The sequence below is a fragment of the Dendropsophus ebraccatus genome, chromosome 7 (genome assembly GCF_027789765.1).
Source record: "Dendropsophus ebraccatus isolate aDenEbr1 chromosome 7, aDenEbr1.pat, whole genome shotgun sequence".
In the NCBI taxonomy this organism is placed as follows: Eukaryota; Metazoa; Chordata; class Amphibia; order Anura; family Hylidae; genus Dendropsophus; species Dendropsophus ebraccatus.
The window spans coordinates 22433497-22505585 of record NC_091460.1 but is presented as its reverse complement, the minus strand read 5'-3'; the positions used below and the strand labels follow the sequence as shown (position 1 = coordinate 22505585).

General features: G+C 43.3%; 2 protein-coding genes across 2 annotated transcripts in view; both read right to left on the bottom strand.

Moving 5' to 3' along the window:
• The window catches only part of LOC138796494 (vomeronasal type-2 receptor 26-like), a 9965-nt gene extending 5740 nt beyond the window's left edge, over positions 1-4225 (bottom strand). The window contains exons 1-2 of the mRNA XM_069976100.1: positions 3938-4225; positions 2281-2502 (exon numbers count right to left, since the gene is read on the bottom strand). Coding sequence (XP_069832201.1) covers positions 2281-2502; positions 3938-4225 — 510 coding nt within the window. The remainder of the gene's footprint in view (positions 1-2280; positions 2503-3937) is intronic.
• A 22069-nt stretch (positions 4226-26294) lies between these two features.
• LOC138796493 (vomeronasal type-2 receptor 26-like) lies at positions 26295-55619 on the bottom strand. Its single transcript, XM_069976099.1, has 6 exons — positions 55420-55619; positions 54184-54475; positions 43547-44422; positions 41912-42133; positions 34060-34183; positions 26295-27193 (listed from the first exon to the last, which is right to left on the bottom strand). Exons 1-6 carry the CDS (start codon positions 55617-55619, stop codon positions 26295-26297), a joined length of 2613 nt encoding a protein of 870 aa, XP_069832200.1.
• Positions 55620-72089: the final 16470 nt, after the last annotated feature.

Below are 72089 nucleotides of genomic sequence, written 5' to 3'. Positions count from 1 at the left end.
ATCCCTCGGAGACTAGACATGGGCGGGGAGCCGCCCAGATGACTAGTTCCCCGCCGCTGCCTGTCATGTGCCTGGGGCATTAAAGTGCTTTTTTTCAGTTATACAGCTCTGGTTTCAGCATCGGCCAGTACGTGCCGCGGCTGCTGCAGGAGCTGTATACAGCGGTTCAGGGAACCATATCTGCAGCAATAGGCACTTAGTGTAACTAATCGTTACACCAAGTAGGAGGTAAAAAGGCTTGTCTGGAAAATAGAAAATGTAAGACATGGAGGAAAGGGGCTAAGTCACAGTTATTGTATGCGGGCCAGACTACGCCTGCATGTGATGTCCAATAGCTGCACAGTGTCAGACACACTGTGCAGCTATTTGACATTGCACCTCCTTGGTTGAACTTGATGGACATGTGTCTTTCTTCAACCGTATAAACTATGCAACTATGTAACCTGGGCGTAGTTTCACCTGCACATGATGATTACTACATATCTCCACCTCCAAAATCTCAGAAAAGTTTACGTTGGAGACGTGGGTTTAAGTGGGATTTCAGAAAGTGAGCAGAAAGCTTTAGCCATCTTCTTCTCATCGGACAACCCTTTAAAAGAACTTTCACTTGTATACCTTTAGATTTGAAAACTTTTTTTGGTAAGGCTGGGTTCACACTGCGTTTTTTTCATCTGTTTTTTGCAAAAAAAAAACGGATGAAAATCGAATGAAAAAAAACATGCATTTTTAGCGGACACAAAAGTAGTGTCAGCTACGTTTTTGTGTCTGTCAAAAAAAAGGATCCGTTTTGATCCGTTTTTTTTTTTTTTACACTGGCAGTCAATGGAAAAACGAGTCAAAACGGATGCATACAAATGCATCTGTTTTTTGCAAAAAAACGGATGAAAAAAACTGATTACAAAAACGCAGTGTGAACCCATCCTAAGGGTTTGTTTTAGGGCCTCTGTGCTGTCGAAAAAGTGCTCAGACGCATACTGTGGCACAGGGTCGGACTGGGACAAAAAAAAATATATATAAAAATCAGCCCTGGCACACCAACTACCCCACCAGCTCAAATGACTACATTAGAATTTTGACTTGTAATGTTGACATAGAATTTTGTAAACCTACATTATATGTCTACATTGTAAACCAAAGTTTTATGTCAACATTCTGACATACACTGCTGTCATAGAATGTTGACTTACAATTTAGGTTTGGAATGTTTACATAGAATGTAGGTTTAGAATGTTGGCTTAACCCCTTAAGGATGAAGCCTAAAATGGCCTTAAGGACCACGCCAATTTTCATTTTTGAGTTTTCATTTTTTTCCTCCTCGCATTCTAAGAGCTATAACTCTTTTATCTACAGAATCATGTAAGGGCTTATTTTTTTCAGGAACAGGTGTACCTTGTAATGGCATCCTTCAATCTATCATAAAATTAATTACGAAACTCCCAAAATATTATTTATGGGGTGAATTTGGGACAAAAAAGGCAATTTCGCAAAATTTGGGGGGATTCCGTGTTCACATAATGCACTTTACCGTAAAGCTTACATGATATCTTTGTTCTACAGGTCACTATGAATACAGTCTTTTTTTTTTTTGCAAATAAGTATATTTAAAATGGCCCTATTGTGAGTCTTGTAACTTGTACATTTGTGTTAAGGCCCAGGTGGCTGGGGCGTACATGCACACCTGCCGTTGTTAAGGTGTTAAAATGTTGACTAGAGATGAGTATGCTCAATTCGATCTGAACCCGAACTTTCGGCATTTGACTAGCGGTGGCTGCTGAACTTGGATAAAGCCCTAAGGCTATGTGAAAAACATGGATATAGTCATTGGCTGTATCCACGTTTTCCAGACAAACTTAGAGCTTTATCTAAGTTTAGCAGCCCCCACTAATCAAATGCCGATCGTTCGGGTTCGGATCGATTCGAACCCGAACCCGGTTCGCTCATCTCTAATGTTGACATTTAGACTTTAGCAAAGCTTCCTTACAGACTCCTCATTACCTCATATTCTTTCTCATGCAAAGGTCCCTAAGTTTTTAGTTGCTGATTGGCTCTGCTCAAGATCTTTTAATAAGCCTTTGTGCCATGATTTATAAAAAATATAAAAAAAATACTTGATTTACTGGTTGTAAGGTAGAGAGTGGCCCACAGAGAGCACAGGCCCATCTGGCATTTGCCAGAACTGTCAGATGGCCAGTCCAGCTCTGCTGTGGCACACCTGTGAAATACAAAAAATAAGAGTAAAACAATTTAATTCACTTCTGATCTGCTTTGATCTTTTGTTACCTTGTTATTCTTCCAGAATATCCTGCTTCTATTGATGAAAAGCTGCTTATCTGGTGGGGCCCAGGGTGTAAAGGAGCCCACAAATATATAATTGGCGTATTTATTTTCTATTAATTTCCAATTATAAATACGAAATATTGTATTAAATTCTCCTCTTTCATCATAATATTTGATCATCCCGGACTGATCCATGTATTCCAGTTCTTTTAAATATTTGTTTAGCTTTTGTTAAAAAAAAATAAAATAGTAAACATAAAGTAACCTCTAAGCCACTGTGCTTTTCTTCTTTCTGTCTAACCTGGTGATAGTTTCAGTTTAAAATTTGGGAAAATAAGTAAATAAATAAATCAATAAACTTACAGAACAGAACTTAAATTGCCACTTGTAAGCTATGTTCCCACTTTGGAAACAGCAGGGAAAAGTGGGTGGGTGTCGTAATGTTGTCGGCTGCAAATAAAGATGCGCAAAGTTTTTATTACATTTTTTTCAAAATATTTAACAACAGGTACACGGAAATAAACATTCTAGTTTTGAACATAGTTATACAAATGGCATAACTCATTTAGAAGAATCAAGAATACGGTTAAACAAAAAATGAAAACCATAGAAAAATTTAACAGAAACTGTACGAAAACTGAACAAAAGTTGTATACATTGGTTAACAATTGTCGGCTTTACATGGTGGATAGAAGACTTAAATTGAGTAATGTTGGCTATTCAGCCAGCATGACCAAGCAGACTTATATTTGTTCATGACCGGCAGTGGAGTTGACCAGGACTAAAACCTTAGAGACTTGGGGAGTATGTGGCGTTTTCCAATGTCTAGTGATAAGCAGTTTGGTGGACATCAGGATATGAATCATAACAGTCTGAACCGTGGGGGGTATGTTCTTCATGTACTTTAGTAGCAGAGCAAATTGTGGGTTTTCTAGTGGTGAGATGCCTGTTACATCTCTAATGATATGAAACTTCTCTCCATAGCATAGATCACTTGAATTCAAGTCTGCTTCCATTAAGTAAAATGAGATTCAGACCCATTTAAAAAAAAAAAATCTAAAATGTATGATCTTTTTTATTCCCACTAGTAATATTAGCATAAGAAAGGCTAATAAGAAACATATATAATGTAAAAATAAAGTTAGATTAAATAAATAACATTAGTAGAAAATTGATTACTACTAGGAGCCACATGTGAGGCTAATACAGAGAATTTTAGTTACCATAAGACAGTGTAAGTGCCAACTCGCACCTGCTTAGATGACACACACTTAACCAGGCTTTTTGCGGCCTTGCACATGTCACTCAGGGTCCATTCTCTTAAGAGAGAACATTTTCGCCAGGCCTTGTTGAAGTTCGTCTGTTTGCGGTATGTCCCAAGATTTTAGGAACTCAAGGCCTTCTGCCCCTTTTTTGATGACGTGGGTAGTCTCTTTACATTGCACTAGTAATTTGGTGGGATAGCCCCATTGATAAGGTACTGAGCTCTGATGGAGTGCTTGGGTTCATGGGCCCAACTCTTTGCGTGCTTGGAGCGTGGCTGCCGATAAATCAGCAAACAATTTTTATGGTTGCATATGGATCTGGAAAGGTTTTCTGTAGTCAGGATACAGTCATTAATTTTTTCTTAGTTTGAAAAAAATGTGAACCTAGCAAGTACATCCCGTGGAATAGTATCTGGTAGGGACTTGGGTTTTGGCACTCTATGTGCTCTGTCGATACTAAGTTCGTAAAATGCTAGATCTGAAAGTAGGGTTTTGGTAAATTGCTGAATATAAGATAATAGTTGGTCATTGGGAATGTTTTCAGATATCCCTCTGAATTTTACATTGCTCGGTCTATTTCTGTCTTCAACAACCACCATTTTTGTTTGCATTGCAGACACTGTATCATCAAGATCATTGTGTGCATCTGCCAGGTCGTTGTAAGCTTTAGTAAAGGACGCCATCTTGTTTTCTATGTGAGATAAAGCCTTATTCCACCAATAGATCTGACGACAGATTATCTGCCAAAGATTTGAAGCCAAACCCAGGAACAGACTATATACAGAGATCAGGTCATAAAGGAAAGACTGGTTTTCTCTTCTTTTCAAATCCACTCCTGGGTTTGGCTTTAAATCTTTGGCAGATAATCGATAATAGTCGTCAGATCTGTTGGTGTAATAGGGCCTATACTCTATCTCCTACGTCATTCAGTGCTGCTTGAAAAGAGCGAAGCATAACAGTAAATTCTTTCTTCAGGGACATTTTAAAGGCACTTAGCATCTCTTCCATTATCATATCAGGCATTAAAGTGTTGTTTGTTTGAAATTCAGCAAATGCCTCTTTGTCACTGTCATATGGCATACCTCCTTAAGCGGTGTTATGTCTGTCTCCCACAGCATGGGTTTGTTCCGAGCCGACAGTTTCTGCTTCTGTTTGGAAGACCTCCTTCAGGGGAGCCTCCGGTCACCATTTTGTGGTTGGGAGGGGAGGCTGGAGATTGCCACCTAGAAGGAATATAAAAGGTCAGGGGCTCTGAGATAGTTGGTCTACCTGCCTTCATAATGCTGCTGTAAAAGAGGTCGGAGTTAGCGGGAGATCAGCTGATAAAAAGGCATCCGGAGTTCTCCTTGAGGACATGCTGTCTTTGTCATCTTGGCTTTCTGAGCCGATGGTGAAAAAGCGACTGATGGACTTGTTGTGAGCTAGTTTTGGCTTCTTTCTTCTGCCCATCTGATGGAGAATCATCCCTGGAATCAGGAATGTGCTATGGGGTGAGTCGCTGGCAGATATAGTCACTGTTGCGGGTAGAGGAAGCAGGAGCTACTGCCATATGCTGCAATATCTCTCGGCGGCCAAACCACGCCCCTTGGTTCACATTTTTGTACCTCAAAATTTGCGAACTGAACATAAACCCGTGTCCTCTTTTGTGTCTTCAGCCGTGTGCTCAGGCCACATCCAGTGATTGGCTGAGCAGGTTCTCCCCCTCGAAACACAAGATTGACTGTTCGCTCAACCAATCATTGGCTGCGGTGCTGTCTGTTTTTAGCAAGTCAGGAGAGTGACAACCCACTTAGCCAATCACTGACTGACTCAGAATAAAAGTGTCGCAGCCAGTGATTGGCTGAACAGGCTGTCACTCTGGCTCTCCAGAATAACAGACCAGTAAGACAATCACTCGTTGTGCATTGTCCCTTCTCAATCTGTCAGCGATTGGCTAAGTGGGCTGTCACTTTCCGCTCAGCCAATCTCTGACTAATTGATTGGCCAGTGATTGGCTGAGTGGGTTGCGGGCTGTCTCCAAAATGATAGCCCGCTCAGACAATCACTGGTGACAGTGGCCACTGGTTCTCTATCAGTGCATGAGCGTGCAGCTGAACACTCGGAAGAGGACGCCAGGGGAGTGCGGACAGGTGAATAAAATCTTTTTCCAAATATTGATAACAAATTTTTAAAAATTTGCTTTGCTGATCTCTACAAATGATCATGAACATTTTTTTTGCAGCTGTCAATAATACAAAATGTTTGCTTTTCCCTGCTATGTTCTAGAAGTGGGAGCATAACCATATAATACCGTATAATCCTGATGTAAAAATACATATCTGAAAAAATTTTTACACAATTTCTGTGGGGTATGGTGGGGCTACACCTCTGCTGCACATGGTAGCTATAATGAATGCTACTTTATAGCTTCTGTCTACCAGACCTATCAGACTTATTTGTGCAGAGGTCTGCAGTATTCTGTACTATAGATGAATACAAACCCCATTGAAAATTATCCAACAGAGGACAAAATGTAACTTTTCTGGCCTCCATGGTTATTGGGGTCTATGGATGCATTTGCTATATGTGCCAGGAGATTTCTCGATACATATAGTAAACAGAAACCAGTGATGTGGTATGAAAATTGTTTGATCTTAGTAGAGTTCATGACTGTTGATATCTACTATTTACTTGATCACATCTCTTGATCACAAAGGCAAAAATGGGCAGATAGAAGCAGCTATGGTTGCAAATCAAAGAAGAGCACTTTGTTGAAATGTAGGACAAAAATACCAAGGCAAAAAAGAATAAGTGCAAAGTAGGAAGTAAGTTAGAGGCGTTTGGTACATTGATAACCCACAAAAAATTCCACTCCTTTTCGGATGGATATTTGATAGCATTCCAATTACACTGCAAATTAAATTGTACCTTATGTCTATATGTAGATTTTTTCATATAATTGACAAAAACTTCTCTTCCAAGAAATATATGCAAAGCATGCAGGGCATAAGCCATGGACATTAATGCATTGTAAGCAACAGGAGACCCATCAGGGTTTAGGAGAAGAGGCAACTCTGTGACATTCTCTTTTCCTGAACAAAAAGGCCATTCAAAATTCATTGGAGATCGATAAAAGCCTTTGTTTTTATCCTTTGTTGGCAAGCACTTAAAATGTAAAATCCAAATATCTTCAAGCCATTTATCTTCCGGATAATTAGAAGGATGAACGTTCAATAGAAATTGCTTCATGTCGCCCCTTTTGTATCGATCCCTCAAATATTTTTTATTATTGTTATACACTCGATCATCATTCAAAAGAAACAGAAAACCCAAAGAACAGTTAAAGGCTTTGAAAGAACGGTATAAAATGTCATTGTTCGCGAACCAGTTAGGGGGCAAGAGGAAAGTCTTGGTGTTCAGAACATCATCAGGCAGCTGAAGAACTTGTATCATAAAGTAAGAAAACGTTCCACAAACAATAATGATTCTCGAGGAGGAGCGGGAAATAATTTTCTTACTATTTTCATTCAGAGTTTTTATTTTGTTGATTTGAGATTTAAACCCACTAAAAACTTTCACTGTAAACTCTATACAGACACTTTGACTATTAAATAATGAGGAGACAACTTGGCTTTCTTTGTCTCCGCTGTCATCGTCACTAGTAATAATCCCGACCCAGTTCCATGAAAAGTGCTTCAGTACTGATAACACAGCAGAAATGTAGACATGGTCACTACGTGCTGTACGGAACAGATATGGATACAAGACTCGGTCACTGAGCACTGGATCGGTAGCTCCATAACTGATCTAGGGTGAAAGTTACATCAATATTCAAATTACATAATTCTAATAATTTAATTCATGCAATGAAAGACATTCTTATGTCTTATCCTGAAGATATTTAAAAAGCGTAAGGCTCTACTTAAGAGAACAACAAAACATTGTTATTAAAAAAAAGTGGTCAAGGGTGGTACTATTGTCAGTATAAGTTTGGAGTATTATACAGAGGAGGCATTCAGGCTTCTTAGGGATAGACAGGTATATACCCCTCTTGTAGGGGATCCCACTAATAAATATCTCAGCCAAAATATTTTTCCAAAATATCCTTGAGAACTGCATTGGTATTTCCTCCCGAAGATCCAAAAGTCACCAAGCTGACCCCATGCCCACCCAGTGGGCTCAGTGACAGAAGGTCTATCAAAATACAAAGATTGGCTGCTTAGGCTACTATTAAGAGAAATATCTATGTATTTCAAAGATGGATATAGCTTGGTATCGGTGGACGTCAAAAGCTTGTACTACTGCATCCCTCAAAATACTTTCTGCAACCAATATGCCCATACTGTATATTAAAAAGGGATGATGCTTGACCTCAGGGATATCAACCAAAAAACACCACAGAGACCCACCACAGGTCTCGACGTGAGTGTATTCTAGGACATTGCCCCCTGGGAAATCAAATATGCAAAAGAACACTCCAGAGATCACCATTACAGATCTCAATGTAGTGAACTAGCCAGACCTTCCCTCCGGGAAGGAACAACCAAGCCAAGGAATGTCTCCAAAAGGAAACCACCAAAGCAAGGTATCCATCCACAGACAGCTGTTTCGGGGTATTTGCCCCTCATCAGTGTGGAGTAGGTTTCTGGCTAGTGGGAGCAATGCTAGTAAGTGCATGCAAAAAGGGATGATGGTTGACCTCAGGGAGATCAACCAAAAACACCACAGAGACCCATCACAGGTCTCGACGTGAGTGTATTCTAGGACATTGCCCCCTGGGAAATCAAATATGCAAAAGAACACTCCAGAGATCACCATTACAGATCTCAACGTAGTGAACTAGCCAGACCTTCCCTCCGGGAAGGAACACCCAAGCCAAGGTATGTCTCCAAAAGGAAACCACCAAACCAAGGTATCCATCCACAGACAGCTGTTTCGGATTAGCCAGAAACCTACTCCACACTGATAAGGGGCAAATACCCCAAAACAGCTGTCTGTGGATGGATACCTTGTTTTGATGGTTTTCTTTTGGAGACATTCCTTGGCTTGGTTGTTCCTTCCCGGAGGGAAGGACTGGCTAGATCACTACATTGAGATCTGTAATGGTGATCTCTGGAGTGTTCTTTTGCATATTTGATTTCCCAGGGGGCAATGTCCTAGAATACACTCAAGTCGAGACCTGTGATGGGTCTCTGTGGTGTTTTTTTGGTTGATCTCCCTGAGGTCAACCATCTTCCCTTTTTGCATGCACTTACTAACATTGCTCCCACTAGCCAGAAACCTACTCCACACTGATGAGGGGCAAATACCCCGAAACAGCTGTCTGTGGATGGATACCTTGCTTTGGTGGTTTCCTTTTGGAGACATTCCTTGGCTTGGTTGTTCCTTCCCGGAGGGAAGGTCTGGCTAGTTCACTACGTTGAGATCTGTAATGGTTATCTCTGGAGTGTTCTTTTGCATATTTGATTTCCCAGGGGGCAATGTCCTAGAATACACTCACGTCGAGACTGTGATGGGTCTCTGTGGTGTTTTTTGGTTGATCTCCCTGAGGTCAACCATCATCCCTTTTTGCATGCACTTACTAGCATTGCTCCCACTAGCCAGAAACCTACTCCACACTGATGAGGGGCAAATACCCCGAAACAGCTGTCTGTGGATGGATATCTTGCTTTGGTGGTTTCCTTTTGGAGACATTCCTTGGCTTGGTTGTTCCTTTCCGGAGGGAAGGTCTGGCTAGTTCACTACGTTGAGATCTGTAATGGTGATCTCTGGAGTGTTCTTTTGCATACTGTATATTACCCATCAGTAAGGGGGCTTACTCCTTAATTACTACGAAATGTCGCGTCACGGCAGAAAGGAACGCCCACTTCATTAATGCACACCAGAGACAACCCTGCAGCCATCTCATGTGAACACGCCAAGTGAATAAATGAAAAGAATAAAAAGTCAAGACCACAAAAAGTGGGTCGATCACCTTCTTTTGAATGTATAAACATAAATGAAAATAACATTAAGAGTATAGTGCTCCAGTACATTATACATTTGAATGTGCAGACTTATAGGCTAAGTGCCAGCGGAAGGGACTGGGAACACATTTATTACTACCCACACGTGCCAACGATAAATGTATGGGACATTGTTTTTTTCACACAGGCTATTTTTGTAAATAACAGCTGGGACAGTGGATCAGTTTGCAGAATTTTGGGAGTATCTAAAAAACAGGAAATAAAATGAATACACATTTTACATCTGTTTTTGATGGGGAAAGTCTCAACTTTCTTGACAAGTGGACATTGTGAATACTAGTTTTATTTGCAGTACAGGATTTAAAAAAACAACTGCCACTAATTAATTACTCCGCTTTGATAATTTTTACCCCCCTCACGTCAAGAAATCCATTCCCTATGGCCAGTTCCTGAGATTGCGTTGCCTTAACAGCAACACAGAGGTTTATAAAAAAGAAACCACTGTTCTCATATAGACCGAACAGGACGTTGGGTGAGCGATTTAGTTTCTGCTATGAAAACTGCTTGTTCTGTAACTATAGAAAAGAATGTAAGGGAAATATAAAGGATGCCTAGGAGGTAGCCTTGAGAGCCGGAAGAAGCGTTGTTACGTGAAACGGCCGTTGCTCTTGTCTACTGTGATATACAGTTTTATGCCTGACTAGATTGTCTAAATAAAAACATAATTTTACCTAATCGGAGAGTGCCGCTGAATTTTACTTCATCTATGGTGAAAGATTGTTATGCCTATTATTATCATTCATGGAAATTTTAAATATTTAGAACTTTTTCAGTATTCCTATATATTTGCAGTATCAGAAGTATTTTAGAATTTAATCTTTTAATTTACTAAAATAGACACCACTGTTTTAACAAACTTTGCATAAATCAATAATTTAAGGGAATATATAAACCTTTGTGATATATCTTATCAGACATAATATTTCCTTCTCTCTGTTATCAAGCATCTTCCCCTTCATCTTCCCGATTATTTGTCATGCACTTACAAAATCCACTTAGCAATAACTTTTGTTTTGTGGCCGATAATACTGATCTAATGCTATGCTATCTAATCTAACGATTGCTGAAAAGTCCTCTCAAAGGACTTAAAAAAAAAAGTTTTAATAAATGTAACAAAACCTCTCCATCATTATGGTTTAAATCACCCCCGTTCCCAATTTATAAATAAAAATATTTAAAAAATAATAATAATACAGAAAACAGAAGGCGAGAAGGAGAGCACTGCTTTAGTGTGACCTTGGCATCCATGCATTAATAACCTTTGGGTATGAAGGAGAACGTTATGTTCACATAACATAATTTTTTGGCCGCTTCATGGTAGTTTTCTTTTTGGACGGCCATGGTTTTGGCACTAAAGTGTGTCAGTTTTATGTAGATGATGGCTGTAATTTGCATAAATGGACATGTTGTGGCACCAAAATGAAGGATGTCCAAAAAATAGCTGCAATACAGCAAAAGAAAAAAAGGACACTGTGTGGACATAGCCAAACACAGTTCATTAAGGTCACCTTATTATGTTACAGAGTTGGTACTGTATGTAAAAGGGAGGAAAAAGTAATATTGCCTACTTTGGACACTATGTAGTATCTAGGCTCCCCAATACTCATATATAGTAATTGAACCCTTTGTGCCCTTATACAGTAGTTAGGCTCCCAATGCAAGTCTGAATAGTAGTTAACACCCCCCCCCCAATTCAGTATATGATCTAGGCCTTTTTTTGCTGGGTATACCCACTGTGTCATAGCCCTCTATTTAGTAGTTAGGCTCCTTTTTATTAGTTTGACCTATTTTTGGTACTTAGTCCCCATTCCAATATAGTAGGTAGGGCCCTCTTTAATAGTTAGGTCCCCTTATAATAGTTAAAGAAAAAGAGAAAAAGCAAAGGAAAAAATATATAGCCACCCCCTCACAGGTCTTAAAGTATGTCCCTCCGCTTCTAGTGCAGACAGGGTGGTATTGAGACACCTCCTACACCAGAAGTCCTAACTGCATCCTTCAAAGGGATACTGCCATCAATTTATGTGTATGTCTTAAAAACACACGTAGGCTCTGTTCCCATTTCAAGAATATATCAGGAAAAGGCGTCAGTCTCGCAGTGTAGACAACTACAAATAATGATAGCTGGTAAACTTTGCAAAATAAAATCTTGGAGTCTCCAGTCAAGGATACCACTTTCTAACAAGTCACGGTCAAATATGGCATGTCCTGGGAAATAAGCACGGTATCCACCCATACTGACTGTGGCTTGTTGGAAGGTGGTTTCCTTGACTGGATACTCCCTTGGCTCCTTTGTTCCTTCCCAGTAGAACATAGGCATCAAACTCAGACCCTCCAGCTGTTAGCTAAAGCTTTGCCTCCCTAGGCACGATAGGAAGTGTAGTTGTGCAACAGATGGAGGGCATGAGTTTGACACCCCTGTGGTAGAAGGTCTGGCTAGTTCCCTGACAATGAGAAACAAATTATGGTGTCTCCTCAGTCCCCCCCCCCCCATAATTGTCTTCCCAGGGTGCAATGTTCTTAGATTCACTGATGTTGAAATACATGTGATGGTATCTCTGCGTTGTTTTTAGTTGATCTCCCTGAGGTCAACAATCATTCCTTTGAATGCATTTGCTAGGCTTTGCTCTCACTGGCCCAAATCCTGCAACATACTGATGAATGGCAAATACCCTGAAACAGCTGTCTGTAGATGGATTCTTTGCTTAGGTATTTCCCAGGTCATGTTTGTCTGTGGTTTTTTAAAAGGTGGTTTTCTTGACTGGAGACCCCCTTGGCTTGGTTGTTCCTCCCTTGTAGAAGGTCTGGCTAGTTTACTGACGTTGATAAACATGTAATGGTATCTCCCCAGTTTTTTGCATATTTGTCACCCCAGGGGGCAATTTTCCCAGATTAACTGACATTGAGAAACATGGGATGGTGTCTCTATATTGTTTTGGCTGATTGCCCATCATTCTATCAGGCAAACTTTAGCCTGAGGGGCAAGCTCACAGCACTGGCTCAACTGTTTAACAAAGGTAAGACAATTGTTTTGTTCCTGATACCTTATACCTCTAGATATATCATAGTTGCCAATTAACATCTTCATACAGAAAGCCAATATTACAACTTCCATATTGTTACTGACCAAATCCTGTATACCGTGACCACCAATACCAATAAACCAATAATACCAGTGTACAAGTAAAAATAGTACTCCCGTACCATGACTACTATCATTACCACTACATAATGAAAAATGTCACTAAGCTGTTACTGAATAAAATCTACTACACAAACTCCTTCATGTGTCCCAATTTTGTAGTTCAGACCACTTCTATGCCCCCAATATATAATTAGCCTCTTTTATGTCGTCACATTGCTCCTCCATAGCTGCTCTGGGTTCTCTTGTCCTCTGTAGGGAATCTTCTTTTGTCTGAGGTTCTATTGCCCCCACTAGCCAGAATCCTACTCCACACTGACGAGGGGAAAATACCCCGAAACAGCTGTCTGTGGGTGGATGCCTGCCTTGCTAACCCTTCTGATGTCACAATACTTGTAACTGAGTTAGACTTTGACACAAAAGGGGTCACCCTGGTGTTTCTCTATTTATGTCCCAATACTCACAAACCAGTGGGACTTAAGGGGCTTCCTAACAGGGTGGTTTGGTTGTTTCCCCATCTGGAGGCATCTCTTGGACCCAGGCTGGGAATGTCTGGCTATTCCTGTGTTTTGAGACTCACAACCGAGGCTCCACAGACTCTTTTTTTGCACATTTACATTTTTAGGGGTCAACAATGGACACTCTTGATTGAGTACTTCATTGTAATTTTTCACTGATCTCCCTGAGCTCAGTGATTGCTGTGTTTTGTTGGCTGAGGTTCTAGTGCAGGCAGAAAGCAGTCTGTGAACACGCTTTTCATTTGTGGGAGATTCCCCCCATGTTGTAAGCAGCAGTCTGGTAAAGGTTGACTCAGCTGCTAAGGTTGCACAGGTAAATAGGGGCTTACCAAGTCGGGGGCATGGCATTAGATGCACAGTATATGTGATAGCACTGCATTGTTTGAATTGTCTGAATTAAAAATGCCTAGTGTAGAAGGACCCAGAAGGGTCTTCTAACTATCTTTCTTCTGCTCCTTTTTTTCATTGCAGCTCTGCTGCTTCGTACTGCGGCTTTGGTCCTACGGTACTGTTGAGCTTCTGAGGACACCTCCACCACATCAGGCTTTAAAGTCTTGTGTTTTATATGTTTGAGGTTTCTCCTTACTGCTGTGTGTTACTATTGTCTATAGGGGTCTATAGTTTCTGACCTATTTTCTACTTCATTCTTTTACTCATCTGCTCAGTAATGTTTATTCTACTCCTGACTTTGACCATTGTTACTTTTTTGGCATCCTGTCGGCCCTTCTACTGATGACTTCTGTCCTGACTATACTTTTTCTGTTTACATATTAGTTACCTGTGTATATCCGTACACATTCAGCAGTTGTGCTATGGGCACAGTGGTTACAGATAGAAGATCTCCAATAAATCCGGCAATGTTATCTCCTCCTGTGCAGTAGTAGTTGGGTACAGTAGCTCCAGGACCTGATAATATCTGTATTGTACTTTTTATAGCTTTATTAGCTTTGGAACAAGAATCATAGACGTGATAGCCCAAAGTTACATTGGGTAAAATGTAAGAATTTCTATTCACTTCTTCAATGGCAAATAGAAAGTTCAAAAAGTATTTGTAGTTCACTGTGACTATTCTGCAAATAATACAAATGTCAGATTAAAGTGTGTCCTATAAGATAAATACAAGACGTCCTCGACTGTATGTAGATCAGAAATAGTAAAGAAAAAAACTTTATGATAATTGTCTGGTGCCAACATTATCTGCTAAGCCCCATCCACTATTCAAAAATTTGGCGTGAAAAATTGCTTGTTCCCTGGTGTGTCACTTCTGCCCTACTGACTTTTTAGTAGTGTAACTACTGCATACTAACAAGTGGCTAGGATACTATACTATGGACAAAAAGAGAAAGGAGCCGCTGCACCTCACATCTATGGCTGATACTAATGCCTCTTGGCTACATTTAAAAACCAACACAAGGATGTCGGTATAGAATTTGATCAAACCATGTTGCCTCATGTACCACGAGCAGGTCCCCTGGTTCACATGAGTCCCTACACTAACTCAACACTGTGTCAGTCAGTGACCGCTAACCCCGCGAAGCGAGCGAAAACAGAGAAGGGAGGCCATAGAATGGCCCTGCAACCCCACTGTCACAGGACCATACCCCAAGGGCCCCCCCAAACCCAGTAGGCACCGCCGGCAGAGAAAGGGGTCACCAAGCAACACAAGTGTAAACATGGTCTTACTACTCACCATTGCTCCTGCAGATAGAATGGGAAGAATAGGAGGTACTTACCATGTGTGCACAGGTTTTTCCTGCTAATTGGGGTCACATGGGTCTTACCAGGAGGAGTGCTAACTACTCAGAAAAGAGAGAAATGTAAAATACAGACGAAAATTAAAAGGAGCCCCTGTACTTCACTTCTATGGCTGACACTAATGCCTCTCGGCTATATTTAAAAACCAACGTGGGACATTGGTATATAATTTGATCTAACAACATTGCCTCATGTACCACGTGCAGGTCTAATTTTTATAGTAAACATAGACTGGACAGTTAGAATGCACTAGATTTATAAACTTTAATGGAGTCTATTATGTTTTTAAAGTGGGAAAACTGCTATTTAATTAGGACGACTGTGAATAATGATTATTATAATTTTTTTTTACGTCATTCTCATTCTTATTTGTGAACCTAGCCTTATGTTGAAGATTTTGCTGTATCTTGATTTTATTTTACATTATGTAAACATAGTTACAGTTGTCATCTATTGATCTTTATGTCTATGTTCATACATTCAACAAAAGTGTCCCCTGGTCAACTTGGTTGGTACTTATATAGCAACACTTTAAATTTCCAAATTCCTATGAGGATCAACTAGTTCCTAGGTCCAGTTGATCGTCATAGGAATTTAGAAATATAAAGTGTTGCTCTTTCTATATTCACACACAATCATAAATTTGTTACAATATTTACTGTTTGGGTATATATAAAATAATATTATCTTTTATTAGTTTGGACATTCTGTCAAAACAACAGATAAGATCACACCGGTCTAGTTGCAGTCAAACCCAAACTACTGATGACATGCAGCCATACTTTTTACAGTTTTGATACTGGCATCTATACAGTTAAAATAACTAGCATTAGGGGTCTTTCTATAATTGGCCTTAGCTGCAGAACATAGCAACCGCAAGCCCTGAACCCGCTTCATTGTGTCAATCACTGCTCGCTGTTACAGGCTGCAGCGCCGGCCTTGCTAGCCACACATCCAGCTTCCCCCAAACTAATGTCATGAGAGGGCAGGAAACACACAGAGGACACAGAGACAATTCCTGGCACTGTAACAAGCCCACTGTCCCTGCCTACTTGTCTCAATGTGTTCTAGGCAACATGGGACATATTGGGGAAGCTCCCTATGGTATTATTACATAGGACAGGGCAGGAGACAAATACACTGAAAAAGTAGTAAATACCTGGGACAAGTTTACAGCTGATGTGGTCATTATAGTAACATAATTTAGACATGTCTGGGATGAACATATATCTATCCTAAGATAATAAGAAAGGAAATACTAATAGGGCAGATTAGGTGGGCTAGGAAAAAAAAAAGGGGGGGGGGGGGGTTGGTTCTGTTGACCATCTTCTATGTTTCTATGAAACAGAAATAAATTTCTTTCATGGGTCCCATGGAAGTATCATCATCACTGGACATATAACACCACTGGACATATAACATCCGAAGTGTCAACCAATACAGGATTCCATACTAAGTTATAAAAAGTGTGAACAGGAAAGTTCTGATGGACGGTATTAGAGGAGGAATGGGGTAAAAATGCAATTCTCTTGTGTGACTTTTTCCTTTCCTATCCTCTATAACAATAGGTGTTGTTTATTCTATTACATGTCTGATCACTTACCCTGAACATCTCATTATTTTCTCATACGTCCCAGTAGGAAATTCATCCATGTGGTAATAAACAGTAAAAATCCCTCCGATGATGATGTCCCCATGCTTATAATACTTATAGTCTTCAAGTGTGGGCTTCAGGTTCAGCTTACACACAGGTGACAATGCCAAAGTCATGGGCAGTGTGAGGGATGAGATGATCAGACCCATCGTTGCTGGATAGCAGGGTATTTCGAGCATCAGCATTTTGTAAATACCAGAGAAGTATCTGTTAAAGTAGAAACAGTATAAAGCTCTTTGTATATAAGTTATGCGGCCTCCTTGTACATCAAAACCATTTTCCAGCAGTGCTTGTATATGCAGAATCTCAGCCAGTATATATACAGTGGTAGAATGATATCTGGAGAATACAGAATGTATTATAATCTCTAATCTTATCCTCACCAGATGCATCCAAGTCATAAATACAAAATTAAGTTTATTATTTTTTTCCCGTCTTTTTATCAGCCTTTTTTTGTCTTGTAATTTCTTCTTCTTTAAAAAAATGTCTTTAAACATCAGTGGTACAAAACAGAACAAAAAAACAACACAACAAAAGTTATACTGGAAGACATGGACACTTGCGTTGGGCCATTTTATGGGGAGATATTTTTGCCAGTTCTGCATTCTGCTATAATTTTTTTCCAAAATCACTTTAAAAGCATGGCGAAAATGCTGCATTTATTTCCATTAAGTGGTGAAATACAGTAGAGTGAATGTGATCCACAAGCTATTTGGGCTGCAGTAGGAGGTGGTGCATGGATCACCATCCCCATAGAGGGGGACACCAATCATATTCCAATCAGTCTTTTCCATTGGCTTCCAGGTCTGGATATTCTAAAAGCCATTTAGACCATGATGGTTTTGTCCATAACAGAGGATACCAACATAGAGAAGATGATGCCAAAATCTATTTATCGTAATTTTCAGGTTCAGGGTTTTATTTGCCTTCACAATGGGGGAATCTTTATGTGACACAAAATTTCCAAATATCAGGACAGATATTGTCCAGAAGAGAATAGCAATGGAGGATAGTCCATCGGGGAGGAAACAAATACTTCATGTTTGGGGAAACATTGATCCCTTTTAATGCTCGACCATTCAGTATCCAAAAACGTTATACAATTTTTACCTTTTGTATGGAAAAGCATAATTGTATTAGGTTTTAGGCATTTCGCAGAATTATACTGTATTTAAGGGGAACTCCTGATAGGGAAAATTATTCTCTATTAAAAGTACATTAAGAGTTTCATAGATGAGTCTATATAATGTATTACTATATCTGTGCGGTTCTGCCACACTGTTGGTTAATTGACATCCAGGAAGTGAAGAAAACTGGCCTCTATACCACATTTTCAGGAGTTAGAGTTGAGATCAGTAAAAAATTGAGTTTGAAAAGTTAGAGTTGAAACCAGCAAAAAATTGAGTTTAACAAGTTAGAGTTTAAACTGGCAAAAAAAAATGTATTTGGATGACGTCGACGTCGTAGGTCAGCCCTACAAACATTCATTTTTAGGCCTTTGAGGTGAGTCCCACAAACAATAATTTTTTAGGCCCTTGACTTGAGTCCTACAAACATTAACTTTTACGCCATTTAGGTAAGCCCAACAAACATTATTTTCATGCCCCTGAGTGGAGCCCAACAAACAATAATTTTTAGGCCCTTGAGCAGAGCTCAACCAACATTTATTTTAAGGCCCTTGAGCTGAGCCCAACAAACATTAATTTTTAAGCCCTTGAGCTTAACCCAATAAACATAAATTTTTAGGGCCCTGAGCTGAGCCTAACAAACATAAATTTTTAAGGCCCTTGAGGTGAGCCCTTAAATAAAATCTATGGATGGCCCTTGAGGTGAGCCCCCTAGAAAAAATGATATGCAGATATGAGATGGGCCCTCTAAACATGTGTATGAGTCTGTTGTTGTCCTGTCTTTAAAGATTTTTTAAAATGGCCCATTTATATGGTGGTTGAGAAGGAGGAGGAGGAGGAGGAAAGGATTTTCAGCAGACATGGCACTTCATGTTTTGCTGCTTTCCACTGGCAGAGAAGTAAACACAGGTTCAATCACACTACTGTTCATTTTGATAAGAGTCAGCTTGTCAGCACTGTCAGTTGACAGACGGAAGCACTTATCCATGAAAATGCCCCCAGCTGCGATGAATACCCCCTCTGAGAGAATGCTGGCTGCAGGGCGGGCTAGCACCTCCAAGACGTAGAGGCACAGTTCCGGCCACATGTCCAGTTTGGAAACCCAATAAATGTAGGACACAGAGGGATCAGGGAGGACAGTGTTACGGTCAGCCAGGTACTCCCGCAACATCCGCTGATACTTTTCCCTCCTGCTCACAACAGGCTCTGCAGTGGTGGAAGGTTCTCAAAGGGTGCCATGAAAGCTGTGGACCTGCTAGATGTTCTCAGACTCTGGGAGGAACTCTGCTCTTTGCCGCCAGCACAATTAGGTGGGAAGATTTCCATCATGTTCTGCAGCAGTTCCCTTTGGTATTCAGAGAATTTATTGCTCCTCTCCTCCATCAGAATAAAAGAGAAGGCCTTATCTTTATACCGGGAGTCGAGGATTGTGTTTGTTCTCCATTATGTGGACAACACTTTTATCCTGTTAAATGCAGCCCGACATAAAGTCAGCCATGTGTGCCAGACTGTAAATCGGCATCACTTCGCTCCACCGCAAGGATCACTATCAACTTCCTCCTCTTATTCATCTGCCTCCCCCTTGCCCCTTCCGCACTGAACCAATGGGACACACCCAACTTTACTGCTACCCTCACAAGTGTAGCCAACAGTGTCCTCCATGTCCATGTCCTTGTCCTCCTCTTCCTCCTGCAATTGGCGCTGAGAAGCTGACAGGAGTGGTCTGGTTTGGTCTGACTGTCTATCTCTATTAAATCTCCTCTTATCCTGGCCTTCTGTGTGCACAAGGCGTTGTCCCTTTTGGCAATAAGAGATTCTTTCATAATGCATAGGAGTGGGATGGTTATGTTGACTATGGCATCGTCACAGCTGACCCTCTTGGTGGATTCTTCAAATAAACTTAGCATATGTCTGCCATCAATAGACACTCGTGGTTGAAAAACTGAGGGAGATGAGTTGGAGGTACATGTGGGTTTTTTAGCTGGTACTCCTTAAAAGCTCTCTGCTGCTCCCATACCCTGAATACCTTATATATGTGGAATTATAGCGAGTGCTCACGTCAGACAAGAGCCGGTCTTCTGGAAAATGTAGGCATTGCTGGAGTTTTTAAAGGCTAGCATCAGCTATGGTACACTTTCAAAAGTAGGAGCACAAACGCTGCACTTTCACCAGTAGCTCTGGCATATCTGGGTACATTTTTAAAAATCGTTATACTACCAAATTATAAACGTGGGCCAGGCATGGAAAGTGTTGGAGTTGGCCAAGCTTCAGAGCCGCTACCAGACTACAGTGGTTACAGCCATTATCGCACACGACTATGCCAGGCCCTAGCTTCAGTGGTGACAGCCAAATTTCTGTCTGCTGCAATATGACATTCATCCTATGTGCTGCATATTTCCCAAGCTAATGATCTTCAGCATGGCCTGTTGACATCTCACGCCAGTGCAGCAGCGTTTCCAGATAGCGGCTGAGACCAAGGAGGAGGAATTGTCAGAGCCTGTGCCGGCAATCTTGGGCGGGTGGAGAGGGTAGGCTGTCCTTGGTTGCGACCCAGTCCCTGCCTCCACAACATTCACCCAGTGTGCCGCCAGGGAGATGTTGCGTCCCTGGTCTCAGGCACTTGTCCACGTAGATCTTTGCACTAACCATGTAACTCAGGGCCCGCTCAATGTTACGGGACAACTGCTGGTGCAAGGCGAGGATGGCACACCTGGATAAGTAGTGGCGGCTAGGGATGGAATAGCGAGGTGTGGCAGCCACCATTAGGTACCAGAAGGCCTGCGTCTCCACAAATATTAACGACAACATATCCAGGGCCAGAAGTTTGGAGAAGTGGCATTTTAAGGCTTGGGCATGTAAGGGAGTAGAGGCTTACTTCGATCAAATGCCTGTGATGTTGACAACTGATGGGACGAGGTGCGTGCTGGTGCAGGCGGAGGAGCGGACGCAGGCAAAGGGGAGGTTTAAGGAGATGGCCCCAAAGTGGCCGTAGCAGTGTCCTTGCTGGTTGTCTGGACTGCTGTGCCAGCACACAAAAAAGGGGAAGAGGCAGTGGTGGCAACGCCGGGTGCAGGTAGTACTGCATTTGCTCTCTCCAACTCAACTCAGTGCTTGGCTTCCAAGTGATGACACATGCCTGTGGTGGTCAGGTTGCTCCTCTCAGAGCCCCCACTCAATTTGGAATGGCAGAGTGTGCAAACAATGCTCAGTTGGTCGACCGTGCACACGTTAAAAAATCTCCACACCAAAGAAGAACATGTTCTCAATGGGGGAGCTTTGCTTGACCGGCTGCTACAGGTAGAGCTTCGGCCCTGCTGGCTTTGGCCTGCCTTCTCTAAACCAATTGTCCAACTTCCTCGCTCTGCTCCTCCTCCTGCCCACCGGACAGTTCAACAGCCTTTCTTGATGGCAACTGTGTCTCGTCATCATCGTTCATAATTGTCCTGTCCACATCACCAAAATCACCAGGAGATGGCGGATGCTCCAGTGTTTAGGCATCACTACACACAAAATCCTCAGCTAGCTTCTGGGATTCTTGCTGTATTTGAATGGAGTCCAATTCCAGAAAACAACCTTAAAAGAGCTCCTGGGAGTGGGCAAGGGTGAGATGACTCTTATGGTGACATTGGGCAGGTTAGGAGCAAGCAGGGTTAGGACTCGGCTACCAACAACAAGACTGGACTGTGTGGATGACTGGGTGGTGAAGAAGTGACTGGAAGCATTATCCGCTCCTGCTGCTCGGGCCTCAACAATGGTGTACGCTTAACTGTCCAATGAAGCGAGGGATGGTGGTTGATCACAATACTGGCCTTACCAGCATGCATTGTATTCCCAATGGCCTGACAGCAAGTAGGTGTTTCCAACTTTTACGTACAGCAACAGGCGATACGTGAATATATATAGTGTTGTTTTTTTTTTTTTCTCAATATGTCGCAAAGCAGAGCAGACTATTTCAACTGTTTAATATCCCAATAGAAGTACGCCAATTTGGGCAGAAAAAGTGGGTGTTTTCATCTTTTACGTACAGCAACAGGCGATGCGTGACAATATTGAGTTTCTTTTTTTTCAATTTGTCACAAAGCAGACTATTGCGACTGTTAAATATTCAAACAGAAATACACCAATTTTGGCAGAAACAGTAGGTGTTTTAAACTTTTATGCACACCAAAAGGCGATATGTGAAAATATATACAGTGTGTGTATATAAATATATATATATATATATATATATATATATATATATATATATATATATATATATATATATATATTTTTTTTTTTTTTTATTATTTTTTTTATTTTTTTTTCAATATTTAACACAGACTATTGTGACTGTTTAATATCCCAAGAGAAGTACACCAATTTTGGCAGAAACAGTAGTTTTTTTCAACTTTTACTTACAACAATAGGTGATACATGAAAACACATACAGTGGTACCTTGGTTTAAGAGTAACTTGAATTAAAAGTGTTTTGCAAGAAGAGCTCACAGTTTTTCAAAATTGTGACTTGATTTAAGTGCATTGTTTTGGTTTAAGAGCTCCCTTTACTGGGTGGGAGGGCAAGTGGGGGAGGGGCATGGTCTGCATAGTGTGGTCTACAGCACTGTACTCCGACCGAGGAATACAGTGCTGTAGACCAGTACTCTTTCACTGTCCTCTTTCACAGCTCTGTGATTCTCACTTGGTCCATGCTAAACACACCCCTTCCCCATTGTGGTCATGTGACCACACAGACAGTGTCGGACTGGGGTACCTGGGGCCCACCAGAGGAAACCATCCTTGGGGCCTATCAATATAGAACCAGTGAGACATGACATGCTGACCTGGTCCTTTCCTGGATTCACCTGTATGCTGTAGACTGTCAACTTAGGCCTCGCCATACCACAACCACTACCATCACCACCATATTGTTACTGTCCAAATCCAGTATACTATAAGACTAATAAAACACTGTATCGGATCACATATATAACAAATAATACCACCACATATTGACTAATACCACCACATACTGACTAATGTACTACCACATACTGACTAACACCACCGCTGCTACTGAATAATCCACTGTACACAGATCACTAGCACCTCATCCAGTCATATAGAGGTACCCAGCTCTACACAGGCTCTGTACTCCATATACATTACAGTGCAGTTATATCCAGTGACTCACAGGGGGCGTCTTCTCTGATCAGAGTTCTTCTCATTTCATTTTCTTCTCCATCTGCCCTTGGCCATTATAAGAACTTCTCCGAGCCACGAATCCACAGAATCTGATAGACAAACATATTAGGCTCCTCACTCTGGCACGATCCGCATCTATCTACAAACTGCACATCTGTATTGGCCCCTTTACACACTCATTTAGTAGGTAGGTTGACTCTATGAGATCCCCCTTATAGATGCCCCCTGTGTTATCCTCCTTATAGATCCCCCTGTATTATCCCCCTTATAGATTGCCCCCCTGTATTATTCCCCTTATAGATGGCCCCCTTGTATTATTTGCCTTATAGATGGCCCCTGTATTATCCCCCTTATAGATGCCCCCCTATTATCCCCCTTAAAGATGGCTCAATGTATTATCCCCATAGATTCCCCATGTATTATCCCCCTTGTAGATGCTCCCTGTGTTATCCCCCTTAAAGATGGCTCAATGTATTATCCCCATAGATTCCCCATGTATTATCCCCCTTGTAGATGCTCCCTGTGTTATCCCCCTTATAGATGCCCCCTGTATTATCCCCCATAGCTGGACCCCTGTATATCCCCAATAGATGCCCCTGTATACAGTGGCGGTCTTTGGCACCAAGCACCCCAAGCGATCGCTTGGGGCCCCCAACATCCAGGGGGGCCCCCACGCCCCGATCTTGTGCTCAAGACCGCTGGACAGGGCCGCTGCCCTGCTCGCTGCTGCCATCTGAACTGTAACTATGAGTACTCGTAATGAGCGCTCATAGTTACATGCAGCAGCACTGACAGGGCGGGAGACATTGGCTCCCTTCCTGTCAGTCACTCTTGTGGCCGCAGAAAGGGTTTTCCCTGCGGTCACAAGTGGCAGCTTTGTCCCTGTGGTGCCGGCGCTCCAGTGACATCACTGGAGCATCGGCGCCAGGACAAGGATACTACTGGAGTGCGGCCTCTTGTGATCTCAGGGAAAACCCTTCCTGCGGCCACAAGAGTGAAGAGAAGAGGAGACGCCCGGACCCAGGTGAGTATAAGTGTTTGTTTTATTGTGTTATATACTATATGGGAGGGGGAGCACACAGGGGTCTGTTTAACTGGGGGAGCGCACATCGGGGGTCTATATAAAAGGGGAGAGAACACAGGGGGGCTACAGACTACTAGGGGCAGCACACAGGAGGTCTATATACTACTTGGGGCAGCAGAATGGGGTCTATATACAACTTGGAGAGCACACAGGAGGTCTATATCCAAGTGGGGGAGCACACAGGGGGTCTATATACTACTGGGGGAACATACAGGGGGTCTATATACTACTTGTGAGGCACACAGGTGGTCTATATATAACTGGAGGAGCATACAGGGGTCTGTATACTACTGGGGCAGCACACAATGGGTCTATATAATACTGGTGGGGCACACAGGGGGTCTATATACTACTGGGAGAACCACACAGGGGGTTTATATACTACTGGAGGAGCACACAGGGGTCTATATCCAAGTGGGGAAGCACACAGAAGGTCTATATCCAAGTGGGGGAGCACACATGGGGGCTAAATACCCCTGAGGGAGCACACAGGGGGCCTATATACTACTGGGGGAGCACACAGGGGGTATATACAACTGGGGGCAGCACACAGGGGGTCTATATACAACTGGGGCAGCACACAGGAGGTCTATATACTTCTGGGGGAGCACACGGGGGGGGGCTATATATAACTGGGGGAACACACAGGGGTTTATATACTACTGGGGGAAGCAAACAAGGGGTATTTACTACTGGGGGCAGGACACAAGGGGTATAAACTATTGGGGGCAGCACACAAGGAGAATATATTACTGGCGGTAGCGCACAAGGGGTATATACTACTGGGGGCAACACACAGCGGTCTATTGTTTTGGAATGCGTGTCGAGGACGGGGCCCCAGACATAACTTTGCTTGGGGCCCCAGAAATGCCAAGACCGCCCCTGCCTGTATATCCCCCATAGATGCCCCCTGTGTTATCCCCCATAAAGGCCCCCTTTGCAAAGCAGATTTATAAAAACACAACGCACCTTACAACACGCTCCCCCGTTTCCCCGTCGCGGCTGTGTCCTCCTCTTCTCCCCCAGCTGCTGCGCGGCTCCCGGGCTGGTGTCCCCGGGGAGCACCAGCTAGCTCAGTGTGCGCTGGGGCTGGTACTCCCGGCTCAGGGAGCATCACTAATATGCGCTCCCTGTGTCGGAAGTCCCGGCCCACTGGTGCGTGCGGCAGCCAGGAAACCCCCAGGGAGTCGCGCACGCGCTGTGGGAGGGGGGTTCTGTCACCTGATTGGGTAGTGAGGGCTCAGTCAGGTGACAGCATTGTTAGAGAGGCAGCACTGACTTTCGGGGTGCCCTGCCGCCCAGGAATCAGTGTGGCACACGCGTGTTGGGCCGGGCCCTATGGTCCTACGGTGGCCCAGTCCGACGCTGCACACAGACCTCTGATAGCAGCCCTGCTTCTCTATTCTAGCCTGTTGTACTACTCTACTGCATTATGGGGATTCAGCTGTTTCTCATTGTTTGTTTCATCAGTTCTACATGTTTTTCAGAATTAAAAAATCATTATTTTGGGGATGTGGGACCAATTGTCTGCAATTCAGTGATTTCTTAAGGAAAAATTTGCTTTGGTTTAAGAGTAGACTTGGATTACAAGCCTGCTTCTGGAATAATGCTCGTAATGCAACACACCACTGTGTATAATCATTATTATCTATCCAATCAGCTGCAGGCCCCTCTGTAATGTCAGCACCTCACCCTTTGTAGAAGGCGGATAGTTGGCTGTGTGTGGAGGAGAGCAGGATCGCAGAAAGCAGCTAGAGCAGAGCAGGAGGAGACTGAGAGTCCCTTTACACAGAAAGATTAATATAATTATTATCAGCCGATGATTGTGTCATCTGCTGATCGTTCATTTAGGGCCAGCCCTAAAATCATCTGTCCCCCACCGCGCACCGCTACAGTGGAGTAGCGGTGCCCGGGGGGCGACCAACAATTTGCAAAGCAGCATACATTACCTGTCCAGGCTTCTACTGCGCTCTGTCTTCCTCCCCGGGTCCCGCTCGCAGCATCAGCAGCTCCGGAGCGGCCTGACTGAGCTGTCATACTGTTCAGCCAATCACAGGCCGGGACCGCCACGGCTAGTGATTGGCTGAGCTGTCTGAGAGCTCAGTCAGGCCGGACAGAAGCTGATGCTGTGCTGCGGGACCCGGGGAGGAAGACGGAGCGGAGGAGAAGCCCTGCCAGGTAATGTATGCTGCAAGGGCTGCAAGGACGTCGGTAACGATGTCCCTGCAGCCCTCGCTTAACGATCATCGGGGCCATGGAATAGGCCCAGCAAACGAGCCTATTAATTTATTGTCCTATATGTATACGAAGTTTTGTATTTAATTGAGGCTTGATTACAATAACGTAACATTTAGGAAAAAATATAAAGCCTAGAAGTCCAGCACTTGAAACCAAGATGGAGAAAATTTCTACGGCCACCATGTTTTTTCCTTTGGTGCTCAGATAAGAAGGGACCATAGTAATCCAGACACTACAGAACACCAGCATACTGAATGTGATGTACTTGGCTTCATTAAAACGATCAGGTAATGTTCTAGCCAAATAAGCTACAGTAAAACTAACAGCTGCCAGGACAAATAAGTAACCTAGAACAGCAAAGAAACCCACTTGAGACCCTTCATTGCACTGAATGATGACTTTCCTGTGATAGGAATGGGTGTCCTGCTCCAGGTATGGGGGAGAAAAGTACAGCCAAATAATGCTAATAATAACCTCAATGGATGAGGCCACTACAACTATAGAGTTGGACACTTTCACCCCAATCAGTTTTTTCCATTGATTTGCAGGTCTGGATATTCTAAAAGCCATATAGACCATGATGGTTTTGGCCAAAACAGAAGATACCGAGATGGAGAAGATGATGCTGAAAACTATTTGTCGTAATCTGCAGGTTCTATCGACAGGACGGCCAATAAATAAGAAGACACACAGGAAGCACAATGACAGCGAGATGAGGAGGATGAAGCTCAGGGTCTTGTTATTTGCCTTCACAATGGCGGAATCTTTATGTAACACAAAAATTCCTAATATCAGAATAGATATTGTCCAGAACAGAACAGCAATGGAGGAAAGAGCTATGGAGAGTCCATCAGAGAAGGAGAGGAAGTCTTCAAGTTTGGGAAAACATTGATCTCTTTTACTACTCGACCATTCAGTATCCAAACACTTTATACAATTATCACTGTCTGGAAGGAAACAATGTGAACATTAACACTTTGAAAAAAATTATAAAATGTACTTTTGGCAAAAGTATTTGTGTGTAAAATATTTGTGTGTAAAATACAGTAAGGCGGTGTTTCCCCAACATCCCGATTGGAATTCCTTCATTTTGGCACCAAAATACATGTGTCTTATACAAATTATGTTCCTCAGTTGCATAATATGCCCATATTTACCACCAAAATGACAGTCGTCCTTAAAGGTGTCCATAAAACAGCCAATACAAATAATGATTTTTTTTTTAGGTTTAAAATACAGCTTTATTTTGATAATTATTGCTGAAAATAAAGAGGTTGATAATTACTTTTAGCCATAAATATCAAAATATGGATATATTTGTGCTTCAAAATGAAGATTGTCAAAAATGTTGTGTGAACAAATGGACGACATTATTCGATGGAAAATACGGATGGGTTGTATGCTTACTTTGACTATTTTTCTACAGCGTCTTTTCCTGCATTTTTTTGGTAGTCTTTTTAGACAGCTACCATTTTCCTGCCAAAACACGGGTGTATTGTGTAGATTAATGTACAGCCGTAATTTGCATAATATGCCCATGTTTTTACTGTAAAATGACGGCCATTAAAAAGACCACCGTCAAACGGCGTGAAGAAGATGTTGTGGGAATATAGCCTTTTATACTAAATTGCAACAAACATATTTTGATTTTAAATAATATTTTTTAACTTCCAAATGTGATTATTTTATATACAATACACATGTGGGAAATGTGAATGAATATCCCGCGAGGGTCTCCATAATAGGAAGAATAAGAAAGAAAAAAATAAATAAATAAATAAAGAGAATAAAAGTAATGAAGAAAATGCTTCTCACAAGCAGTATAGTGTTGACTTGTGTTTGATTTTTGCAATGGAACATTTGATGAGGAGAAAAGAACAGCGTCTGGATCACACTCCCTAGAGGAATACAAACTTGACCTCCAATTGCCTATTGCTTGGCGAGATCCTTTCTGGCCTAATGGAGTATACCATGGATTGAAGGTAATTTCAGAGCCATAATTATGGGTTAGTCAGCCTTGAACATGTCAGCATTTAATCTATTATGAAACAAAGTATTTATTGTTTTAAAGAGCTGACGAAAGTCCAAGTGTTTTTTGTATTTGAACACCCCAGGGTCCGGAGAAATATCTCACGTGCTCTTTAGAGATGAGCGAACCAGTTCGCTCGGTATGGGATCCGGTTCAGATTTTCCCAAAAATCCGAGTCCGATCAGATTCGGATTTTTGGAAATCCGCTCCGATTTTTTTTCTTGCTTTCTAAAATGGCAGCCGCCATTCTAGAAAGCAGGAAGTGTTCCGGGCGGGAAACACGCTTTCCCATGATGCCCGGAACACATCCAATCAGCAGGGATCTTGTACTAGTCCACCCCCTGTGTGACGTCGGTATTGCTTTAAAAGGATCAGTCACATGACCGCACCACGCAGTGTGTAGAGGGAGAGAGAGAGGAAGCAAGCTGCTGTTGTGTACTACAGACTACTGAGAAGATATTGTGGGAAAGGAAAGATTAGGAAAGCGGAGAGGAGAAACATCTAGTGATTGAGAGAGAAATATAGAGAGGGCGAAAGATAGATAGATTAGGTATAGGACAGCAAAGGGTGCATGGAACCAAAACGTGCTGTACAGATATACAAGTCCTATACTTCTGATAGTGTGTATATCACATCCCTTTTATCCTGAGAGACTAAAATACCTGGTTCAGGTGTATACATTGTATCTTTAAAAAAGTGGTATATATATATATATATATATCTATATATATAAATAATTTGTGGGAGATTAGCTCTGTAGAGCAGGGCAGACAGCAGGATTGGCAGTCAGAGACAGTGACACAAACTTGTATAAAACAGAGTTGCCCCTGCTTGTTTATTGAAACCAAAAGAAATTCAGCCTTACATACAGGCACAAAGTAAAATAAATCCTGCTCGTCTGAGCTCTAACTAATGGTGTGTTTACACAGGCAGATTTATCTGACCAATTTTGGAAGCCAAAGTCCGGAATGGACTTGAAAAGACAGGGAATCTCAGTCTTTCCTTGATGACCTGCACCCATGTTATAGTCTGTTCCTGGCTTTGGCTTCAAAAATCTGTCAGATAAATCTCTCTGTGTAAACGCACCATCACACAGTAAATCCTAGCTATACAGGTGACTTGCTACCAGTCACCCAACGTAAAACAACATAAATTGGTACAATACCAGAGTGGCTCCAAGTCCAAGCAGAAGCTTTAGCACAGCCACACCTCTATACACTCTGTGCCTCCACTTATGAGACCTGTGATCAGTGGCCTCCAGCACCTGGGCTGACTTGGCCAGATAGAAAAACCTGGACTGGCTAGAAAGGGAATGACAGGCCCCACTACCAACCTGCCCGTCATTCCATAAAAATCCAGGCCGTTTTACAGCAACTAAAATCAGTCCCATAGCAAGTAGTTTGCTATGGGTTTTAACTTTCCTGGATTCCTCCATATCTCACCTAGCTTTCCCTGGATGAGGTATGGACTTTCTGGAACCTAGTGTTCACATATGACAGATACCTCGGGGAGATATAGCGATTTCCAACCACAATCCCTGTCACTGTACAATCCCTGTCACTGTCTCACAATATATATATATATATATATATATATATATATATATATATATATATATATTGTGGCATGGTGGGGCTGTAAGAGGCAGTTCTATGCCTCTGGAGTGGGAATTGGAGTTCAGGTGAAGCTCCTGGTCCAGATACTCCACTCCAGCCCTAGAGCTAATGAGGCTCTGAAACCACCTGGTGGAGCTCTATTAGAGACTCCAGAGCTTCCCAGGTGATGGCTCCCAGGTGAAGACTCCCAGGGTGGGAGAACACAGGCAGCGCTAGGCCTGTGGGAACTGCAGACCAAAAGTCTGGGTGAGACCAGTGTACCTGGTCAAGTGGAGCAGTAGGCTCAGGAGTGCAGCTAGGGAAGCTGCAATGTGTAGTCAGTGGCTAGACAGCCCAGGTTTTATTTTATTTTTGCAAAGTGTTGCTTGTGTCTTATGTTTTGAACTGATAAATAAAGCTGACTGTGGTCAGTATAAAACTGTACAGCGCTGACTGGACTGCAATTTGTGATGTGCCAACCGTCTCAGACCCAGGAGATGGCAATTCCAGCGAGTGAGTAACCCCCAGATTGTCACATATGGTGGAGGATTGCTGTGGGCAAGAAAATGGCACATGAAGTTTGTTGCTGGATTTAAAGGGCCAGAAGCCTTGAGAGATTGAGTCTCTGTGGAGAGAGACATACAGAGACTGTGTTGCTGTGGAGAGAGACATACAGAGACTGTCTTGTCTGCATAAGGCCAGTTTTGCTTATGTTTGAAGCTGGTGTTTCTGCTGCATAAAGAATATAGTTGCCATGGGTCTAGCAGAGGACTATGTCAGACGCATATGGGACATACAGCGCCGTGAAGACATGGCCAAACAGATGGGTGATAACCCTGCGCAGTTTGAAGCAGAGCGGGAGGCTGTTGAGGCCCAACTGCAAAGGACATTGGATAAGCAAGCGTCTGTACACAGTGCATGAACTGCTACACAGAGCTGGTGTCCAAATACCCGCACTGCACTGCAGGGGGCTGCTAACCAGAAAGCACAGGTGTCCAAGCCAAGTGGTTGCTGTACCAAGGTCCCAGGTGCATCCCGGTCTGATTCCCCAGATAAAAAGCGTGAGGGTGCCGTCCCTAAGGGCAACCAGCCAGAGCCGCGCTTGAGATGTATGAGAATGGACTGTTGTGTAGTTGGATGTGCTTTTGCCCAGTGCCCAAGTGTTAAAAAGTCACTTTTGCAGAGGCGCCATGATGTTGTTGCTAAGGGCAACCAACCAAAACAGCAAGCGGCAGTCACTGAGCAGAGGGAGCCATGTTGGAGGTGCATGGGAGCGGGGGTCTGTGCATCTTATTGTCCTCTGGTCAGGAGATCAGAGAAATTTAAACCAAAAACCTGTGAATTGCTGGTGGGTGGAATCCCACTGCTGGTTGACCTGGATTGTCGCCAGGAGGTGTCCAGGGTCCACCCCGATATTATACTGTTCGTAAAGAGTCGACCAGAGCCATATGGTAAGACTATTCTAATTGACTTTAAAACCTGTTATGGGACAGTAAATCATGTGCTGGAGGTCTGCGCGGACCTTGAGGTGGAGTTCATACTGGGCAGAGACTTCCCTTATTTCTGGCAGTTGTGGGAGGGAGAATCCCCTGTAAATTGTGCTGTACCACTGCCTAAGGGGGAGGAGCCAGAAGAACCATATCCAAAAGTCCCAGAGTTACCAGTGGGTGGAGCCTCACTGTCTTACTGTGTGAACTATGACCAAAATAAGTCCAAATGTTCAGCAATGCTACCAAGTGAGGAGAAGAATCCTGTGGCTGACAAGACCATCCTGATCTCTGATGAGATTATTGCACAGTCTGAACATGGACTTGAAAAGTCAGATGAACTTAATGATAATGTATTGCATGCAATGTTTATTGAAAATGTCACCCAGCAGTTATGTGATAGCAGTACTGTAATGTCAGATTTGCTGCCTAACATGCATTTAACCCATAACTATGTCACACAACCTGAGCAGGTAAATGATGGGTGTGCTACAGAGTTAGTTCTAGTGAATGCAGAGTGTGAACTAACCTCTAAAGCAGAAAAAGCAGTAGAGGGGATTAGCTCTAGTGTGCCCCTAGAGGTCATGATGTGTAATGAAGAGAAGATTGCATGTGATGAATGTGCTGTGCTGCCCCTAGAGGTCATGGTGTATAATGACCAGAGGATTGCATGTGATGAAGGTGCAGTGCTGCCCCTAGAGGTCATGGTGTGTAAGGACCAGAGTATTGCATGGGATGCATGTGCTGTGGTTGAAAGCAGTACAGAGACCTTGGTGGCCGTTACTGAGTCAAGTGAGGCCAATGTGGTTGCTAGTGGCAACCAGATATCTGCTATAGCTGCAGATGATAAAAAGGAGGGTAAGCAGACTGTTGGGTTCCCATTATGCCAGGAGAGTGACCTACAAAGTCAAATAGCATGTGAGAAGTGACTGTGGCAGTAAGCGGTATGTATTATGGAGAATGTGGGGAAAACAAAAACCTCATGAAAAGTGTGATGTGTGTCCCCAGAAAAAGAAGATAAGGCATGAATGGTGTCACATCTGACCCCAATGTAGGACCTTTGACCCAGGAGGGGGTGTTAATAAAGGGACAAGTCCTACGGCCTTTGTCAGGGGGGGAGGATATGTGGCATGGTGGGACTGTAAGAGGCAGTTCTATGCCTCTGGAGTGGGAATTGAAGTTCAGGTGAAGCTCCTGGTCCAGATACTCCACTTCAGCCTTAGAGCTAATGAGGCTCTGAAACCACCTGGTGGATCTATTAGAGACCTCAGAGCTTCCCAGGTGATGGCTCCCAGGTGAAGATTCCCAGGGTGGGAGAACACAGGCAGCGCTAGGCCTGTGGGAGCTGCAGACAAGAAGTCTGGGTGAGACCAGTGTACCTGGTCAAGTGGAGCAGTAGGCTCAGGAGTGCAGCTAGGGAAGCTGCAATCTGTAGTCAGTGGCTAGAAAGCCCAGGTTTTATTTTATTTTTGCAAAGTGTTGCTTGTGTCTTATGTTTTGAACTGATAAATAAAGCTGACTGTGGTCAGTATAAAACTGTACAGCGCTGACTGGACTGCAATTTATGATGTGCCAACCGTCTCAGACCCAGGAGATGGCGATCCCAGCGAGTGAGTAACCCCCAGATTGTCACAATAAATAAATAAATATATATATATATATATATATATATATATATATATATATATATATATATACCCAATTTCCATACTTGGACCCTTCTGATTGAAAGTGTGTATATCACATCCCTCCACTGGCCTCCAATGACTACTGCTGCTCCTTCACTGGATTTGTGACCTTTTTCCTGCATGGACCCTTTAATGGAGAATTTACTGCATAGACCCTGTAATGGTGAGTTTCCTGCATAGACTCTGTAATGGTGAGTTTCCTGCATAGACCCTGTAATGGTGAATTTCCTGCATAGACCCTGTAATGGTGAGTTTCCTGCATAGACCCTGTAATGGTGAGTTTCCTGCATAGACCGTGTAATGGTGAGTTTCCTGCATAGACCCTGTAATGGTGAGTTTCCTGCATAGACCGTGTAATGGTGAGTTTCCTGCATACACCCTGTAATGGTGAGTCTCCTGCATAGACCCTGTAATGGTGAATATTGAAGTCTAAAAAAAAAATAAAAATAAATAACTTTGAAATATCGAAAAGATAATGATGTTACTGACATGTAGAGCCCTAAATTCAACCAAATACACTACCCCCGTATCAGATAGATGCTTTAAACGATTAAATCCGAAGAAATCCGAAATTCGGTCGGAACGAACTTTCCGAAAAAATCGGAAAGTCCGATCGGACCGAACTTTTGAAAAGTTCGCTCATCTCTCGTGCTCTTGGTTTGTCATACAGCCTAGGGAGATATTTAACTAAAGGATTGAAGGGAGTGCTGACCTACAACTTGAGCTTAGTTTGGTACTGATATAGCAGCTGTCTATGCTACAGACAGTATTTTGCCCAGTATTTTGCTCAGTATTATTTTAACCAAACTCAGGATTGGGTTTAAGACGCTGAAACTGTACAAATCTCCCCATTTTTGTTTGTCTCAGTCGACCCCATTCCTGGTTTTGACTCAATATACCGACCAAAAACCTGATGAAAATAAAAGAAATAATTTTTGTTTATTTGGGTTAGTCCCCCCCCCCCCCTTCACATTTTCAGATTTTTTTTTAAATTTGTATTTCATTAACTTTTACCAGTTGTGTTTGATATTTCTCCATCAGGACACTTTACACAGTCATAACAGCAGATCTGTTTCTTATCATTCTTGAGCTTTCTGCTTCCAGGTGGACAATATTCGGAACATTGAGATCTTGGTATCTGTTAAAAACAATGATATTACCTTTACTCAAATTACTAATTTTCTTTAGTTTTCAAATGTATCATATATTCCTTTCTTGAAAGGGGTTTTCCAGCCAAAACTATTCATGGCCTATCCACAGAATAATTGATCAGCGGGGAGTAAATAATGGCCAAAAACCTTCGAGACAATAGACCATTTTAGATGATGTGTGGTTGGGGATATTAAAAGTATTCATGGTGTCGGCTGAATTTACATGTTGTGGTTTTTTAGGACAGATTTTTAGAATATCTCGGTAAATTTGCAGCAATAGCCACTTACTGTAAAAAACCATAACACTAAGTAGGAGGTTAAAAGGCTTGTCTGGCAAGTAGAAAGTGTACAGTAAGATGTGGGGGGAAGGGGACTATGTCATAGTCATTGTGTGCGGGCAAAACTATGTCTGCATGTGATGTCCAATAGCTGATCAGTGTCAGACACACTTTGTAGCTATTTGACATTCCACGTGGGCATAGTTTTACCTGCACATGATGATTTCTACATATCTCCACCCCCAAAATCTCAGAAAGGTTTACGTTGGAGAGGTGGGTTTACGTGGGATCTCAGAAAGTGAGCAGAAAGTTTTAGCCATCTTCTTCTAACCGGATGACCCTTTAAAAGCACCTTTACTTGTATACCTTTTAGCTTGGAAAACTTTTTACATAACATAGCCAAGAGTGTTTCCACCTCCTATGACAACTTGAATCCTCCTCCTGAATTGATTTACAGCCTTTGTGCTGTCGAAAAAAAAAAGTGCTCAGACATATACTATGGCACAGGGTCAGTCTGGGACTAAAAAAAAAAAAAAAATCAGCCCTGGCACACCAACTACCCCACCAGCTCAAATGACTACATTAGAATTTTGGCATGAAATATTGACATAGAATGTGGGCTTTAAATGTTGGCGTAGAAACCTACCGTATTTTTCGCTTTATAAGACGCACTTTTTTTCCTCCCAAAGTGGGAGGAAAATCTAAGTGCGTCTTATAAAGCGAAGACGGCTCCCAAGCAGTGCAGAGCACCGCATGGAAGCAGTCCCGCCCGCCCCCTCTATTGCCGCTCACTATGCATATGCATAGTGAGCGGCTCTGAGCGATCCCCTCCGCCCGCCCAGCCTGCCCCTCCATCGCCGCTCAGCTGAGCTGATCAGAAGCCCGGGAAAGTGCAATGAGCAGCACTTTCCTGGGCTCCTGATCGGCTGTCAGCTGAGCGAGCGGGCGGAGGTGGTCCCGGAACTCACCTGTCCGGCGGCCCCAGCAGCTCCTGTCTACCGTCGGCCGTGCGCACTTCCGACATCCTCCGGGCACAGGCAGCGGGGTACAGAGACGCTGCCTGTGTCCTGGATGTGTTCTGCAGCCTCTATCATTCATGATAGAGGTTGCAGGACACTTCCGGCACAGGTAGCGTCTCTGTACCCCGCTGCCTGTGCCCGGAGGATGTCGGAAGTGCGCACGGCCGACGGGAGACAGGAGCTGCTGGGGCCGCCGGACAGGTGAGTTACTGGTTTGTTGTTTTAGGGGGGGAAATGGCTGCTATGGGGGGCACAGGGTACTAAGGGGGTCACTGGCTACTATGGGGGCACTGGCTACTATGGGGGTCACTGTCTACTATGGGGGTCACTGGCTACTATGGGGGCACTGGCTACTATGGGGGGATTGGCTACTATGGGGGGATTGGCTACTATGAGGGGCACTGGCTACTATGAGGGGCACTGGCTACTATGGGGGGATTGGCTACTATGAGGGGCACTGGCTACTATGGGGGGATTGGCTACTATGGGGGGCACTGGCTACTATGGGGGGCACTGGCTACTATGTGGGGCACTTTATGGGGGATTGGCTACTATGTGGGCACTATATGCTATCTCCAAACTGTGACAATGAGCAAAATATTTTTTTTTCTATTTTTCTCCCCTAAAATCAGGGGTGCGTCTTATCAAAAGGTGCGTCCTATAAAGCGAAAAATACGGTACATTCTCTGTCATTATTCTAAACCAAAACTTTATGTCAACATTCTGACATACCCTGCTGTCATAGAATGTTGACTTACAATTTAGGTTTGGAATGTTGACATAGAATGTAGCTTTAGAATGATGGCAAAGAATGTTGGCTTAACCCCTTAAGGACGGAGCCTAAAGTGACCTTAAGGGCCGGGCCAATTTTCATTTTTGAGTTTTCGTTTTTTCCTCCTCGCCTTCTAAAAGCTATAACTCTTTTCTTTCTCCATCTACAAAACCATGTCAGGGCTTATTTTTTCAGGAACAGGTGTACTTTGTGATGGCATCTTTCAATCTACCATAAAATTAATGACTGAGCCTCCAAAATATCATTTACAGGGTGAATTTGGAACAAAAAAGGCAATTCCACAAATTATAGGTCAGTATGAATACAGTGTATATAGCTTTTGTAATGTTTTACTATTTTTATTAGCAATTTTTTTATTTTTTTTTTGCAAATAGGTATATTAAAAATGGGCCTATTGTGACTCTTATAATGCTTTTATTTTTTCACCTACAGGGCTTTGTGGGGCAAATTTTCTTGCAACATGATCTTTAGTTTTTCTTTGTACCTTATTTGTGTAGATGGGACGTATTGGTCACTTTTTGCCCACTATTGGTCACTTTATGTTTGTATGTATAAAATGTAATTACGTATCAGCATTTTTTTTTTTTTTTTAAATAGCGCCTTTTGTTCACCCTGTTTGCCATGTGGGAACAATATTGTTTTATTTTAATAGATCAGACCCAATTACGCCCACTACAGTTTATAACATGTTTATTTATTTATTTTATGTATATTTTTATTTATAAAAAGGGAACGTGGGGGTAGACTTTTATTGGAGAAGGGGCTTTGGGGCATTTTAAAAAAATGGTTTTTTTTAATTACACTTTTTAAGTCCCCCTAGAGGACTATTACATACATAAATTATATCGGTCACACGGATAACTGCTATGCCATAGCATAGCACTGATCAGTGTTACCTGTGATCCTCTAATAGAGCTTGCCCGTGGCAAACTAAAGATCTGACTACACGGAGGTAAGCTATATACCTCTGGCAGTCAGGCTATGTGATCAGGATCCCCGGAGAAATGCTGCAGGGGTCTTAATAGGTAAGTGATAGGAGTGGCTCCCGTCACTTACACTTAAACGCAGCAGTCGTGGCGTTTAAGGGGTTAATAGTGGGCCGGAGCACAAAAGCCATTGATGGTGAGGGGGCAGCTGCTGATAGCAGCTGGTCCTCACCCTCTATAAAACAAGATCAGCTTATAGAGCTGTCCTGTTGAAGTAAAGCTAAAACATATCTATATCATAAAAATCAAAGTCTGTCTGTCTGTCCCAAATAGACTTCCAAATGCCTGAACCGTTTGACCCCAAATTTGGCACACAGGTACATTGGGTGCCCGGGAAGGTTTTAGCGAAGGTCCTGTCCCCGCCAGATGTACAGGAGGGGAGGGGGAGGGGGAAGAGCGGCGCCCCATAGAGATGAATGGGAAAATCTCCTCACTGCAAACACAGGTGATATAATTAGCTGCAGCAGACACGGCAGTTGGAGCCTTAGCAACCAATAGGATTACTGCTTTCATTTTCACAGGGAGCAATGGTTGCTAGGGAAGCTGCCTCACAACATCCACAGTAATAACTGGTAGACCCCCTACTCCATCTATACAGTACATGTATATACAGGACCCCCTACTTCATCTATACAGTACATGTATATACAGGACCCCCTACTCCATCTATACAGTACATGTATATACAGGGCCCCTACTCCATCTATACAGTACATGTATATACAGGGCAGGTATAGCAAACTGTGACAGGGTAACACTGCCACACCAGACCTTACCAATACAGCCATACTGTGCTGGATAACACTGTCATACCAGACCTGACCAATACCACCATACTATGACTGGAAAAAACTGCTATACCAGACCTGACCAATATCGCCATACTGTGACTGGATAACACTGCCACACCAGACCTGACCAATACCGCCATACTGTGAATGGATAACACTGCTATACCAGACCTGACCAATAGCACCATGCTGTGACTGGATAACACTGCCACACCAGACCTAACCAATACCGTCATACTGTGACTGGATAACACTGCCATACCAGACCTGACCAATACCACCAAACTGTGACTGGGTAACACCGCCACACCAGACCTGACCAATACCGCCACACTGTGACTGAAGAACACCGCCACACCAGACCTGACCAATACCGCCATACTGTGACTGGATAACACTGCCATACCAGACATGACCAATACCGACACACTGTGACTGAATAACATTGCCATACCAGAACTGACCAATACCGCTATACTGTGACTGGATAACACCGCTATACCAGACCTGACCAATACCGCCATACCCCCCTCGAAAAGACACCAGATTTTCTGGCAAGTCTGAACGGGAGGGTACTGCCCCTCTGCAAGGTGCTACCCTACGCATTAGACCATGGGTGCCTAATGGTAAATACAACCCTGCAGGTATACAACACTACAGGTATACAGGACCCCAAAACTATACACTACAGGTGCACGGGACCTCCACCAACTATATACTACAGGTATACAGGACCCCAAACTATACACTACAGGTATACAGGACCCCAAAACTATACACTACAGGTATATAGGACCTCCACCAGCTATATACTTCAGGTATACAGGACCTCCACCAACTATATACTACACGTATATAGGACCCCAAACTATACACTACAGGTATACAGGACCTCAAAACTATACACTACAGGTATACAGGACCTACACCAACTCTATACTACAGGTATACAGCACCTTCACCGACTCTATACTACACGTATACAGGACCCCAAAGCTATATACTACAGGTATAAAGGAACTCCACCAACTCTATACTACAGTTATATAGGACCCTCAAACTATGCACTACAGGTATACAGGACGCCCGATCTATTTACTACAGGTATACAAGACCTCCACCAATTATACACTACAGGTATCCAGGACCCTCAAACTATAAACTACAGGTATACAAGACCTCCACCAACTATACATTACAGGTATACAGCACCAACTGTATACTACAGGTATACAGGACCCCCAAACTATACAGTACAGGTATACAGGACCTTCACCAACTGTACACTGCAGGTATACAGGACCTCCCTACTCTACACACTACAGGTATACAGCCCCCCCCCCCAACTATACACGATAGGTATACAGCCCCCCCCCAACTATGCACTACAGGTATACATTAATTCCACTGATTAACTCAGATGAAACAATACCTTTAGCTTGGCCTCCTGGGCACCTTAGAACAAATCTAACTAACACAATGACACTTTATACCCGGGCAGCGCCGGGTACATTTTCTAGTCTATATCATAAAAATGAAAGTCTGTCTGTCTGTCTGTCTGTCTGTCCGTCTGTCCCATATAGACTTCCAAACGCCTGAACCGTTTGACCCCAAAATTGGACACACAGATACATTGGGTGCCCGGGAAGGTTTTAGCGAAGGTCCCATCTCCACCAGATGTACAGGAGGGGAGGGGGAAAAGCGGTGCCCCATAGAGATGAATGGGAAAAATCTTCTCACTGCACACAGGTTATATAATTAGCTGCAGCAGACACGGCAGTTGGGAGCCTTAGCAACCAATAGGATTACTGCTTTCATTTTCACAGGGAGCAATGGTTGCTAGAGCAGCTGCCTCACAACATCCACAGTAATAACTGGTAGACCCCCTACTTCATCTATACAGTACATGTATATACAGGACTCCCTACTCCATCTATACAGTACATGTATACTGGACCTCCTACTCCAACTATACAGTTCATGTATACAGGACCCCCTACTCCATCTATACAATACATGTATATACAGGGCACTACAGGTATACCAAACTGTGACTGGGTAACACTGCCACACCAGACCTGACCAATACCGCCAAACTGTGCTGGATAACACTGTCATACCAGACCTGACCAATACCGCAAAACTGTGACTGGGTAACACCGCCACACCAGACCTGACCAATACCGCCATACTGTGCTGGATAACACTGTCATACCAGACCTGACCAATACCGCCATACTGTGACTGGATAACACTGCCACACCAGACCTGACCAATACCACCATACTGTGACTGGATAACACCGCTATACCAGACCTGACCAATACCACCATACTATGACTGGATAACACCACCACACCAGACCTGACCTATACCGCCATACTATGACTGGATAACACTGCCATACCAGACCTGACCAATACCGCCATACTGTGACTGGATAACACTACCATACCACACCTTACCAATACCACAATACTGTGACTGGATAACACCACTATACCAGACTTGACCAATACCGCCACACTGTGACTGGATAACACCGCCATACCAGACCTGACCAATACCGACACACTGTGACTGAATAACACTGCCATACCAGACCTGACCAATACCGCCATACTGTGACTGGATAACACTGCTATACCAGACCTCACCAATACCGCCATACCCCCTCGAAAAGACACCAGATTTTCTGGCAAGTCTGAATGGGAGGGTACTGCCCCTCTGCAAGGTGCTACCCTACGCACCAGACCATAGGTGCCTAATGGTAAATACGACCCTGCAGGTATACAGGACACTACAGGTATACAGGACCCCAAAACTATACACTACAGGTGCACGGGACCTCCACCAACTATATACTACAGGTATACAGGACCTCCACCAACTATATACTACAGGTATACATGACCCGAAACTATACACTACAGGTAAACAGGACCCCAAATCTATACACTACAGGTACACAGGAACTCCACCAAGTATATACTACAGGTATATAGGACCCCAAACTATACACTACAGGTATACAGCACCCTTACCAACTCTATACTACAGGTATACAGGACCCCAAAGCTATATACTACAGATATAAAGGAACTCCACCAACTATATACTACAGGTATATAGGACCCCAAACTATACACTACAGGTATACAGGACCTCCACCAACTCTATACTACAGTTATATAGGACCCTAAAACTATGCACTACAGGTATACAGGACCCCCGAACTATATACTACAGGTATACAAGACCTCCACCAATTATACACTACAGGTATCCAGGACGCTCAAACTATAAACTACAGGTATACAAGACCTCCACCAACTATACATTACAGGTATACAGCACCAACTATATACTACAGGTATACAGGACCCCCGAACTATACAGTACAGGTATAAAGGACCTTCACCAACTGTACACTGCAGGTATACAGGACCTCCCTCAACTATACAATACAGGTATACAGCCCCCCCCCCCTAACTACACACTACAGGTATACAGGACCCCCCAACTATACACTATAGGTATACAGCCCCCCAACTATGCACTACAGATATGCGAGACCCCTAAAAACTATACATTGTGGGTATACAGAACCCCTCCAACTATACACTACAGGTATACACTAATTCCACTGATTAACTCAGATGAAACAATACCTTTAGCTTGGCCTCCTGGGCACCTTAGAACAAATCTAATTAACACACTGACACTTTATTCCCGGGCAGCGTCGGGTACATTTTCTAGTGGAAAATAAAAGAGAACATATTTGTGTCTGGAGCTTCAAGGAGTAAAACTATTTAATTTATTTTAGATCTGTCTTGATCTTTTCTTACCTTGTTATTCTTCCAGAATATCCTGCTACTATTGATGAGAAGCTGCTTATCTGGTGGAGCCCAGGGTGTAAAGGAGCCCACAAATATATAATTGGCATATTTATTTTCTATTAATATCCAGTTATAAATATGAAATATTGTATTAAATTCTCCTCTTTCATCATAATATTTGATCATCCCGGACTGATCCTTGTATTCTAATTCTTTTAAATATTTGTTTAGCTTTTGATAAAAAAATAGTAAACATAAGCTGTAATAATAATAATAATAATAATAATAATAATAAAAAATAATATGTATTTATTTTCAAATAAAGAATGTTCTAAATTTTCCTCTAATAAAGAAGATTTTGGGCTGGTCAAACTTTAGAATTGTGCAGTAACCTCTAAGCCACTGTGCTTTTTTTCTTTCTGTCTAACTTGGTGATAGTTTCCATTAAAAATTTGTCAGAAAGAACAGAACTTAAATTGCCACTCCTAAGCTATGTTTCCACTTTGGGAACATAGTAGGGAAATATGGGAGTGTTTCGTAATTTTTTCGGCTGCAAATAAAGATGTGCAAATCAGTAAAAAATTTGGTTCGCATTTTTGTACCTCGAAATACGCAAACCAAACATAACCGGTGTTTTCTTCTGTGTCTTCATCCATGTGCTCAGGCAATCACTGACTGAGGGCCAGCACCGCATCCAGTGATTGGCTGAGGAGGCTCTCACTCTCGAGACACAAGAGTGACTGCTCGCTCAGCCAAATACTGGCTGCGACGCTGTCCGTTCTCAGCAAGTTAGTTATTGGCAAAGAGGAGAGTGACAACCCATTTAGCCAATCATTGACTGACTGAGAATAACAGTGTCGCAGCCAGTGATTGGCTAATTGGGCTGTCACTCTGGCTCTCCAGAATGACAGACCAGTCAGGCAATCACTGGCTGTACATTGTTCTAAGTCTGCCAGTGATTGGCTAAGTGGATTGCCACTCTCCGCTCAGTCAATCTCTGACTAATTGAATGGCCAGTGATCGGCTGAGTGGGCTGTCTCCAGACAGGCACTTGAACACTTGGAAGAAGACACCGAGGGAGTGTGGACAGGTGCATAAAAATGGTTTGGCAAATTTTGATAACAAATTTTTTAAACAGGAACATGAACATTGTTTTCACCCGTCAATAATACAAAACATTTGCTTTTCCCTGCTATGTTCTATACCATAACGGGAAAAAATATGAAAATGCCCAACAGAGAACAAAATGTAACTTTTCTGGCCTCCATGGTTATTGGGGTCTATGAATGCATTTGCTATATGTGCCGGGAGATTTCTCGATACATATAGTAAACAGAAACCAGTGATGTGGTATGAAAATGGTTTGATCTTAGTAGCTGAGTTGATGACTGTGTCGATATCTACTATTTCCTTGATCACATCTCTTGATCACAAAGGCAAAAATGAGCAGATAGAAGCAGGTGTGGTTGAAAATCAAAAAGACCACTTCGTTGAGTTGTAGGCCAAAAAAACGAAGGCAAAAAAGAATAAGTGCAAAGTTGGTAGTAATTTAGAGGTGTTACTTTGGTACAATGATAACACACTAAAAATTCCACTCCCTTTTTATATGATAGAATTCCAATTACACGGCAAGTTAAATTGTACCTTATGTCTATATGTAGATTTTTTCATATAATTGGCAAAAACTTCTCTTCCAAGAAATATATACAAAGCATTAAGGGCATAAGCCATGGACATTAATGCATTGTAAGCAACAGGAGACCCATCAGGCTTTAGGAGAACAGACATTTCTGTGACATTCTCTTTTCCTGAACAATATTGCAATTTAAAAGTTATTGGAGATCGATAAAAGCCGTTTATATCCTTTGTTGGCAAGCACTTAAAATGTAAAATCCAAATATCTTGAAGCCATTTATCATCTGGATAATTAGAGGGATAGAGGTTCAATAGAAATTGCCTCATGTCGCCCCTTTTGTCTCGATCCTTCAAATGTTTTTTATTATTGTTATGCACTCGATCATCATTCAAAAGAAACAGAAAACCCAAAGAACAGTTAAAGGCTCTGAAAGAACGGTATAAAATGTCACTGTTCGCGAACCAGTTAGGGGGCAAGAGAAAAGTCTTGGTGTTCAGAACATCATCAGGCAGCTGAAGAACTTGTATCATAAAGTAAGAAAACGTTCCACAAACAATAATGATTCTCGACGAGGAGCGTGAAATAATTTTCTTACTATTTTCATTCAGAGTTTTTATTTTGTTGTTTGGAAATTTAGACCCAGTAAAAATTTTCACTGTAAACTCTATACAGACACTTTGACTATTAAAAACTGAGGATATAACTTGGCTTTCTTTGTCTCCACTGTCATCGGCACTAGTGATAATCCCGACCCAGTTCCATGAAAAATGCTTCAGTACTGATAACACAGCAGAAATGTAGACATGGTCACTACGTGCTGTACGGAACAGATACGGATACAAGACTCTGTCACTGAGCACCGGATCGGTAGCTCCATAACTGATCTAGGGTGAAAGTTACATCAACGTTTAAATTCCATCATTCTAATTATTTAAAGCAATTAAAAAACTTTCTTATGTCTTATCCTGAAGAAATTATTAATATTAACTCAGGTAAACGTAAGACTCTAGTTAAGAGATCAATAAAACATTATTATTAAAAAAAAAAAGTGGACAAGGGTGTTAATATTGTAAATAAATATTATGAGTTTGGAGTATTATACAGAGGAGGCATTCAGTGACAAAAAGGTCTATCAAAATGCACAGATTGGCAGATGAGGCCACTATTAAGAGATGTACTTATGTATCTCAAAGGTAAGAGTGAATTCCTGTTGGCGTTACAGGGGATTACGTGGCAAGATGGGTACAGCTTGGTATTGTTGGACGTCAAGAGCCTGTACTACCGTATCCCTCAAAGTACTCACTGTATATTAATTTTGCGTGTTAAGCCTTGCAGTTTACTCTTTCCCATAACAACTTTGGTCAAGATTCTTTTACTGCCATGGAAACGCCCGTGGCATGCACATTTGCTAACTTGTTTTTGGTGTTTTTCAAAAAATATTATGGGGGAGATTTATCAAAGGGTGTAAAATTTAGACTGGTGCAAACTGCCCACAGCAACCAATCACAGCTCAGCTTTCCTTTCAGCACTGCCTAAAGCTGAGCTGTGATTGGTTGCTGTGGGTAGTTTGCACCAGTCTAAATTTTACACCCTTTGATAAATCTCCCCCTATGTTTTTTTCATTGGAAAATCCTTTTGATAAACGTATTGTCTCATTTATGAGATTCATGGACGATATACTAATTCATTACTCTATTACCAGTTCTTGAGATTGCGTCGCCTTAACAGCAACTATGAGGTTTATAAAAAACAAACCAGTGAACTGACCCATTAACTTAAAATTAGGGTTACTTGGAGGACATCCTAAAAGAAGACTTGGAAAGAGCCAACGGTAAAACTCATTTGTTACAGAAGAAAAGGTATAAAATGGAGGAAAGAAAATTTAGGTTTACATTCTATAATGGATTTGGTTATTCTGTCAGCAGTTTGCCGTCATTTGCATATTATCGAGAGTGCCCAAGACCTAAGAGAAATTGCCATGAGTAAAACCCCTGTTCTTATATAGACCAAACAGGAAGTTGGGTGAGCGATTTATGCGACCTAATCCTGAGGTCAAGAAAAGTACTTGGTTTAACCTCTTAAGGACCCATGACGTCCCGGTACGTCATGGATCACTGTCACTTAAGGAATTATGACGTACCGGTACGCCGGCCCTTTAAACGGGCGCCGCACGAAATTGCGCGGCGCTCCGGTAAAGATGGCTGTTGATTCTATCACCAGCCATCTTCATGTGTCACGTAGGGGGCAATTTCCCTGCCCCCCGTGACGACGATCGCTGTGATTGGCAGATGACTTGTCATCTGCCAATCACAGCGATTTGCTGTATTTCCGGGACCGGACCCCGGCACAGAGCTGTGATTGGTGCTGTCCGAGACAGCACCAACCACAGCAGTGCCTGGGCATCACCTGCACTTAGATCCGGCCCCCCGATCGGCCGTGATTGCCCGGCTGTGATTGCCCGGCTGCCGCCAGCCGGCCAATCACGGGCGACCCACACTACTACCCCCATCATCACCTTCTCTGCTTGCTAAGAATGTGCAGCAGAGAAGGTGATGATGGGGGTGGTGAGTCCTGTGCCCGGCGCGGTACTGGAGTTTGCCGGGCGCCGGGCGCCGGGTGCCTCCTCCCCCCGTGCTGCCTCCTCCGCCGGTAACAGGGAAATTATCATCTGTCTCCCTGTTACCAGAGGAGGACGCAGCTCGGGGAGAGGAGGCACCCGGCGCCCGGCAAACTCCAGGACCGCACCGGGTTCTTCCTCCTCCTTCCCCCATGCTGCATCGCCTCCCCCAACCCCCCTCTGCCCCCCCCTTGGGATACCTCCTCCTCCGGCGTCCTCCTGCAAGCTCCCCTACCCGGCAGCCCCCCTCCGCCCCTCTGTCCCGGCAGTCCTCCCTCCCCTCTGTCCTGGCAGCCCCCCCCCATCCTGGCAGCCCCCCCTGTCCTGGCAGCCCCCCCTCTCTCCTGGCAGCCTCCCCCCCTGTCCCGGCAGTCCCCCCTTTCCTGGCAGCACCTTCTTTCCTGGCAGCCCCCCCCCCTCTGTCCAGGCTGCCCCCCCATCCAGACAGCCCCCCCCTCTGTCCTGCCAGCCCCCCCTGTCCTGCCAGCCCCCCTCTCCTGCCAGCACCCCCCCTGTCCTGCCAGCACCCCCCTGTCCTGCCAGCAAGCCCCCTGTCCTTCCAGAAACCCCCCTGTCCTGCAAGCCCCCCTGTCCTGCCAGCACCCCCCCCCCTCTGTCCTGCCAGCACCCCCCCTCTGTCCTGCCAGCACCTCCCCTCTGTCCTGCCAGCACCCCCCCTCTGTCCTGCCAGCCCCCCTTAGTCCTGCCACCCCCCTCCGTCCTGCCACCCCCATCAGTCCTGCCAGCCCCTCCTCAGTCCTGCCAGCCCCCCCTCAGTCCTGCCAGCCCCCCTCAGTCCTTCCAGCCCCCCCCTCAGTCCTGCCACCCCCCTCCGTCCTGCCAGCCCTCTCCGTCCTGCCAGCCCCCTCAGTCCTTCCAGCCCTTCTTCAGTCCTGCCACCCCCCTCCATCCTGCCAGCCCCCCTCAGTCCTTCCAGCCCTGTCCGTACTGTCAGCCCCCCCTCCGTCCTGCCACCCCCTCCGTCCTGCCAGCCCCCCCTCTGCCTTCACACACACACCGGATCCGCAGGGGATTTCACGCTGCAGATTCAGATCCAGCGCCAGTGCATCACTATGAGAATACATACACGCAGCAGGAATGACATCCCACTGCATGTATGTAAGTTAACCCCCCGATGGCCGGAGCATACATCACCTCCTCCCCACTCTGGTTTGCTTCGGGGGTTCTCAGCAGGACATCCCGCTCAGCAAATCAGTGGCTGCGGCGGGACAACTTACTGATTGGCTGCGCGGGATGAGCAAACGGCGGGAGCCCCGAAGCAAGCCGGAGCAGGGAGGAGGTAGTATGCTCCGTCCAGCGGACGTTAACTTATATATAGGCAGAGGAATGTCAATCATAGGGATGCACTGACGCTGGATCCGCAGTGTGCGTATCCGGTATGTGTGAAGGCATCCTAAAGAAAAAAAACAAAATGGCCCACAGGTTGTTCTCGGCTAAAGAGGCATTCCCCTGGATTGCCACCGATACTGAGACAGCCAGTGAGGGAGAAGAGGAAGATCCCTCGCTCCCTCTTCCTTCTTCTTCCTCATCGTCATCACCATTTAGTGATGACAAGCCCCCTCAAGTGACCCCACCCCGTACGAACCACAGATTCCTGAATTCGTTGGGGTCACTTGTGGGGGGTTTCCTCTGTTTTGGATGCACAGGGGCTCTGAGAGCCCTTCGTCCTCCATTCTGGCCAAATCCAGCTTCCAATATACAAATTGCGCTCCTTCCCTTTGGAGGCTTTCCGTGCAGTTACTTTGCACTTTGTATCCCCATGTGGAGTATTCTTGTAATCAGGGGAAATTGCGCTACGTGATTAGGCGTTTATTTTTTTCTTTTAACCCCTTGTAAACATGAAAAATTCAAAGTTACACCAACCTTTTAGTGTAAACAATTTAATTTTTCATTTTCACAGCACATTGTTCCACATTTGTGCCTGTCACCAGTGGGGTCCATATCCTCACTACATGCCTTGTTACATTCCTTGAGGGGTGTAGTTTCCAGAATGGGGTCACTTGTGGGGGGTTTCCAATGTTTTGGCAGCACGGGCACTCTGCGAACCCGACATGGCCTTCGTCCTCCATTCCAGCCTCTAAATGGCACTCTGTCCCTTTGGTGGCTTGCCCTGTGCCCATATGGCACATTATGTCCACATGTGGGGTATTTTCATACTCAAGGGAAATTACTCTACACGTTTTGTGTTTTTTTTCTCTTTTAACCCCTTGTGGAAATGAAAAAATCAAGGCTAGACCAACATTTAGTGTAAAAAAAAAATTAAAATTTTTACACTAAATCATTGATCTAGTCTTTATTTTTTCATTTTCACAAGGGGTTAAAAGATAAAAAAACACGAAATGTGTAGAACAATTTTCCCTGAGTACGGAAATACTCCACATGTGGACATAAAGCATCATGCGGGTGCAGGGTAAGCCTCCGAGGGGAAGGAGCGCCATTTGGCTTGAATGGATGGTGAATGCCATGTCGCATTTACAAAGGTCCTGTGTTGCCAAGACATTGAAAACCCCCCAAAAGTGACCCTATTTTGGACACTACACCCCTCAAGGAATCTAACAAGGGGTGCAGTGAGCATATGGACCCCTCAATGACTGGCACATTTGTGCTGTGAAAATGAAAAAACGAAATTTTTCACTTTCACGTCACATTGTTCCACATTTGTGCCCGTCACCAGTGGGGTCCATATGCTCACTGCACCTCTTATTAGATTCCTTGAGGGATGTATTTTCCAGAATGGGGTCACTTGTGGGGGTTTACCACTGTCCTGGCAGCATAGGGTCTTTGTTAATGCGACATTGGCCTTGAAATCTATTCCAGCCAAATCCAGCCTCCAAAAGCCAAATAGCGCACCTTTCCTTCGGAGGCCCGTCTTGCGGCCGCATGGCGCTTTATGTGCACATGTTGGGTATTTCCGTACTCGGGACAAACTGTTTTTTTTCCCACAAAACACATGTTTTGTGTTTTTTTTCTCTTTTAAACCCTTGTGAAAATGAAAAATTCACGGCTAGGCCAATGTTTAAGTGTAAAAAATGTAAATTTTTACACAACATCATTGATCTAGTTTTGATGTTTCTCATTTGCACAAGGGGTTAAAAGAGAAGAAACAAAACAAAACATGTAGAGAAATTTCCATCGAGTACGGAAATACCCCACATGTGGACTTAAGGCGCTATGCAGCCGCAAGACGAGTCTCCGAAGGGAAGGAGCGCCATTTAGCTTTTTGGGGCTGGATTTGGGTAGAATGGATTTCGAGGGCCTTATTGCATTTAAAAACTCCCTGTGCTGCTAAGGTAGTAAAAACCCCCACAAGTGACCCCATTATGGAAACCACACCCCTCATGGAATGTAACAAGGGGTGAAGTGAGCATATGGACCCCACTGGTGACGGGCACAAATGTGGAACAATGTGGCGTGAAAATGAAATATTACATTTTTTACACTATAATGTTGGTCTAGCCTTGAATTTATCATTTTCACAAGGGGTTAAAAGAGAAAGAAACACATAAAATGTGTAGAGCAATTTCCCCTGAGTCCGTAAATACCCCATATGTGGACATAAAGCGCCATGTGGGCGCAGGGCAAGCATCCTAAGGGAAGGAGCGCCATTTGGATTTTGGAGGCTGGATTTGGCCAGAATGGATGATGAACGCCATGTTGCATTTACAGAGCCCTCGTGCTGCCAAAACACTGGAAACCCCCCACAAGTGACCCCTTTCTGGAAACTACACCCCTCAAGGAATCTAACAAGGGGTGCAGTGAGGATATGGACCCCTTGATGACGGCCACATTTGTGCCTTGAAAGTGAAAAAAATAAATTTTTAACTTTCACGTCACATTGTTCCACATTTGTGCCCCTCACCAGTGGGGTCCATATGCTCACTGCCCCCCTTGTTAGATTCCTTGAGGGGTGTAGTTTCCAGAATGGGGTCACTTGTGGGGGGTTTCCAGTGTTTTGGCAGCACGAGGGCTCTGTAAATGCGACATGACCCTTGAAATCCATTCCAGTGAAATTCAGCTTCCAAAGGCCAATTGGCGCTCCTTCTCTTTGGAGGCACGTGCTGCACCCGCTTGGCACTTTATTTTTCTAAATGGTGTCCCTTTAGGGGTGTTTTTTAGGTTTTGGCACCCCAGAGCCTCTGCCAACCTGAAGTGGTACAGTCAGAAATGACCAAATATAACTGAGGTGTTGAAATTCACTAGGCGCTCCTTTATATCTGAGGCTTGTGGTTGTGTCAAATTGCGCATTAGGGCCTAATATGGGGTATTTCTATAAACTGCAGAAACGGGGAAATAAATATTGGGGTGCATTTCTCTGGTAATAGGTTTACAATTATGAAAGATATTGGATTACAAGAAAATCTCTGCACAGAAAATTTTAATTTTCAAATTTCTTACACACTTAGCTTTTATTTCTGTGACTCCCCTAAAGGGTTAAAAAACTTTCTGGATGTGCTTTTGCAGAGTTTGGGGGGTGCAGTTTCTAAAATGGGGTGCTTTGTGGGGCTTTCTAACATACAGTCCCCTCAAATACACTTTAAACTTGAACAGGTCCCTAAAAATACCTGATTTTGAAATTTTACTGAAAATTTGGAAATTTGCTGCTTATGTTTTACGCTTTCTATTGTCTAAAAAAAAATGAAATATAGTTTAATAAATGCCACCAACTTAAAGTAGACATGTTTCTAATGCTATTAAATATATAATCTTTGTGATATAACCATTTTCTGTATAAGCAGAAAAGTTTTAAAGTTGGAAAAATGCATTTTTTTCACAATTTTTCACGTTATTTGGTTTTTTTTCATTAAGATTCGTTATAAGTATCGACTTCAATTTACAAGAAATGTGAAGTACAATATGTCACGAGAAAACAATCTCAGAATCGGCCGGGTAGGTAAAAGCATCCCGAAGTTATTAATGAATAAAGTGACACAGGTCATATTCATAAAATTTGCTCCGGTCCTTAAGGCCATTTCAGGCCCGGTCCTTAAGGGGTTAACAAAGTTCCTGCTATGCACACTGCTCGTTTTGTAGCTATAGAAAAGAATCTATGGGAAATCTAAGGGATGCCCAGTATGCAGCCTTGCGAGCCGGAAGAAGCGTTGTTACGTGAAATGGCCGTTGCTCTTGTCTATTGTAATTTACTCTTTTATGCCTGACTAGATTGTCCAAATAAAAGCATAATTTTACTTAATTGGAGAGTGCCGCTGAATTTTATTTCATCTATGGTGAAAGATTGTTATGCCTTTTATAATTATTCATGAAAGTGTAAAAACTTCAGACATTTTTCATTATAATACCAATATATTTGCAATATCAGAAGTATTATAGTATTTAATTTATTTATTTACTAAAATAGACACCGCTGTTTCAACAAACGTTGCATGAATCAATAATTCAAGGTAATATATAAACCTTTGTTGCGACATGGAGAAAAGGGAGCTACTTCACATCACACCTATGGCTGATACTAATTTTAAAAACCAACGCCAGGATGTCGGTATATAATTTGATCACACCATACTGCCCTGTGTGCCACGTGCAGGTCTCCTGGTTCACATGGGTCCCTACGCTAACTCCACACTGTGTCAGTCAGCGACCGCCAACCCCGCAAAGCGTGCACATGCAGGGAAGGGAGGTCACGGAATGGCCCTGCAACCCCAATGTCACAGGACCAAACCCAAAATGCCCCAGCAAAACCCAGCCAGCACCACCGGCGGAGAAGGCTGCCCCCAAACAACACAAGTATAATTATGGTATTGCACTCACCACTGCTGCTGCAGACAGAATGGGAAAAACATGAGGTACTGACATGTGAGCACAGGTATATCCTGCTAATTTGGGTCGACATCCTGGCGTTGGTTTTTAAAATAGCATTAGTGTCAGCCATAGGTGGGATGTGCAGCCGCTCCCTTCTCTCCATGACGTATTTTATAGTTCTCCCTTTTCTGAGCAGCTGGCACTCCCCTTCATAAGACCCACATGACCCAAATTGGCAGAATATACCTGTGCTCACATGTCAGTACCTTATGTCTTTCCCATTCTGTCTGCAGCAGCAGTGGTGAGTGCAAAAAGCAATAGAGTGCCAAGCCTTTATCAGCGCCATTACGGTGCAGACATCAGCCCGAAGCAGATGCGGGGATCGCCTGGTTGTGCAACAACTAGAGGGCCTGAGTTTGACACCCCTGCAGTAGAAGGTCTGGCTTTTTCACTTAAATTGAGAAACAAAAGATGGTTTCACCTCAGTTTTTTCCCCATAATTGTGTTCCCAGGGAGCATTGCTCCTAGATTCACTGATGTTGAAACACATGCAATGGTATCTCTGTGTTGTTTTTAGTTGATCTCCCTGAGGTCAACCATCATTCCATTGAATGCACTTACTAGGTTGTGGTCTCACTGGCCAAAATCCTGCAACATACTCATGAGGGGCAAATACCCTGAAACTGCTGGAGACCCCTTTGCTTCTCCCCTTTCCTGAGAGAAGGTTTGGCTAGTTCACTGATGTTGAGAAACATGTAATGGTGTCTTTGTAATTTTTTTTTTGTATATTTCCCGCTCCAGGGATCAGTGTTCATAGATTAACTGGAATTGAGAAACATGTGATGGTGTCTCTATATTGTTTTGGTTGATCTCCCATCATTCTATCTGGCAAACTTTATCCCGAGGGGCAAGCTCACATCACTGGCTCAACTCTTTAACAAAGGTAAGACAATATTTTGTTCCTGATACCTTAGACCTCTAGATATATCATAATTTCCAGTTAGCATCATCATATACAAAGCCGATATTATCACCATAATTATAACTACCATATTGTTACTGACCAAGTCCTGTATACCATGACCAACTGTACCAATAAACCAATAATACCAGTATACAAGTAAAAATAGTACTCCCATACCATGACTACTATCATTACCACCACATAATGAAAAATATCACCAAACTGTAACTGAATAAAATCTACTACACAAACTCCTTCATGTGTCCCTATATTGTAGTTCAGACCACTTCTTTGCCTCCAATATATAATTAGCCCCTTTTATGTTGTCACATAGTAACTTTTCCTCATATTGCTCCACAACAGCTTCTCTTGGCTCTCTGGTCCTCTGTAGGGCATCTTCTTCAAGTTTTAATGCAGGCAGAAAACAGTCTGTGAATATGCTTTTCATTTGTGGGAGATGCCCCCCGCGTTGTAAGCAGCAGTCTGGCGAGGGTGGACTCAGTTGCTAAGGTTCCACAGGTGAATAAAGGCTTACCAAGCTGGGGGACATGGCATAAGATGCGCAGTACATGTGAAAGTACTGCATTATTTGAATTGTCTGAATAAGAAATGCCTAGTGTTGAATAGAGATGATCGAACAGTGGAAAATCTTAGGTTCTATAGAACTCAAACCTTGTCAAACCTTCCGCATTTGATTCCCGATTCCGTGGAGAAGGAGGAGACAGCCTGGGTACCGCCTGGAATTCCGGGATTCAGCCTAGGTAATAGGCTGTATCCTGGAATTCCAGGCGGTACCCAGGCTGACTCCTCCTTCCAAAACGGACCAGGAAGGCATCGGGAATAAAATGCGGAAGGTTCTTTTGAACTTAAGATTTTCCACTATTTGATCATCTCTAGTATTGAAGGACCCATGACTGCTGACTGAAGCCGTGGCCAGTTGCTAGACAATAAGAGTCTTCTACCTAGTTTGTTCTGATTTGTACTGATGCTTTGTTCATAGGGTATTGTTGAGTTGCTGAGGACACCTCCACCATATCAGGCCTAGAAGTCTTGTGTTTTATGTTTAACCTAGTGTTTGAGGTTTCTCCTTACTTCTGTGTGTTACTACTGTCTATAGGGGTCTATAGTTCCTGACCTCTTTTCTACTTTGTTCTTTTACTCATCTGCTCAGTAATGTTTATTCTACTCCTGGCCTTGACCATTGTTATTTTTTTGGCATCCTGATGGCCCTTCTGGTGATGACTACTGTCCCTGACTATACTATTTCGGGAATACATATTAGTTACCTGTGTATATCCGTACACGTTCAGCAGTTGTGCTATGGGCACAGTGGTTACAGATAGAAGATCTCCAATAAATCCGGCAATGTTATCTTCTCCTGTGCAATAGTAGTTGGGTACAGTAGCTCCAGGACCTGATAATATCTGTATTGTACTTTTTATAGCTTTATTAGCTTTGGAACAAGAATCATAGACGTGATAGCCCAAAGTCACATTGGGTAAAATGTCTGGATTTCTATTTACTTCTTCAATGGCAAATAGAAAGTTCAAAAAGTATTTATAATTCACTGTAACTAGTCTGCGAATAATACAAATGTCAGATTAAGTGTGTCCTATAAGAGAAACACAAGACGTCCTCGGCTGTATGTAGATCAGAAATAGTAAAGAAAGAAACTTTATGATAACTGTCTGGTGCCAACATTGTCTACTAAGCCCCATCCATTTTTAAAAAATTTGGAAATAGCTTTTTCCCTGGTGTGTCAAAATAGCTAGCATTAGAGGTCTTTCCATAATCGCCCTAAGCTGCTTAAAATAGCTGGGAGCCCTGGGTATGGAGCCACGAGTCCTGAGCCTGCTTCATTGTGTCAGCCTGCTCGCTCTGTTGCAGGCTGCAATGCTGGCCTTGCTAGCGACACATCCAGCTTCCCCCAAGCTAATGTCAGGAAAGGGAAGGAAACACACAGAGGACACAGATACAAGTCCTGGCACTGTCCCAAGCCCACTGTCCCTGCCTACTAGGCCACATGGGACATATTAGAGAAGCCCCCTACGGTAAGAATGGGGCACGAGACAAATACACAGAGTAGTAGATGGCTGAGACAAACTTCCAGCAGATGTAGTTGTTACACAAACAGAATTTAGACCTGCCTGGGATAAACATATATCTATCCTAAGATAATAAGAAAGGACATACTAAAAGAGCAGTCTAGGTGGACCAGAAGGGGGCGGGGGCGGCGTTCTGTTGGCAATCTCCTAAACAGAAATAAGTTCCCTTCATGGGTCCTATGGAAATATCATAATCACTGGACATATAACACATCCAAAGTGTCAACCAATACAGGATTTAATAAAGTGGAAACAGAAAAGTTCTGATGGATGGTATTAGAGGAGGAATGGGGGAAAAATACTATTTTCTTGTGTGCCTTTTTCCTCTTGTATTAGTATTTATGGAACAGTTACATTTTTCTCATACCCTCACTACCAATAGGTGTTGTTCTTCTATTATATGGTCTGATTACTTACCCAGCACATCTCATTATTTTCTCATACGTCACAGTTTCAAATTCATCCATGTGGTAATAAACAGTAAATATCCCTCCGATGATGATGTCCCCATGCTTATAATACTTATAGTCTTCAATTGAGGGCTTCAGGTTCAGCTTACACACAGGTGACAATGCCAAAGTCATGGGCAGTGTGAGGGATGAGATGATCAGACCCATCGTTACTGGATAGCAGGGTATTTCGAACATCAGCATTTTGTATATACTAGAGAAGTAGCTGTTAAAGTAGAAAGAGTATAAAGCTCTTTGTATATAAGTTATACGGCCTCCCTACACAGCAAAAACATTTTCCAGCAGTGCTTGTATATGCAGAATCTCAGCCAGTATATATACAGCGGTAGAATAATATCTGGAGAATACAGAATGTAGTCTAATCTCTAATCTTATTCTCAACAGATGCATCCAAGTCATAAATACAGAGTTATTAGAAGGTTACTATTTTTTTCCCCGTCTTTTCGTCAGCCTTTTTTTTTTTCTTAAAATTTATTTTTCTTTTCTTTAAATCTATGTCTTCAAACATCAGTGGTAAAGAAGAAAAGAACAATACAACAAAAGTTACACTAGAAGCTATGGACACTTGCGTAGGGCCATTTTATGGGGAGATATTTCTGCCAGTTCTGCATTCTACCATTTTAGCCATTAGTGCCAGTTCACAGAGAGTAAAAGTGGCAGAATTCTGCTGCGGAATCCCACCTGCCTCAGTCTCACACAGTGGATCTATGGGAGGGCTTGCGCGCCTCCGCTTCTGTCGGTCTTTACTCAAAGAATTGACACACTGTTTGAGATTGAGGCAGGCAGAATTCAGCGGGGGAGAGTTCCGACAATTTTGCTCCGTGTGCACTGGCCCTTAATTGGTGAAATACAGTAGTGTGCATGTCATCTACAAACTATTTGGGCTGCAGGAGGAGGTGGTGCATGGAGTCCACCACTAGTTGGATACCAATAATATTCCAATCAGTTTTTTCCATTGATTACCAGGTCTGGATATTCTAAAAGCTTTATAGACATGATGGTTTTGGCCAAAACAGATACCGAGATGGAAAAGATGATGCCAAAAACTATTTGTCGTAATCTGCAGATTCTACCGACAGGACGACAAATAAATAAGAAGACACACAGGAAGCACAATGACAGGGCCGGGGTTACGGAGCGGCGGGTCTGATACGTTGTGTGAACATAGCCTTATACAGATACACTGATCTCTATGAGAGATCAGTGTAGTTGTATTAGAAGTCCCCCAGGGGGAATAACACTAACCCCAGGGGGAATAACCCTAAGCCCAGGGGGAATAACCCTAATCCCCGGGTGAATAACCCCAGGGAGACTTCTCATTAATGTATAAGTAAAAAAAAAAAGTGTCTTCATTAATAAAAAAAAAACAAAAAACACCTCGCCTAATAAAAGTAGGAATCACCCCCTTTTCCTATTTTATAAATAAAAATAAATAAATAAATAAATAAACATGTTTAATATCGCATAATCATCCGAACTAATAATTTATCACATTTTTGATCTCGTTTGGTAAACGGCGTAAGCGCAAAAACCCGCCAAAGTGCAAAAATTGCACATTTTTGGTCGCATCAAATCCAGAAACATTGTAATGAAAAGTGATCAAAAAGTCACTTATACACAAGCAAGGTAGCGATAGAAAGAACACATAATGGTGCAAAAAACGACACCTCAATCAGCCCCATAGACCAAAGGATAAAAGCGTTATAAGCCTGGGAATAGAGTGATTTTAACCCCTAGATGACCTAGGATGTACCGGTACGTCCTGGAAGTCTGTGCCCAGATGACCCTGGACGTACCGGTACATGAAGCGTGTGCCAGCAGCCGGCACCTCACCGTTAATGACACGCTGCAGCGATCACTCTGCAGCGTGACATTAACTCTTTAAATTCCGCGGCCGCGACGTTTGAGTGTAAGTGACAGGGGGAGTCCCCTGTTACTTACCGCTCTGGTCACTCAGCCTGCACAGGCAGGCTCAATGAGCAGAGCGCCGATAACACTGATCCATGCTATGCCTATGGCATAGCAATGATCAGTGTAAAAATCAAAGCATTGTAATGTACAAGTCCCCCAAAGGGAAATAAAATGTATTAAAAAAAGTTAAAATCACTAATACACTGCCCCAACCCCCCCCCCCCCATAAAAGTTTATATCCCCCCCCCTTTCCCATTATATAAATAAAACATATAAAAATAAATAAACATGTAATATACCGTAGCGTGCGTAATTGTACGATCTATTAAAATATAACAAGCGTAATTGCGAATAGTGAATGGCGTAGACGAAAAGAGGGAAAAAAGTGCGCGGTTTACCGATTTTATGTTAAATTATATGTAAAAAAATTTATACAAAGTAATCAAAATGTCCGATCTACACAAATATGGTATTAATAAAAACTAAAGATCATGTCGGAAAAAATGACACCCCATACAGCCCCATAGGTGAAAAAATAAAACCGTTAAAATCGTCACAATAAGCCCATTTTATTAATAATTAATTGCCAAAAAAAAAGGATTTAAATACAAGATTTAGAGAATCTGTGTAAACCTGCATATGTTTGTGTTTGGACTGACTTATAGAATTATGTTATCATGTTGATTTTACCATATAGTGCATTACGTAAACACAGGAACCCCCCAAATGTTACCATATTGCATTCTTTTTTACGATTTCACCTATTTATATCTGCATAAATAATATGTACTAAATTTACCTTGAAATTTGTATTTCCTTGAGTCCGAGGCAGCACACAAATGGGTTAATGGATTCTCATTGACCCGGAGCAGAAGGGTTAATCTAGCAATAGAAACATAAAGATTAATGCATTGCACCTGGTGATCCCCTATAAGAGGCCTAAGGAAGACACAGACCCTTGTATTGTATGCAGCAATAAATTTATTGGGGGGGTAAGTTGTGCTGCCTCGGACTCAAGGAAATACAAATTTCAAGGTAAATTTAGTACTTCCTGATCGTCCTCGGCAGCACACAAATGGGACATTTAAAGCAATGACAAAAATAATGGGAGGGATAGTTAGGTAATAGCTCCTTGAAGTACGCTCAGACCAAAGGCTGACCCCTCAGATGCTGAAAGATCCAGGCGATAATGCTTCACAAATGTGGATGCAGAAGACCAGGTTGCAGCTTTGCAGATTTGATCCAGGGGCACATGGTATCTCTCGGCCCATGAGGTAGCCGTTGATCTTGTAGAGTGGGCTCTCACAGAGATTGGTGACTGCAGACCTTCCGCAGAATAGCAATATTGGATAAGATCTTTAATCCATCTGGCCAATGTTGACTTGCTGGCCTTATTTCCCTTATTGGGACCCTGGAACTGTAGAAATAGCGCTTCAGATTTTCTGATCCCGGCTGTTGTTTCGAGGTAAGCAGAAATTGCCCTTTTAATATCCAGAACGTGTAGAGCTGGATCTTGCGATTCATCCACCACAGGAAGGATGATTTCTTGATTTAAGTTCACTGTGGATGGCACTTTTGGCATGAAACCTGGCATTGTCCTGAGAACGACTTTGTCTGGAAGTAATCTTAAATAAGGCTCTTTACAGGAGAGAGCATGGAGCTCACTCACTCTCCTGGCGGAGGTAATAGCTATCAGAAACAAGGTTTTCCATGATAACCATTTCAGATCAGATGATATTGGCTCGAAAGGGCTTTCAGAGAGGCACTTTAGGATGATTGACAGATCCCATGATGGCACAGGACTATGGAAGGTAGGTCTTAGCTTGGAGACTGCTCTGAAGAATCTAGAGATCAACGGTACTCTATTGAAGATGCCATTTAGATGGGCGTTGATGGCAGTCAGATGAACTTTGAGCGTATTAAGCTTCAAACCCTTTTGGAAGCCCTCCTGGAGGAACTGAAGGACAGATGGAACTTGTTTCATATCCATATTATTTCGCTCACACCAGGAGCTATATATGTTCCATACTCTAGAATAGACTTTGAGAGTGGAGGGTTTTCTGGAAGCTAATAGAGTCTGAATGACCTCTGCAGACAAACCTTGACCTTCTAGAAATTGTTGTTCAAATTCCATGCTGTTAGATGTAAATTCAGCAGATTGGGATGATATATTTCTCCTTGGTGTAGGAGATCCGGGTCTAGGGGAAGTTTCCAGAAGTCCCCGTTCGATAAGCTGGACACGAGCGGAAACCAGGCCCTGCGGGGCCAGTACGGGAGCACCACAATTGCTCTCACTTTCTCGTCCCGGATTTTCTTCAGAACCCTCGGAATTAGAGGGATTGGAGGGAAGGCGTACACAAATATCTCCTTCCAAGAAATTGAGAGGCCGTCTACTGCTGTCGGATGCTCTGACTTGGTGAGTGAACAGAAATTCTTGAGTTTGGTGTTGTGGCGAGTAGCCATCACATCCAGTTCTGGTTGACCCCATTTGTTCACTAGCTGATTGAAGATGGATTGTTTCAGTTCCCATTCCCCTGGGTGAACTGACTTCCTGCTCAGCCAATCGGCCTTGGTGTTCAGGGTACCTTTGATGTGTACTGCTGTTAAGGAGAGTAAGTTGTCTTCTGCCCATCTCATTAGACGACCGCATTCTTTCTCTAGGACTGGACTCCGAGTCCCGCCCTGTTTGTTTATATAAAATACTGATGTTAGATTGTCCGACTGAACTTGGACTGCTGTTGATCGGAGGAGGTGGGCAAAGTGTAGTAGGGCCAACCGAACTGCTTTCAACTCCTTCATATTGGAAGAAAGATGGCGATCTGTTGGGGACCATTTCTTCTGGACCCAGTGCTCTTGAACATGAGCACCCCAACCGGAGTTTGAGGCATCCGTGGTGAGGATATTCGTCTGAGGAGGGATTAGAGTCCTTCCCCTCCGAAGACGAGATGGAGTAAGCCACCACTTTAGGTCGATCTTGAGCTGATGACATATTGGCATGGATGATTCCAGCTGTTTCAGTGACTTGTTCCAATGTTTCAAGATTTGGCTCTGGAGAACTCTGATATGAGCTTTGGCCCACAGGACGGCTTCTATGGAAGAGGTCAGCATTCCCAGGACCCTCATGGCATATCGGATAGAACATATGCGTTTGGAGATTAAGGAGGACACTGCTTTCCTGATGTTTGATACTCTCTCTTCTGTCAGAGAAAGACGCATCTTCTGAGAGTCTATGAAAAAGCCTAGGTAAGTGATTTTTGTGGAAGGCCGTAATTTGGACTTTTTTTGGTTTATGATAAACCCATGAGTCTCCAGAGCTTGGACTGTCACATTTAGATGTTGAAGAAGGAGTGTCTCTGATGGAGCGGAGATTAGCCAGTCGTCTAAGTACGGGGTTATACATATCCCTTGTAGTCTGAGATAGGCCGTGAGGGTAACTGCGATCTTCGTAAATACCCGAGGTGCCGATGTAATCCCGAAGGGAAGACATGTGAACTGGAGATGACGTACTTCGTGATGATGTGCAACTGCCACTCGGAGATATCTGCGGTGAGTATCTCTGATGGGAACATGAAGGTACGCATCTTGGAGATCTATTGTAGCCATGTAGTCTCCTTTTTGAATATTCAAGATGGCTGATTGTATTGTCTCCATTTTGAATTTTCTTTTCACGAAGAATCGGTTGAGATAAGTTAAATCGATGATTAATCTCCAGCCTCCCCCTGCCTTGGGTACTGGGAAAATGGGTGAGTATACCCCTGTGCCTCTTTCTTGCTCTGGAACATTTTCCAGAGCACTCTTGTCGATGAATTCTTGGAGGAGAAGATAAATGACCTGATCTTTGTTTTTGTTTAAAACAAATCGGTCTGGGGGATGTTCTCTTAGTTCCATAGAGTAGCCTCTTAGAATTGTGGAGGTGACCCAGGCGTCCGAGGATGTCTGTGACCAGATAGTGGCGAAATTCTTGAGCCTTGCCCCCACCTGAGGAGGATGAGACCTGGCGTCATGCCCGATCTTCTTTGGAATCGGGTTTCTTTCTGGTGTTGGAGCGGGATTGTTGCTTGTTTCCCCTGTATTGTCCTCGTCCTCCTGAGGAACGAAAATTATATCGCCTTTTGGGTGACCTTCGGTTCTTATAAGACTTGTAAGGATATTTCTTCAGAGGAAAAACCGGACCCTTGTTTCCATTTAATTTATTTAGAATTTCATCTAATTTTGGACCAAATAATGAAGATGGATCAAAAGGCAGAGACACAAAATGGTTTTTGGACGGAACATCACCGCTCCATTGCTTCATCCATAACGTGCGACGGGCAGCATTGGATAGAGCCATAGCCTTAGAGGTAAACCTGAGGTTGTCTAGAGGGCTATCACACAGAAAATCTGCGGCAGACTTCATGATTTCCATGTTGTCAAGCAGGTCTTCTCTTCTGACACCATCCTCAATTTCATGATGCAACTGGCGAAGCCACAGACGCAGAGCTCTGGCCACAGGGATAGTAGACATACTGATCTTGGAGGAGGAGGCTGCAGCGGTATACACTTTTTTACACAGGGAATCCGCCCTCCTTTCCATGGGATCAGAAAGGAGGGAGGATTCCTCAGAAGGAAAGAAAGATTTCTTGGATAACTGAGCAGCAGGCAAATCAACTATAGGAGGAACAGACCAGGCATTAGTAGTGTCATTGTCAAGCCTATATGTGGACTTAAACTTAGAGCCAGAAGCTGACTTTTCTGGCTTAGGCCAGGAGTTCTCAAACCAGTCTTTTATCAGCGGATGTGAGGGAAAGACTTTATTTTTATTGGGAGGAAAGTAGAACAATTGGTCCTTTTTAGGCTTATAAGACACATCTCTGGTAGTTTCCAATGTCTCTTTTACTGCAGAAAGAAGTTTGGAGACAGATTCCTTCTGAAGTAGAAACATATTCTCATCCGCATCTAAATCAGAGTCCTCAGAACAGCTGATCTCAGAGGGTGGATACACATCAGAGGCAGAGGAGGTTGAAGGCTTAGGGGCAGACCTCTTGCGACTCTTTTTGTTAGGAGGTTGAGAGGTCATTGCAGCTTTCACCTCCTGAAAGGTATCTGTTAATTGGTCCTTAAACCATTTCAGAAAATCATTGGGACGCATCTGTTCAGTAGAGCTTGCAGACATGCATATAGAACAGGTGGAATGTTCCCATGAGTCAGGTAATGGCTGCTGGCATTTTGAGCAGACATTATGTCTGGACTTTCTCCTCCTTTTTTCCCCAGAGTCAGACATTCTGCAAAACATACAAGGTATATGTGTGAGGCAGCAGGACTAAAATAAACACAAGGTGGGAGATCTCCAGGTTATAACAATACCTTCTACAGCAAAGGGATCCACTGCCCTGGCAGAGCGTGGTCCCTGACTGAAGCCGGCGGCTTTTATGGGAAAAAGCCCGCAAAATCCTGCCTCCACGCCCCCACCCCGCCCACCACCGCGACGGAGCGCGTGCGCACGCGCAGATAGTCCCGAGAACGCCGCCGCCATTACGCAGACTGGCAGCGGACCCGGAACCGGAAATGACGGAGAACGCCACTCCGCGCGCCCGCCACGCCCCCCCGCCGCAGCGAGCAGAGACGCAGGCGCAGAGGACCGGAAGGACACCGCCACCATCTTGGAGACTGGCGCCGGCCGAGATCTACACCATGACAGGGTAACATGGGGAAAAAATAAAGTTAAAACACTTGGGTGAGAGGCAAACACTAAGGAGTGCATACATCCAAAGGTGAGGTATAGTGCAAGAGAAACATAATGCATAGGTACGCTCACCTGTATGATATGACAGTGCAAAAACACTGTACTTCATGGAGGGTTAACATAGGAAGCGATGGTGGTTTAACCCATGCACAAGAACCTCAGCCGAGGGACCAGGTTAACCCCGGTATACAGCTGGTAACCCTGTCAGCCCCAGGGACCGGGAGTATCCACAGTATAGAGGCCATCACCATCTTATCACTCTTCACAACCCTTCTGAACAGAGAAGAGAAAAAAATACAAGGGTCTGTGTCTTCCTTAGGCCTCTTATAGGGGATCACCAGGTGCAATGCATTAATCTTTATGTTTCTATTGCTAGATTAACCCTTCTGCTCCGGGTCAATGAGAATCCATTAACCCATTTGTGTGCTGCCGAGGACGATCAGGAAATTTGGAATTCCATCGTACATGTTATGGTAAAATGAATGACGCCATTACACAGTACAACTATTCCTGTAACAAACAAGCCATTACATGGCCTTGTAGATAGAAAACTGAAATTTCTAGAGCTCTAAGAAGGGGAGGAGGGAAAAACGAAAACGCAAAGATCAAAATTTGCGTGGTCCACTGGGTCATTTTGGGCCTGGTCCTCAAAAGGGTTACGGAACATTTTTTTTTAGAAGGTTTTATGTTTTTAGAAGCCATCAAATAATAGAAAAGTTATGCAAGTTGCATATCGTTTTAATCATACTGACTTGAGGAACATATATAAGATATTAGTTGTTCCATAGGACAAACGGCGTAAAAACGAAAAACCTCCAAAAAAAAAAAGAATATGCGGTTTTTTTTTTCAATTTCACCGCGCATATCATTTTTTTCTGGTTTTGCAGCATATTTTATGCAAAAATTAAGTCATTGCTATTGCAATGTACAATTAGTGACGCAAAAAATAAGGGCTCATGCGGGTTTCTAGGTGAAAACATGCAAGTGCTATGGCCTTTTAAACACAAGGAAGATAAAACGAAAACGCAAAAATGAAAATTGGCTCCCTCCTTAAGAGGTTAAGGTAAGCCATTGAAATTTTTTTATTGATGGCCCTTGAGGTGAGCCCCCTGGAAAAAAAAATTGTTTGTTTGGCGCTTGAGATGAGCTCTCTAAAAAAATGTGTGAGTCTGTTGTTGTCCCACCTTTGAACATTTTTTTTTTTAAATGGGCCCTTTATACGGTGATTGAGAAGGAGGAGGAAGAGGAGGTGTAAAGGAGTTTCAGCAGAAATGGCATTTCATGTTTTGTTCTTTCCACTGGTGGAGAAGCAAACTCTGGGTCAATCCAATGGCTGTTCATTTGGACAAACGTCAGCCTGTCAGCACTTTTAGTTGACAGACGGCAGCACTTATTGGTGATAATGCCCCTGACTGTGCTGTATACCCTCTCTGAAAAAACACTGACGGCCGGGTAGGCCAGCATCTCCAATGCGTAAAGGGACAGTTTCAGCCACATGTCCAGTTTGGAGACGCAGTAAGGGCCCTATTCCACGGGACGATTATCGTTCAGATTATCGTTAAATCGTTCGAATCTGAACGATAATCGTTCGGTTGAAATGCAGTTAACGATTAACGACCGAACGAGAAATCGTTGATCTTTTAATAAGACCTGGACCTATTTTTATCGTTGCTCGTTCGCAAATCGTTCGCATTGAATAAGACATCGTTCGGTCGTTCTCAATAGATACGAACGCAATAGCGAATAAATAGCGAAGAGAAACGATCGCAATTACGATCATAAGTAACGATTATCGTTCCATGGAAATGAGTGAACGTTTTCAGGTCTTTCGCAATAGCGGTCGTTTGAGATCGTTAATCGTTAACGATTATCCAAACGATAATCGTCCCGTGGAATAGGGCCCTAAGTGTAGAGCGCAGACGGATTGGGGAGGATGAGGTTACAGTCGGCCAGGTACTCTCGTAACATGCGCTGATACTCTTCCCTCCTGCTCATAACAGGCCCCCCAGTGGTGAAAGTTTCCCGAGGGAGTACCATTTAAGTGTCCCATACCTTGAAGAGTGTTCCCCTGATGGCTGTGGACCTGCTGAATGTTCTTAGACACTGGGAGGAACTCTCCTCTCTGTCACCAGCGCCGTTAAGTGGGAAGATTTCCATCATGTTCTGCAGCAGTTCCCTTTGGTATTCAGAGAATCTTTTGCTCCTCTCCTCTCCTCCAAAAGAGGAGACCTTATCTTTATACAAGAGGTTGAGGATTGCCAAAATCCAGTAGAATTTGCTCTCCATTATGTGGACAACACGTTTGTCCCGTGAAAAGCAGCCCAACATTAGGTCAGCCATGTGTGCCAGACTGTTATTCGGCATTACTCCGCTGCCCCCACCAAAGGATCACTCTCCTTTTCCTCCAATTCTTCCTCCTCCGCCTCCTCCTCACCTCATCCGCGCTGAACCAATAGGACGCACAAAACTTCACTGCTACCCTCGCAAGTGTAGCCAACAGCGTTCTCCACGTCCTCGTCCTCCTTTTCCTCCTTCAATTGGCACTGAGAAGCTAGTTTGACTGTCTAGCTCCGTAAAGTCTTCTCCTATCCTGGCCTCCATCCTGGCCTCCACTGTGCGGAAGGTGTTCTCCCTTATAGCAATATGGGATTCTTTCAAAATGCATAGGAGTGACATATGCATATCCAAAGGCATAGGATTTAAGCTTGGAAGATTCTTCAAATGTGTGTAAGACTTGCAGCTACAATTGTGGGAATCTGATAGGGTATAGTTTTGTATAGTTGCAGTTGCTATTACAATGAAAAAAGTGGAAAAAATCAAAGTGCAAAACTAGTGAAAAAAAATTAGCCAAGGTGTAAGTTACATAGTTAATACGGTTGAAAAAAGACACATGTCCATCAAGTTCAACCAAGGAGGGGATGGATACAGGGAAGGGGGAGGGGTGATATGTTCTATACATATGCATCTATATTATTTTGGTCTAAGAACTTGTCTAGCCCTGTTTTGAAGCCCTCTACTGTTGTTGCTGTGACCAGATCCTGTGGTAGACTGTTCCACAGATTCACAGTTCTCATGGTAAAGAAGGCTTGTCGCCTCCGGAGATTGAACCTTTTTTTCTCCAGGCGGAGGCAGTGCCCTCTTGTCCTTTGAGGGGGTTTTACCTGGAACATCTTTTCCCCATATTTCTTGTAGGGGCCATTTATATATTTAAATAAGTTAATCATATCTCCCCTTAAACGTCTCTTCTCCAGACTAAACAAATGTAATTCTTTTAATCTCTCCTCATAACTAAGATGCTCCATTCCCCTTATTAGTTTAGTTGCCCGTCTTTGTACCCTCTCCAGCTCTAGAACATCCTTTTTATGAATCGGGTTCCAAAACTGGACGGCATACTCCAGATGAGGCCGCACCAAAGCTTTATAAAGCGGTAATATTATATCCCTGTCCCGAGAGTCCATGCCTGTTTTAATGCATGACAATATCCTGCTGGCCTTAGAAGCAGCTGACTGACATTGTGTGCTGTTCTGTAGTCTATTATCTACAAGTATACTCAGATCCTTCTCTATCAGTGTCTCTCCCAGAGTAACTCCCCCCAGGACATATGATGCATGCGGGTTATTAGTACCCAGGTGCATAACTTTACATTTATCCACATTGAACCTCATTTGCCAAGTGGACGCCCAAACACTCAGTGTGTCTAAGTCATCCTGTAACATCTGCACATCCTCCATAGACTGTACTGTACTACAAAGCTTGGTGTCATCTGCAAAGATAGAAACATTGCTGTTAATTCCATTCTCAATATCATTAATAAACAAGTTAAACAGAAGAGTGCCCAGTACTGACCCTTGGGGTACACCACTTATTACCGGGGACCATTCGGAGTAGGAATCATTGACCACCACTCTCTGGGTACGATTATTAAGCCAGTTTTCAATCCAGTTACACATTAAATTTTCCAAACCGATAGACTTTAACTTACCCATCAGACGTCCATGAAGAACTGTGTCAAACGCTTTTGCAAAATCCAGGTACACTATATCCACAGCCGCGCCTCCATCCAGACTTCTACTTACCTCTTCATAGAAACATATTAGGTTGGTTTGACAGCTTCTGTCCTTAGTAAAACCATGCTAGTTATCACTTATAATACTATTAGCCACTACATATTCCTGGATGTAGTCCCTTATAAGCCCCTCAAATAGTTTCCCCACAATGGACGTTAAGCTTACCGGTCTATAGTTACCTGGGGAAGTTCGAGAGCCCTTTTTGAAGATCGGCATTACATTTGCCTTACGCCAGTCCCTCGGCACAATACCAGTAAGCAAAGAATCACGGAATATTTCATACAAGGGTAGTGAAATTACAGAACTGAGTTCCCTAAGAACTCTGGGGTGCAATCCATCAGGCCCTGGAGCTTTGGTTACATTGAGTTTGTTTAATTTATCTTGGACCATATCTATAGTAAACCAGTTCAGTACATTACATGTGTTAGCAGCACTGGCCCCACCCACCTCAGTACTGGCCCCACCCACCACAGCTCCATCCTCTTTTGTATATACAGAACTGAAGAACCCATTAAGTAACTCAGCTTTCTCCTGATCCCCAGTTATTAATTCCCCGTCGCCATTATTTAGGGGTCCTACATGCTCTGACCTTGGTTTTTTTGCATTAATATATTTGAAGAATTTTTGGGGGTTTCTTTTGCTTTCTATAGCTACCTGCCTTTCATTGTGAATTTTTGCTGCTTTTATTAAATTTTTACAGGTTTTGTTGACTTCTTTGTAATGTTTAAATGCTACAGCTGGCCCCTCTGATTTATATTTTTTGAATGCCCCTTTTTTCTCATTTATAGCCCTTCTAACCTCGGTTGTAAGCTATGTGGGATTGGATTTTAACCGTTTATATTTGTTACCCATAGGAATATATTTGGCAGTACAGTTATTTAATGTGGATTTGAAGATTTCCCATTTATTAGCTGTATCCGTATGTGACAGCAGCCGCTCCCAGTCTATGCCCTGAAGTTCTGCCCTTAACCCAGTAAAATTGGCCCTTTTAAAATTAACTAAGCAACTATGGCACTAGCTATCTATGCACTGCAGCAATGCACACCACACAATTGCACAAAAACAACAATATATCAGTCACTCCAAACCCACAGAATCACCAACAACTCCTTTTATAAACTCCACTTATTTCCAACCACTTGTCAGCAAGCACAGTGAGCAAGTGATTACACAGGACATAGGACACAAAGTTCCTTGGACCCAGTAGGTGGAAAACAGACATTTGACAGTGGAACTAGCAGCAGTAATAGTACTGTATTGGACCCAGTGTGGAGGAGGGGGAGGAGGAGGCAGTAGCACTTGCAAACAGCCCAGTATGGTTGAAAAGAGACTATTGGAGGAGACGGCACCCAGGCCAGTATGATTGGGAACAGACTATTTGAGGAGGAGGAGGAGGAGGCAGTACCTGATTGCACCCAGGCTAGTATGATTGTGAAAAGACTATTCATGGAGGAGGATGGTCAGACTTGGAATTGTGGCCTGGGATTCCTCGCTGATGATGTTGGTTACCGCACTTTCCAGAATACAGACGAGTGGGATTATGTCCTTGATGCATGCTCACAGAGTCGCTTCCTCAAAAGGGATCAACAATTGGCACAACATGTTCGAAGAAACCTGTGCACTATGAGGTTTATCACATGTGCCATACAATGTGTATGTTGCAGCCCTCCCTGCTGCACTGCAGAGAAAAGGTTCCTCCCTTTGTGAGCTACAACACTTCACACTGTTATATGAATGGCTGAGCCAAGGTCAACTATCTCCTCCCTGATCGTCCGGAGGAGCTCCTGCCCACTGTGGCTTCGTTCCCCCAGGCTTACAAAATGGAGGACAGCCTGAGAGCGCCGACCCTGAAATTGTTGGTAAGACCCCCGGGGCAGGTTCGACTGCAGTCAAAGTGGTGGATGGTTGCAAGCTGGTGGAGGCAGAACTTGTGCAGAACTGGCCCCCTAAAACACCGGGGAGGTGACAGTGGCAGGAATGGGCTAACTTTCTGGTGGTCTTCTGGTGGAATGTTGACCCAATGGGCAGTAACAGACATGTACTGCCCTTGTCCATAATTAAAGGACCAGACATCAGCACTGGGGTGCATGGCGCAAGGCAGGGACGGCTCATTTGGAAAAGGAGTGGCGGCTAGGGACGGAATAGCGAGGATCGTCAGCCACCAGGCGGAATGCCTGCTTCTCCAAGAGCTTAAATGACAATATCTTCAGGGCCATCAGTGTGGAAATGTGGAAGTTTAAGGCTTAGACATGTTGATGAGTTGAATCGTACTTCCGCCTGCCATCAAATGTCTGACATATTGATAACTGATGGGAAGAGGCGCATGATAGCGCAGGCGAAGTAGTGGATGCAGTCGAAGGGAAAGCTGAAGGCGAAAGCCCCAAACTGGCCGAGGAAGAGGCAGATGTGGAGGGGAAGAGGCAGTGTATGCTGGGTTTAGGTTGTCCTGTGTTTGCTCTTTCCCATTCAACTGAGTGCTTGGCTTTCAAGTGATCCCGCATTCCTGTGATTGTCAAGTTGCTCTTTTCAGAGAACCTACTCAATTTACAATGGCAGAGTGTGCAAACCACGCTCAGTTGGTCGTCCACGCACACGTTAAAAAATCTCCACACCAAAGAAGAATGTGCCTTCAATGTGGGAGCTCTGCCAGGCTTGCTGCTACTGGGAAGAGCTTTGGCCCTGCTGGCTCTGGCTTGCTTTCTCTGAACCAACTATCCTCTGCCTCTCGCCATACCTTTGCCAATTGCTGCCTTTTGCGATGCTGCGCAGGCCTTTACATCTCCACCACTTTTCCCGCTTGATATCACCCCTGGCAAGGTCAGGTCGGTCATTTTGTCGCCCAGCAACTCCTTTTCCACTTTCTTACTCTAGGGTTGGATCACTAGGTTTTTAACATTGGACAGGTTGGGAGGAAGGTGGGTCAGAGGCATATTCCTGCAGTCCAGACTCTTGGCTAGCGAAGAGACTGGACTGTGTGGATGACTGGGTGGTGGAGAAGTTACCAAAAGCGTTATCCACTATTTATTTTACCACCTGTTCCTGCTGCTTGGGCCTCAACAGCAGTGCACTCCGCCCGCCGCTTAACTGTCCGATGAAGCCAGGGATGCTGGATGAGAGCAATACTGGCTGCCCCTTACCAGCACGCATTGTATTCCCACTGGCTTGACTGCGGCTTGTGCCTCCACAAGCATTTTCATGTCCTTGTCCTCGTCCCTTTGCGCTAGCCTTCTGCATTTCAAAAATGTTTAACTTGCCTCTCTCCGAATGCTCAACTTGCTAAAATATCAACGCATACACTGAATGAGGAAGTAGTTCAACTGCAGCCTATTCTTCACACTGTGCTTTGCTGCCTGTCTGTGAGAACACACTGATGGGCTGCTAGCCGCTGATACAATAGCTGTATGTTGGGTGGTAAAACTGTGCTGTGTATAGTTATATCCCTACAAAGGGCTTTGGGGGTTCCCTCATGCCTAAAATCTGCTAAAACCTAACTCCATGACACAAAAGCTCCAATCTGCGATGTAGCCTCAGTATAAATCTATAGCTAGGCTTAATAAGCACTTTATGAGTACACCGCACTTCCTACCATTAATCAGGATAAAACTAACTTAAAACATAGTATACTAATTATGAGCATAGATACACACACAAAAAAGACCACACAAAAAAAAAAATATATATTAAATAAAATGCAAATAATATATTTATTAAACATAAAGGAGAGAAAATGTCCAAAATGCAACATAAAACCTACTGTAACTCTCCCTGCTGTACACACTCTCCCAGTCTAGGTCCAAGGCGGCATCTAACGACGAGCAGGAAATCTCAAGTTGTTATACTCGAAGTCACATGAGTAAGCCAATGAATGTAGACGCTGTTCTCGCGCTGCCAGCATGCTCCTAAGGCCTGTCACACAGCATAGTTATTGGTCCAAAAAAGGTTTTTATTAACTTGGTATAATGCACACCCAGAGAATTGGTATAATGCCACACCCACACCCAGTGACTTGGTATAACGGACACCCAGAGAATTGGAATAATGCAATGCCAGCATCCAGTGACTTAGTATAATGCCCAGTCAGCACCGAGTGACTGATTAAAATGCACAGCCAGCACCCAATCCCATGGTATAATGCACAAAACCAGCATCCAGTTACTTGGTATATGGGACACTGGCTTCCCAGCTGTCACAAAAAAACTACTCACAGTCTACTTACAATCCATTCAATTTGAATTTTTTTTTTGTTTAATTTCAATTTAATTCAAAGTTTACCTTTAATTTTTAAATATCATTTTTTATTAAATTCTATTTGAATTTTTTTTTTTTTTTAATTCTATTTCAATTCAATTTGAAGTTTAATTTATATTAAATTTAATTAAAATTTATTTTGAAGTTTAATTTAAATATTTAGATATTTATCATTGGGATGAACACCCACTGTGTATTAGCTAAAGCTAAAGATTTTTCACCCATTTTTGTATTCGTGAACCAGTACTCGATGGGTAAACATTTTTTTAGATATTACTTTTTTTATTTCTGCCTGTTTTGGGTATTGACCCAAAAGTTTGCATAATCAGGGAATAGCGCCCAATTTATCATTTGCAACAGGCAAAACAGGTGCCGGCCTACATTTGGTCAGTACCAGGTGAATATTCTTGCACAATTTTTGCGACTTTTTCTGAAATTGTTTACTTAGATACATTCACTATGGCAGTGCTACATTTAAAAAAAATCAGTCACAAGATATTAAAACAAAGTAAACAAGAATCCTCATTAGAAGAGTAACACACACATTAGACTCCTTAGTGTAAATACAGTTGGGAAAATAGGTGTTTGATACAGCTACGATTTTGCAGGTTTTCCCACCAACAAACAACAGAGAAAAAAAATAACATTAGCGTCCATAAAACGCTTTGG

What these genes read in the sequence shown, in the direction of transcription:
- LOC138796493 (XM_069976099.1), bottom strand. Translation starts at nt 55,619, where the DNA reads ATGGGTCTGATCATCTCATCCCTCACACTGCCCATGACTTTGGCATTG. An exon ending in AAAATAATGAGATGTGCTGG is followed by an intron (nt 54,476 to 55,419) that starts GTAAGTAATCAG and finishes TATTATTCGCAG; the next exon opens with ACTAGTTACAGTGAATTATA. An exon ending in AGAAATATCAAACACAACTG is followed by an intron (nt 27,194 to 34,059) that starts GTAAAAGTTAAT and finishes GTTTCCTTCCAG; the next exon opens with ACAGTGATAATTGTATAAAG.